This window comes from Rhinolophus sinicus, chromosome 9 (genome assembly GCF_057876585.1).
Source record: "Rhinolophus sinicus isolate RSI-liver-muscle chromosome 9, RSI-T2T, whole genome shotgun sequence".
Classification (NCBI taxonomy): Eukaryota; Metazoa; Chordata; class Mammalia; order Chiroptera; family Rhinolophidae; genus Rhinolophus; species Rhinolophus sinicus.
In genome coordinates, this window is record NC_142509.1 from 26,117,347 (window position 1) to 26,188,912 (window position 71,566).

Below are 71,566 nucleotides of genomic sequence, written 5' to 3' on the forward strand. Positions count from 1 at the left end.
GGACGTAACATGGGGAGAAGAAAATAAAAGCTGCTTCTTTCCCAGAACAGGACTTATAGGAGAAGGGGAGAGGGGTTCTGAAGAGTGGACCAGGCACGTGTGTACTTCGTTTCCCTCTACCGCTTTGCTCCAGGTACATTGAGAATGGGGGTGGGGTGGGCGTTCTCTAGATCACAGCCCCATCTCACTGGCTTTCTAGGGCACCCTCAGGTGGCGTGGATGTGTGGTGCAAGCCAGCAGGGCAGCCGTGACAGAGGAACAGGTGACCTTCAGACCAGCTGGGATGCATCATCCCCGTTATAGCTGGAAAGAGGGCAGGGTGGGGGTGTGGGGCGGGGAGGTGGGTTACATTCTGGGGGAGCAGAGGGAAAGCAGGTCAGCCAAGCCCAGCGTGAGATCCTTTTTCCACGGTTTTCCACTCACTCACGTGGGACCAGGCAGAATGGAGACATCTTTCCACACAGAAGAGCAGAGGGCCCTCGGGAGCTCCAGACTCCTCCGCATCCCCCTGAGACCACCGGACCAAAGCCCCCCCACATGCTCAAAACCACCCCAGGAGAAAAGCAGGGGAGGGCAGCATCTCGGAGAGGATGTAGGTTTATCCAGGGGAGACTCAACTCAGGAACCCATCAAACTCACATTTGGACGAAAATGGTAAAACTGGTTAGATGAGCTTGCTAGGACTGCTGCAACAACGTACCACAGACAGGGCGGCTTAAACAACAGAAATGTGTTGTCTCAGTTCTGGAGGCTGCAAGTCCAAGATCAAGGTGTGAGTGAGGTCCGTGACTTCTGACCTTCGGATCTGCTTCAAGCCTGTCTCCTTGGCTGGTAGGTGGCCACCTTCTCTGTTCATGTCATCTTTCCTCTGTACCTGTCTGTATGAAAACTTCCCGTTTATAAGGACACCAGTCATATTAGATTAGGACCTAGATGAATTAGGATTAGATTAAAGACTTGATTTTAACTTGATTACCTCTGCAAAGCAAGTCATATTCTGGAGTACTTGGGGTTGGGACATCAAAGTATGAATTGTAGGGCGACACAATTCAACCCATAACACGGATAAAGCTCAGGTTTTTTTGTTTTTTTGTTTTGCTTTGCTTTCTGCCAGTGCAGTGGGGTGGGGGGTGGGCGATGGAAGGGTTTGAGAGGGAGGTTATAAGGAAGACCAGATCAGCTACAGACAAAGAAATTCCATTTTCTTCACACACCCAAATTGTAGCGAGCATTCAATGTACCACCCCAATACATAATTTAGGCAGATTTGTGCAGCCTCCTGAATCAATGGCCTGCATTAGGCACGGCCCCCAGAGATAATAAAGCAAATGCAGTCTTGTCGCTCCAGTAAAAGAAAAAAAATGGAATAAAACATTACAACAGTGAGAGCTAGCAACTTTTAAAGCACATGATATTTTCCAGGTACTGTACGTGTATTATTTTATTGAATCTTCATGCAACCCTAGGAGGCATTTCTGTTACACTTCCAATCTGACGGATGGGGAAACCGAGGCTCAGAGAGGAAAAGTGATGTCCCCAAATGGGCCTGATTCCAGAGCCTGTGTGTAGTCTCACCGCCCACCCCACCAGCTCCTTTCATGAGCTTTTCTCAAAAAATCCAAAGAATGCTTTCCTCTGCTCCAAGGGAAGAGGGGATTGGTGGTGCAGGGACCCAGACACCAGGCTTGTGGGCAAAATGCTCCGGTTAATCACATCTTCCAGCTTCCCAGAGCTTGAGTGTCAGGCCTCAGAGCTCAGCTCTACCTTAGCTTCTTCGGGGAGAACCCAAAAGGAGATTGCAACAACAATAAAAATATTTCTAAAAAGAAACACAACCTGAATGTCCATCAACAGGGGTTGGCTAAATAAACAGTGGTACGTCTACTAGGTCTCCTAGGCAACCACTGGAATAATCAATGCGTTCTAGAAGAGCACTTGCTGACTTGATTACACAGTGGATAAAAAGGTTATAGAATTATCTACAAATCTTTTTGCTGGATAGATATTGAAAGATATACAGACTAGACTGCAGATCACAAACAAAAATATTAATCCCCACATTGTCCCTGAGGTTTTAAGTGATTTTCCTTTTCTTTTTGCTTGTTCATATATTTTAATTTTTGTTCTGTTTTGTTTTGCCAAAGACTGTGCATTACTTACTATAAAGAAAAGGAGGAAATCATTACTCTCAACGGGGTGGTGTTTAAAGCATTTTGATTTTTCTAAGAAATAAGTTCCTAATTTCTTTTTTTTTTTTAATTAAATTTATTGGGGTGACAATTGTTAGTAAAATTACATAGATTTCAGGTGTACAATTCTGTATTACATCGTCTATAAATCCCATTGTGTGTTCATCACCCGGAGTCAGTTCTCCTTCCATCCTAATTTCTAAGAGCTGTCCCCTCTCAGGCCTTCACTGTATTTTTGCGCAGATCTGAGAGTCTGTGTTTCCTCGTCACAAGGGGAATTGGCAGCGTGAGCAGCTTGCTTGTTATTTTTTAGAGCGTCTCCTGTCCACCCCAGGAGGCTCCTTTTCTTCCTGACATAGACCCCTGATTGTGTTTGAATGTTCACTCCTCTCCTATGTGTCTTCTGGGTAGATCCTGATTGGTCAAAGCCATCTCCTTTCCCTGTCACTGATTGGTGTAGCAGTAGCCATGTGACTCAGTTCCAGCCAAAGAAATCTGAAGGGAGCTCTGCTGGGGGCCCTGGGAGAGATTCCCTTGCAACATATTGAAACATTCTCTCCTCTTTTGCTCGATGCTACATAAGATGGAAACTATCTTCTGTCCAGGAGAGATGCCATCCTGAGGACAAAGCCCAGCCGCTGAAGATGACAGAACACAGAAAAGGAAATACTCTGCGTCCTTGATGTCATCATTCGGCTACTGAATTCCCAACCTGTAGGTGTCCATATTACGTGGAGTGCGCTTTCTTCATTGCTTCAGCTATTTTGAGTTGAGGTTTCTGTTACTTGCAGCCAAATGCATCCTAATTGATATTATCTTATTTCTTTCCACTTGTGCTTGGTTTATTTCAGACTGTGAGCCCAAAGAGAAAGGCCAACTAGAGTGGATAATGAGACTTTCATTCGTGTCATTTATATTCCCAGCGTTTGAAGATACACCAATTTTGTGAGAAAAAGACTAAGCTGTTAATGGGAACAGACAGAACAGGGAACAAAGGAACTGGGCATGGAGACTCTAGGTGCTTGTCCTCGCCCATCTCTGATGGTTTGTGGGACTAGTGTCCCATCAGGGACCCTCAACTCAACTGACCATAAGGACCTTGTCATCTGACACATTAAGATCGAACAAGCTGTTTCCACGGGTCTGCCTGCATCCTTGAAGATGCTACGGTCAGGGGACCAGGATAAGGTTTACAATCCAGGAACCAGAAAGGGGTGACATTTCACATTCCAACAGGATTAATGATTCCATCAATCCCTGGAATGAACCTGGACGGGGATCAGGGAACCCTCACTCCATTCCCAATTTCTTGTCCCTTTAACCTGCCTCAGTTCCTGCAATTCCACCTTTGGCATGCCATTCTTTTGAGTAAAGCAGTGCCATCTCCCTGCTGCTCTTTCAAAGGAGGGAAAGAGCTGTTGGATCAGGTCACTCTCTTACTTTGAGGAATCAGGGATGTGGGAGCAGTTGCTCACAGCGGCACCCTGGCTGCCAGAATCAGCCTCAATTCGGCAACTCCAGCCAATACGTGAGTCTTCTCTCTCTAACTCTTGAGAGATCCAAGGCTTTATAACAGGAAGTCTTTCTCTGTTCTGTACTAATTGCTCAGTACCTAATTTATTTAACTCAGGGAGCAGCATATCTAGTGAAAGAGTGTAAGCCACAAAGCGATACAGATATGGGTTCAAATCCCAGCTCTTCTATGCACTGATACATTGTAAGATTCATGAAAGTAAGGATGGTGACAGCTGCCGTATCCCCTAGCACAGTGACTGGTATGTAGTAGGTGCTCAGTAAAAATCCGTGGATGGAGGGATATCTGTGTGGTTCTGGGAAACTTAACGTAACCTCTTTGAGTTTCAGCTTCTTCATCTCTAAAGTTATGGTGGGTTTACCCTGCAGGCTTCTAATGGGGATGAAATGGGATGATGGGTGTGGAATTGCCTCTGGCTGCTCGTCTCCATGCCTGAAATCCCATCACTCGTCACTCCTACCCAGTAAAGCACAGGGGCCTGGGCATCATAGTAAACTGCCTGCCATCCACCAGGGGCTCACAGGCTATTACCAGCCACTAGCTAAGGATGAGCGCCTCCTTTCCCACCTTCCTGTATGTGTCCCCATTCAGCAGCACCACCATCGGGGAGCCATCAATGGATGCCAGGATCTCATTCATTCATCCAGATGTTTGCTGTATGGGCACCAAACAACTGTATGATGGACACCAGGGAAAGATAATCCTGGGTTCTGCCTCTGTGGGGACAGAGTCCCAGAGAGCCATTTCCAGGCTCTTAGCCTCAAGTGGAAAGGTGCTGGCTTGCGTAGTAGATGGCCATCCGTTGTGGCTGGTTAGCCATTAGCCACTGATATAACTGCCGTGGCTACGCTGGGAGGTTAGTTGGTTGGTTGGCAGAGAAGCAGACGCTGGTTGTGGGTTGGTTGGCAGAGAAGCGGACGGCGGATTACTCATCGTATGGCTCCTGCTTCCTGTGTCTCCAACGCAGCTGCCAGCGAGACTATATAGTGGTGTGACTCCCCTATCTATGGCTCTGTGGGTGTTCCTTTTTGGCCTCACCATGTCCTGCGTTCTTGTGCGGGGAGTGGGAGCTGAGACCCTGCATGACAGCCTCTCTCAGAGGTAGGCATCTGGGCTTCTGGGACACTTGGGTGTCAGGTGTCTGGCTGTGCTTTTGGCCATCGCGTCACCCAGTGCCCAACACAGACCTGGTGCCCAGGTGACTGCTCCTCCCTGATTTCGAAGTGGAAGGATAAATACAGGAAGTTTGTGGTCATGGTTGTACCAGCCAAATCCTTAACAGAGTCCTGGGCTGGACAAAAACTACAAAACAATAAAAGCAGGGGCAGGAGAGGGAGGGGGGCATCTGGTTCCTTTATTTTCAGGCTGCAATTAATCAGACAAAGGGGAAAGGAAAGCTGAGGGAGAAGCATTTAATGGATACTTCCATCTTGTGTGACTTTCTAACAGAACAGGGGAACTGTGGCCTCTCCACTTCCGACTAAGTGGCCTGGGGCCTCAGTTTTGATGTCTGTGACATGGGCGTACTCATACCATTCCCAAGTGTTATCAGTATGGGGGAAAAAATGTGAAAACACTTTACAAATGCTGTATTATAATAGTGCTTATCATGAAACTCGACGATGGTGATAAAAATAATGTCCACTTGTGGTTATTTCTTCATTCGTTCAACAAAAATACTATGAGCACTTTTCTGTGCCAAGCATTGCTCTGAGTGCTGGGGATACAGAGGTGAGCCAGACAGACACGGTCCCGGTTCTGATGGAGCTCACAGCCCAGTAGGGGGACAGACTTAAGGCAGCGAAACACATAAATAGTTATTCCAGATGGCAGGAAGTATTATGATGAAAATAAAACAGGGGATCTGATAGACAGTGAACGGGGGTGGGGGGCTGCTTGGAGTGGCAGGATGGGTCAGGAAGGACCTCTCTGAGGAAGGAGGTGACATTTGAGCTGAGACCTGGGAGAGAAGGAAGCACCAGTCATGCCAACAGTGGTCTGGGGCCAGAAGGAACAGCAGATGCAAAGGCCTGAGGTGGGAACAATTTGGATGTATTAGTGTCATTTGGGTCTGTTTGTTGTTTTTGAGAGTCGGAAAGGCTTGCCTGGTTGGAGAGCAGCATGAGGTGACAATGGAGGAAGTGCTGCTGATCTTCCAGGGCTTTGCCAGCCCTAGTGAGGGGTTTGGATGATTGTACTCTGTGATGGAAGTTCGCTCGGGCTGCTTTGTGGAGAGTGGGTTGTGGGGGGCATGCCTGGAAGTGGGGAGACCAGTGAGGAAGCTGATGATCCCAGTCCAGATGAGAGAGAGTGGGGTATGTGAGCCTGGCACCTGCTAAATGCTTACAAGTGGCATCTCATTTAATCCTCACAACAACCCTGTGAGCAGCAAATTCTTGTACCCATTTTACAGATGTTAAAACTGAGGCTTTGAAGAGGTTGAGTAGCTTACCCAAGATCATAACACTTAATCCTAGCCCTAACCCTAGCTGATATAAATGGTGGAGCTGGAATTCTAGCCCAGGCGGTCTGACTCCTGAGCCCATGTGATCCTGTGTCATAATCATCAAAGGCCCTTTGAGTCAGGGGACAGGGCTGGGGTGGCCCCTGGGAGGGCTCAGTCCTTCCTGAGACTCTGCCTCTTTGGATGGACCCTGCGGGGAACCCCTCCCTCTAAGATGCTCTTTTGAATCAAAGAGAAGTCCCCAGACAGACCTGGCCCTGTCCAGAGCACTAGTGGAAGTGGGAAGTCATTCCTGCAGACACCATGAATTAATCTGCTCTTAAAAATACTTTCATTGAGGCATAACTTGCTCTAGTAAGTGCATTCATCTTATACGTACAGACAACTGGGTTTCTACATATAAAGACAGCAGTGGAACCACCATCTAGATAATACAAAGGGCAACCATCACCTGTATCCAGGACAATTTCGAAGGGTAAAGTTTGTGACCCGGACGCAGCATGCCTCCCCTTCAGCCAGGATTCTGCTGGAAACTCCCCAGTGCCTCCCAGGTCCTGCCAAGTGCAGCTCTGCCCCAAAGCCTTTGTCAACACTCTAAGAAGTGAAGAGGGGCCTTAGTGAATGGCCAGGTCTCTAGAATGGAGGTGCTTTCAAAGTCACTCCCATGAGCATTTTCACATGTATCTTATCTCACAGCAGTCAGTCAGTGAGGTAGGAGGTCCCAATCTTATTTGCTAAGAAGCCTCGGTTTCACCATCTGTAACATGGGGAGATGGAAAGGGATGAAATCAATGGAGTCGAGTCTCTTCTAAACTCAAAAATCCTAAGATTCCCAGGGCTGCGAGGAAGTGACTAGCTCCTCTAGACACCACTTCCTCCCTCCAAAGGAAAAAGCATCCCCCCCCACCTCCTCAAATTCTGACCCTTGAAAGAGAGTATATGACATGCTTGCCCTCCTCTTCCAGGGAGGAGGCTCCTCAGAGGAGTTTATGTTTGCAAGTTACTTTAGAGTCAAACAGACTCTAATCTGTTTGACTCTAAAGTAACTTGCAAACATAAACTCCTCTGAGTTTGAATCCCAGCTCTGTCACTTACTAGCTGTGTGACACTAGGCAAGTCCCTTCACCTCTCTGAACCCCCATTTCCTCCTCTGTACATGGAGATAGTAATGGCCCCTACCACAAAGGTCGCTGTAAGGATTCAACGAGATCATGAAAGTAAAGTTCTTGGTGGCACCCAAACCTTGGACGTGCTCAATTCAGATGACCCACGACTAATGTTGTGTTGCTTTTGTTGAAGCTTTGAGCACAAGGTGAGTGATCTATAAACCTGTGTTTCCTCCTCCCTCAGCACCGCTCTCCTCACCCCCACCTGCCCATTGACCAGGTCTCTAGAGCAGTAGCTGGCTGACACACCTGGGGGTATCCCATCGCTCAGGGGGAGAGACTGCTGGAAGATCCCCCAGGACAGAACGCGGTGACCTCCAAGGTTACACCCCAAGTCCAAGCGCTGGGAGTCTTGTCTGCATAAATTCCCCACAGCCACCACCAGCAACTGCAGCATTAATATGCCTCCATTCCTTGTAGGTTAATATATGGATTATTTATAGGGCTTTATTGTGTGCCCAGAGGGCTCCCCTGAGCAATATAATTGTGCATTGGGAGGTAAATTTGAATAATATTTACAATTAATTTCCATCAATAAAGCAACGCACCAAGCCCTCTGTACAGCTGAAATGGTCCCTGGGTTGCTTTCCCACTAACCACTCCCCTGAGAAAGCATGGGGAGCTTTTAAATCTCTCTCCAATAGTCCACGTCTCTCAGGCTGTAACTTTGTTCCCCAGTCCAAGCACCATCGCACTCATTTGGAGGCAGCAGCAGCCCCCACCGCGAGCTGCCCCTCCTGCCCCTCTCCAACTTGTCATCCCCAGAATGGCCCAGGCATCGGGCATCATTTCAATACCAGGTCTGAGCACGACACTAACCTGCACAAAGCTTCCCCTTCAATCTCAGGGTCCCACGGTCTGGCCCTGCCTCCTCTCCATCCTACATGGTCCATGCTCCGTCTACCTGCTCTGTTGTAGCCCCCAGCCCCTTCCAGCCCCTCAAGTTCACTCTGCTCCTTCCCACATCAACACCGCTGCCCTGCCCATTCTGTTTCCTCCACCTGGAGCACCTTCTCCTGCACCTCCCACCGAATCAGTGCCTACCTGTCATTCCCTTCTCCAGGGTCTCTTCCCCGAGAAAGTGTCCTTGACCTCTGGACAAGGTCAGAGCCCCCTACAATGTGTGCATTGCCCTTACTGAGCTTCTTTCCCATTCAGAGGGTGGGGTTTTGTTCTGTTTTGTTTGTAAATCATTGGCCGTTTCTCCCACTAGCCAATAAATGAGCTGAGAAGGACAGAGATTGTACATGGCCCGACCATCCCTGTATGCCCAGTACCCACTACAGGGCTGGCCAAAGCATAGGTATTTCATAGATTTTTATGGAATGGTTCAACGGGTGGAGATAGAGAGAGGTGCTTATGCTAACGGATGGGTAGGTGGATGGATGGATGTGTGAATAGATGAGTGGGTGGATGCGTAGGTGAAAGGATGGGTGGATGAATGTGTAGGTGGGAGCATCTGTCCTTGGATAGCCTGACGTGGTGCCAAAGAGCACAGACTTGGCAGTAAGGCATCCTGGAGTTCAGTCTCCTATCTGCCATGGCTTGCTATGTTATCTTGGGTAAGTCACTACCTGTCACATATCCTTGGTTGCTAGGGAAACTCAGTGAGTGGAGGGAAGTTTTTTTCAAGATGCATGCTTCTTGAAGTCCAAGATTTAGGGAATGGTAAGTTGGGAATTTCAGGGTCTCTCCTACAGGCTCACCACATAGCTGTGTGACTTTGGACAGGTCACTTGGCCTCTCTGAGCCTCGACTGCTATTCTGTGAGGTGGACAGGGAAGGCAAGGGGGAGTTTGTGACAGGAATCTGCTGCACTGAGCCCCACTCTTGCTTCAGTCTCTTCCTTCCAGAGAAACTTCGTCCTCAAAGGGAGGAAGCAAGCAAGCCCTCTATTGAATTATTTCATGGCTTCTTGGTAGTTCTGAGTACCACACCCAGAAGCAATTATCCAAATCTGGGGTTTGGCAACCACAGGCCCAGGGTGCTCCAGCTTCAGCCAGAGCATAGCATGTTAGGGAGGAACGGGAGAGGGAGGCCGGTGGTAGGAGTTGGGGAATGAATCACTGATGACTTCCATCCAAGCCAAGCACCACTTCCTTTAGCAGATTTCTCAAAGGGCAGTTCCCAAAACCTCAGCTCCCTCATCTGTAAAATGGAAAAGGCCTGGGTGAGATGATTTAAAGGGCCCTCCTAGCTCTCACTATTGGATTCTCTTTTCTCCCGCCCATCCTGGCCCCTAAGCTCCCCCCCCACCTTGCCCTTTGTCCCCCCCCCTTCAATCCTCCTGTCTTTCTCTCCTTCCTCTCAAGAGCTGGGGAAGCTGGGAGCGCAGGCAGCAACCCTGGTTGAAAGGCCAGCTCCATCATTTACTAGCTGTGTGACCCTGAATAAGTGAGGTCCGCAATCCAACCCCCCCTTTCTGCATCCCCCACATCATCAGCTGGTCCTCTTCTCAGAACTATTCTGAGGGTTTGATGACATTTTGTGCCTACACATGGAAGAGGCTTAATAAATGCCAGATTCCTTTCCTTCATCGTCACTCTCCCTTTTTTCGTTCTTCCCTCACCCTTTCCTCTCGGGACCTCAAATACCACCTTCTCTTCTAGCGCCTCTGCCTGATTCCCAGCAACCCCTGGGCCCACCCACCCCACCCAGGAGGCGGCACTGCCGGCCCTATGCTGAGTCCCAGCCACCAAGGGAGGGCTCTCGGGCACCACGTGGGCTTGTCTGTAGAGTAACGCAGGTGAACACACCTTGGGAACCACAGGGACGTGGTGTGTGACCGGTGGAGACGCTCAAAAGAAGCGGTAGGGACGAGAGTGAAGGGGACGTTATGTTTGCATTTAAGCATTTGATGGGAAACGACAGTTAGAACAGGAAGACCGGTGCAGCAGCCAGAAAAAGGAGGTCTAACCCGAAGGAGGAAGACAGCTGGTTTGAATTTTGCTCCTGTTCATCAGCTTTTCCAACAACAAAATGATTTCCTGGCCCTCCCAGCCTGGCCGGTGTGCAGCCCAGGAGACGTGAGGCATGGGGCCCAGGAAGCAGCCCCGTCCTGGGGGGGGGGGGGGGGTCAGAGGCCCTAGTGGCCGACGACTGTCTCTGGGACCTAGAACACGTCCCATGCTGCCTTGTACTTTAGTTGCTTCACCTGTGAAGTTGGAGAAGGGGGTGCTGGGGAGTGGGGTCCTGGGTGATAGTTAACGCCCCCTTTTTGTTCTCAGACTGTCCTAGTACAGATTGCTTAAAGCAATCGGAAGCCCCAGCTTGGGATCAATTCAGAATTGGCTCATCATAAACACAACAACCCAACCACGAAAGAACAGTTTGTCTCTTAACGAGGTGTGATTCCAAACAGCCCATGGCCTCGGGAGCTTGCCCAGCGCCTATGGAGACATTACATCTGTTCACTGCATCTTGGAGAATTGGCTTCACAATGAACGGGGCTTGGAAGAGAACAGAATGCGGACCCTCAGAGGCCAAAGGGCCTCTGGCCCACAAGGGCTACTTCCTGCCAGGCCTCTCTCTCCACTGCCTTCTCTGAGATCTCAGGGGTGCAGGAGCTGGTGGGCGCGTGTGGACGGGTGTCAAGGGAGCTGGAGGCCAACTGCATTTTCTTTGCCATGTTGGGTCATTTTTGAAAACTATTTGCAAAGCTGGCTTCAAGGCCACTCGGATGTTTACATTAATCGGCTGAGGAATGTATTTTCATGGTCCAAAACCCAAGCCCTTCTCAGAACCTTAAGATTCCACAGCCTTATCTGAGCCAGACAGGCCTAGGTTCAAATCCAGGCTCTGGCAGAAACCAGCTGGGCGCCCTCTGGCAACTTACTTAACCTCTCTGAGCCTCTGTTACCTTATATGTGAAAGGGAAGTAATACATAATTGTACCTAACTCGGGGCAGTTGTGAGGAATAAATGAGATACATGTAAAGTTTTTATCATAGGAAGTGCTAAATAAATGTAGGCTATCATTATAGTCTAGAATATTTTCAATAGATACATTTTCCATAGGACCAGACAGAGCCTCTGGCTAGCTGTGTGCCCTCGGGCCAGTTACTTGCCTCCTCTGAGCCTCGTCTTTGTCATTTGTAAATGAGGAAATAACAGTCTGTAGCACAGGAAGTTGTCCTATGAGAGGAGAAAAAGCAACATGGCTGCATACACGACGAGCTCTGTGCCTCTGGCACCCCATGGCCTGCATCTCAGGAGCACAGTTCTAGGAGTCAGGCTCCAGACTCCGCTTTGAGTTCGGTGTCTGAGCCCTTGGACACGCTTATCAGCCCTCGAGGCGCTCCCAGGTTGCTTCCAGAAGCTGATTTTGGATTAGTCTCCAGCAAGTCTTTAGGAAGTTGAGGTGGAGGAGAAATGCTCCTTCCTCACCTCTTGTCCCAGAGTGTTTTACTCTGAGCAGCTTCAGCCAGAGCCAGGGAAGGGAAGGAGGGAGGAACCCCTGGGATGGGGTGGGGACTGCTGGTGAAGCTGGATCCTCAACCCAGCCACCCCGGGAACAAATACAAAGTGAGAACACGGCTTGGGGAAAAGGACAGGCACCACCTCCACGCTCAAAATAGCTACAGCCCAAAGCACCGTCACGCTCAGTTCTAGGGTGAACTGCTTCTTGCCACACCCTTTGAAGGACCTCAAGTCCTCACTGCACCCCACTTGTCTTGCCCTCACAAAGAGCCCACATGGCCCCTCAGGACCTGTTCCCCATCTTCTCAACTGATCTGAAAGCCAAATTCATGGTCCTGGGAGTTCATGGGCTCATACGTCATCTTCCCCTCCCAGGTAACCTGTGTGTTTACACACGCCCGAACCCAAAGGAAGGGCTTGAGGGGCGGGATTTCTGGCTGGCTATTGAACAGGTATGTGGGGCGAGGAAGAGGTATGTGGGGCTCACACTAGGAATGGACCCTGTCAAGTGTTGGTGTCATTCCCGGGGAGCACACAGCAGAGCATGTAATCTCGCTCTTAATGCTGGTCACAGCTCATGGCAGTGTTTTGAGAATTCTCCCTTTTTTCACTTTGTGTCGGTCAAAGCTGGTCTCCCCAAAAGCAAGGGATGCTGGCCCAAAGCTATGAACCGCACAGCACACCCTGTCCACCATGCCACTGGAAGAAAGGGGTCCTGAGCCCCGGATGCCCAGCTCCAAACATTGTTCAGCCCCGTACAAAACATGGTGGGTATTGGTGGGTACTGAAGAGGTCCCTGCCATGGTCTTGAGAAGGCAGAGCTTTGGACTCCAAGGTTGGGAGTGTCCACTGGGGTCTCCCAGGTGAGGATCAGAGCATGCTGGTCTCCCTCCCGTTCACCGAGGACCTCTCGTTGAGCGACGACATCTTGGTAAAGCTCCTGTGGCTGGGGTAGGGGGAGTGGCCCGTGTCCTCACTCAGAGCATTGACCAGGCGGGAGAAGAAGGCCACCTTGAACTTCTTGAAGTCCTGACCCATGAAGACGTACAGAATGGGGTTCATGCAGCTGTTGGCCGTGGCGATGGCCGTGGCCAGGGGCAAACCCAAGCTGAAGACGGACCCAGGCATGGCGGTGTGGTGGAGTTCCAGGAGATAGAGCGTGTGGTAGGGGCACCAGCAGCAAAAGAAGGTGACGATGATGGTCATGATGATCTTGAAGGGCTTCTTGGTCTTGGCCAGGCGGTTGCGTCGCAGCTTGCAGACGATGGTGAAATAGCAGGCCGTGATGATGAGGACGGGGATCAGGAAGCCGCAGAGGAAACGGGTGACGGTCACCACCATGTGGCGGCCAAATGCCACTGAGTCCAGTCGGGAGGAAGAGGACGACGGGGAAGAGCTGGCCGCTGACAGGCTGAAGTTGTTGAAGCAGGTTATCTTCCCGTGCAGACGGGCTGTGTCCCGGAACACGAGGGATGGGGAACTCAGGAAGAAAGCCAGGAGCCAGATAACCACGCAGGCCACGTAGGCCAGACGCACGTTGCGGTGGTTCTGGGACCAGACCGGGAGCAGCACGGAGATGCAGCGGTCGAAGCTGATGACGGTCAACAGGAAGACGCTGGTGTACAAGTTGTGCATGAGCAGGAAGCTGCTGAGCTTGCACATGGCTGTCCCAAAAACCCAGTGGTAGTCCATGGCGGTGTAGGCGATGTGGATCGGGAGGAAGACGTTGAACAGGAAGTCTGCCACGGCCAGGTTGAGGAACCAGACGGTGTTCACCGTCTTCTTCATCTTGAAGGTGGCCATGAAGATCACTAAGCCGTTGCCCAGGATCCCGAGGAAGCAGACGATGCTGTAGACGGCCACCAGGAAGATCCTGACCGCTCTGCTTTCAGGGGGGGCCAGCTCCTCCAAAACCATGATGGTGCTGACCTCGTCGGAGTAGTCATCGTAGGAGGTGTTGTAATCCTTGTAGTCCTCGTCCCCCATTCTCTGCAACGAGGAGACAGGGGTCATGAGAGGAACCTTGAACGCAAGTGTTAACTAGCAAGACCAACACTAGCAAGACCGACATGGTTCTCCCCGGTGCTGAGCAAGGCCAGTTTGGTGGTTTAACTACTTCTTGTTTTGCTGGTTTTATTTATTTAATGAACACCTCTCTGGCACCTCCTACGTAGCAGGTGCTATTCTAAAGGTTTGATATATATAAACTCTCTTTGTCCTCCCAACAACTTTGAGGTAGGGAGGTTATGAACCCATTTTTCAGATGAGGAAACTGAGGCACACAGAGCTTAAGTTACTTGCCCAAGGTCATACAGCTGGGAATCAAGCCCCAGGTTCAGAGTCTCTCCTTTGGACAACCGTGTTCTGCTGCTACTCTGCGACCCTCCCGTTCCCCTTACAGTCTGGTGGGGGAGACAAACATTCATTAAAAAGTTCCTGAATCATGGAAAAATCTCAACGATGCTAAGTGCAATGAAGAAGAGGAGCAGAGCACCATGAGCTTGGTTCCAGCCATGTTTCCCAATCGCAGGGGACAGTTATGTTAGCATTCTCTGGTGCTCTCACCTTGTCAGTGGTCCCCTGCTGGTGCTTTTTGGAAATAGTTCAGACCACAAGAGTCCCTCCCCGTTCACTGTTATGGTGTCCGAAGCTCTCCAGCGTGGGTCCTCGGCCAATCAGTCCCTGTGCACAGCTGGAAACACCTGCAGGGAAAAACAAGGAGGCAGCAGTTGGATCCCGGTCTAAGGGCCAGAGCACTGGGTGCACCAGGAGCCACAGAGAGGATCTATTGTCATTACTTCCAATTTACAGACGAAGCAGCAGAGGGCTGGACAGGTTCAGTGACATACCCAAGGTCACTCAGCTCGGAAGTGGTGGAGCCCCTTACACCCAGATCAACTGCTGGACCCTTTCTCCCAAACCCCATTTCCCCACCATAGCACATCCATAAATGACAGCCTGAGTCAGGGGTGGGTACAGGGGAGAGTATGGATGGATCGAAGCAAACAGTGCTAGGGCAGGACCCAGAAAACACCATTCCAGGCCATGTTGGGCACCCAGAAGACAGAAGAGGAGCTACCCAGAGCACCCACTATGTGCCAAGAACTGTAACACCTTTTTCATCTCATTTCGTCTACCCAGGGGCTTTTCCAGGCCATGTTATTAGTCCTTTTTTGAAGGTGTGGAAACTGAGAGAGAAGCATCATTCTCACTGGGCAGTCATTCTCTGGGCCCTGCAGGTACTGTGAATTAGACACAGACCCTGCTATCACAGCAGTCTGGTGAGGAGACAGACACAAATACATTCACTGAGTACCTCCTGAGAACATAATGGGTCCTTCCTAATTGGGAAAAACAGTTGGGTATTTTCCCAATTGATGGGAGAACAAACTGAGACGCTGGGGAGTTTGCAAGCTTGGGAGGTCTTGGAGGCAGTGGTCGTATGCATGGTTCATGCCCAACCTTGGCCACTTACCAGCCCTGCGGCTTTGAACACGTGACTTCTCCCCCTCTGAACCTCAGTTTTCTCGTCAGTAAAATGGGCACAGTCACTTCACAGAGTGGAGGTAAGAACCACAGGCATCAGGAACATGGAGCATTTGGCTTAGGGCTGGCACACAGTAAACCTTCAGTAAACGTTAGTGATTACATTACAGCCCAGAGGTAACAGCTGCCGCGCAGCCGAGCTGGAATTTGAACCCAGGGCTCTGACACCCCAAAGTCCATGCATATGCCACCACCCAAGCTCTCCCCATCTTGACAAATGGGCTCCAAACCAGACGTCTTAGCCTGGCGAGACTGCCAAGCAATGCTTCTTGATCAGTACCTCTACCCTTCCTCCGTCTAAATTCATTGCTGGTCCTTAATGGGTTTGCGTTTAATATTTTATTGCATAAAAGTCATCTTTTGCTTTTATTAAGTAAGAGCCACTTGGGAAATTCCTGTGAGAACTCTGGGCTCCAGGGACTCAGAATTTGAGCTCGGGTGTCGTTCCACTCTGCTGGGAGGATATTCCAGAGGTGACAAATGAGGGGTCCCCAGAGCTTCATGGGACACTGGAATTTGGAGAGAAGACAGGAACACTGCAGCTGGCCCCTCTTAATTGGGGAAATGTGACTGGTGTTCATGATAATGATGAATGCCAGGGACTCTGCTGAGCCTGTAATACAGGTGGCCCCACTTTAGCCCATGAGTGGCACCCACAAGGCTGAAGACCGTTGCCCCAGGCATCCAGGCAGGAGGTGGCAGAGCTGGGATTTGAACCAGGTCTGCAGAACCTGGGCTCTTACCATCACCATGGTGCCCTGAAATCATGATCTGATGACAGTCACTGAGTATATCCTTGAGTAAGGGACGACCGTGTCCTCATTCCCTGTGCCGGACTATGCAGGCCCCAGGGACAAGGAAATGGCTTTCCTGCAGCCATCACATCCAAGTTCCAGGCAGGAAGAAGGGAAAAGACGAAGGAAGGGGACTCCACGAAGCTCAATTAGTAGCAAGGCACATGGCAGAGGAAGTGTTGCGGTGGGAGCCAGGCCAGGAAGTCCGAGGCTTCCCGGAGCAGGCGGATTCCCACTAGAGGCCCATGATGCTAAAGTTTTAACCTACTAGCTGAGTTTTCCAGGACAACTGTGAGTTAAGAAGATGGAAGGAGGGCATTCCAGGCCCTCTCCCTACGCCCCTCTACAACTCCCCCTTGATGGCAGTATGGGGTGTCTGAACCCCAGGAGGAGGGTGGAAAGGAGTGGGGACTCAGGCCCAGCACTTTGCACCGCAGCGACTGCAGAAATGTGCCAAGGACACAGACAACGTCATGTCTGGCTCTCCTGCTGTGCAGGAAGCAGCTTGAGGTCAGAGGCCACATCTTTTCATCTTTGAATGGGGGCCAGACTGGGCCCTCACAGGGTGGCGCTGACATCCTCTGGGCATTTCTACCCGTTCACCCCTCACCCCTCATCCTGAGAACTGAATGAGTCAGTATCCCCAGTTAGTATGTGTCTTCCCCCCACCAAGCCCCTCAGCTCTCCCTGGAGGGGGCCTCAGTCACAGGTTTGCATTCAGCCTCCACTCCGTCCCCACACACATTCCTCTTGTCCTGAGCCTGTTTCTGCCCCCAGAGCAGGAAGTACTGGACTGGTTGGTTAAGGACACAGATTCTGTGACCCAGCCAGGCTGCCCGCATCCAAATCCTCCTCCTGCATGAACTTCCTGTGACCTTGAACAAGTGAGTTACCTTCTCTGCACCTCTGTAGGGGAAGAAACAACACTGTTTCCCCTGAGAAACTGGGTTGCTTCCTCATTCTCAATAACCCAAACTCTACAAGTGATCACATTTTCCTTTTTCGATGTGGCCACAAGGAAGCTCAGAGTCACATTTGCAGGTGAAAGACAGCAACCCCATGAGCCCTGCTGGTCTGCAGGTTTCTGCATTGGTTTTGGTTAGCCTTTATGTCTACGTCTAATTATACTTTGTATTGGTTTTAGTTCCTCGTGATAACAACTGACGGTGCACGCCAAGCCTAAACACGACACCTAACGCTTTAATTGCGTTAGTTCACACATCCCCACTAACGCCCAGGAGTGGTACTTCTGTTAGTCCCAATGTAAAGGTGGAAAAGTGAGGCTAATGTCACACAGGCAGCTAGTGGCCAATGCACACCCAGGTTGCTCTGACTCCAAGCCTTGCTCTTCCCCACCTTGCTTTCCATGTCTATTCATACCCTGCCTGACCCCCCAGGGTCCCCAGCTCCACCCTCCAGGAACACTTGCTCATTGATTTCCTTTGCCTAGTCCCCTCAAGGAATCTCTTTCCCCCAGTTTTCAGGACAATCTGGCTGAGGTCTGAGGCACACATGGGAGTCACTGCCAAAGATGACATTGTCCATCACAGCCCAGGCAGGCATGCGAGCCTGTGGCCAGCCTGTCCCCCTGCCTGCCCTCAGTTCCTCAGGGAGCCCAGGGGGCAGATGAGCTGTCCTGGATCGGCTCCCAGATTCTTCCTGTGACCCTGAACTCACACCCCATTTAGAACCAGCGCCTAGGGCTGGTCTGCTCTGAAGCTCCTTGGACAGACTCCTGAGGCCAGTCCTGGCTGTCCTTTCCTTGGGGCAGTTCCCATAGGTCTCCAGGAGAAAATGTCAGGGAGGAGGTGGTAGAGAACGCAGGAGACCTGCTGTGACATCTGGGCAAGTAGCTTCTACTCTCTGAACCTCAGTTGTGTAATCTGCAAAATGGGTATAATAGTACATGCCCTGCCTACTTTTCAGGGCAGCTGGAAGGATGAGCTAAGGCAATAAATGAGCTTTTGGAGTTGGGCCTGGGAGGTAGATGGTTTCTAGATCCTCTCTGCCCAGTTCAATAACAAGAAATTGCAAAAATAGTATTGAGAAATCCTATGTACCTATCACCCAATTGTCTCCCATAACAGTGTCTTCATAACTCTGGCACATTACCTGGAATATTGTTTGACAAATGAATGAATGAATGAATGAATGAATGAATGAATGAATGAATGAATGAACGAACAAATGTTTGAAAGAACAAATGGATGGATGAATTCATGCTTTTTCTAGTTCACCGGGTTGATCTGGAAATTAGAAATAATAACAATGACAGTGATGAGCTCATGGAAAAAACAAAGCCCATTAAAACAAAGGGATTTTAAGGGCCCAGAATATGGCCTCACACCCACCAGGGTTGGACTCTTGGCTCCACAACCTACAAGCTGTGTAACCTTGGCATCTTTGTGTCCCCCCCCAAAATTCATGTGTTGAAGCCTAACCTCCAATGTGATGGTTTTAGGAGGTGGGGACTTTGAGAGGTGATTTAGGTTGTACGGGTGGAACCTTCATGAATGGGATTAGTGCCGCATAAAAGGGACCCCAGAAAGCTCTTGCCTCTTCCACCACGTGAGGACACAGTCTAGGAACCAGGAAGCAGGTTCTCACCAGACACCAAATCTGCCAGCGCCTTGATCTTGGACGCCTCAGCCTCCAGAACTGTGAGAAGTAAATGTTTGCTGTGAAGCCACCACGTCTATGGTATTCTATTACAGCAGCCAGAACAGACTAAGGCCTCTGGCTTAGCCATCTCGAAACTCAGTTTCAATGCAAGGGGCTAATGAATGGGGCTAATCCGAGGACAAAGCTCCCGGGTCTCTTGTGACACTTGAATAAAGGGTGTTGGTTAAATGCTTGGGCGCTGACCGACCGGCACATGGAAAGCTCACCGTTGATAATGAAGCACTTCCTGTGTGCTGGACAACAGGCCACGTAGTTCACACACAGGTCTCACCCAGTCCTCAGGACAGCCCTCTGGGGTTAAGAAATGATTATACCCATTTTCAGATGGGAACACCAAGGCACAGGAAGGTAAAGTAAGCTCTGTGAAGCGTTTTGCAACACTGTGGAGCTTACAGCCACTATTGTTTTTGTTTCTGTCATCGTCGTTGGTGGTGGTGGCTCCGTCTATAATGAGTATCCACCAGTGTTTTCTATTAGCACCCGGTTCTGACCCCTCTTGCTTCCTTCATCTCCACGCTGTCCAGTTCCCCAGGGCTCTCCCTGTGATGCTGACTATGTCCTACCCGCCCCCTGGGCCACCTCCCCCATCCCCCCACAGAAGGCCTGCCAGATAACAGACACTCGCTCTTCACCAGCCCCCAGCTTAGATCTGGCACACAGCCAGTGCTTAATAAGTACGCGTATTACTATTACTGGCACCGTAATTTATTGGGCACTTACTATGTGGCAGGTGCTGAGTTCATTAGAAATGTGGTCACAGACTGTCCCCAAATAGCCCTGCGAGAGGGGGTGGTATCCTTCTCTCCAAGGCTTTGGAAACCCAGAGCTGTAGCAGTCAGCTCGGGCGGCTCGAACGCAGCGCCACAGACTGGGCGACTTAAACAGCAGACCTTTTTTCTCACAGTTCTGGAGACTGGAAGTCTGAGATCAAGGAGTTGGAGGGAGGCCTTTTCTCCTAAGGCCTCCCTCCTTGGCTGGTAGATGGCCACCTTCTCCCTATGTCCTCACCTGGTTGTCCCTCCGTGTGTGTCTGTGTCCTAATCTCTTCTTATAAGGACACCAGTCAGATTGGATTCGGACCCACCCTAGTGACGTCATTTTACCCTAATCACCTCTTTATAGGCCGTATCTCCAAATATAGTCACATTCTGAAATACTGGAGGTTAGGATGTCAACAAATGAATTTGCAGGCGGGGGTGGGGGAGGTCAAGGTGGGGGAGGGAGGCACACACAATTCAACCCATAACAGCTATGTCATTGTTGTTATAAGTTAACATTCCTATCTGGAGAACATTCCTATCTGGAGCGTCTCCACGTCACTGACTGTGCGTGGGGGTTTCAACCCCCAGCTCTCTGCCCCAAGGCCCCACCATGCTGGGGACCAGGCCCTGTCCTTCCAGTGGGCTACACACACACACACACACACACACACACACACACACACACACAGAGCTGTGCCTTCAGCATAAGTTTACAAGCTCTAAGCCTGACAAGGAATTGCTATCTAGGATATACAAGTAACTCTTTCCTGCAAATCCAAAAAGAGAGCAACCCCAACAGAAAAATGAGCAGATGCTATGAACAGGTAATTTGCAAGAGGGAAACCCCCAAATCCAAGCATATGACAAGTTGATCCTCAAAGACATGCAAATGAGAACCACAACCTGGGCTGGCCCAGTGGCTCAGGCATTTGGAGCTCCATGCTCCTAACGCCAAAGGCTGCCGGTTCAATTTCCACGTGGGCCAGTGGGCTCTCAACCACAAGGTTACCGGTTCGACTCCTGCAAGGAATGCTGGGCTGTGTCCCCAGCAACTAACAATGGCAACTGGACCTGGATCTGAGCTACGCCCTCCATAACTAAGATTGAAAGGACAACAAGTTGACTTGGAAAAAGTCCTGGAAGTACACACTGTTCCCCAATAAAGTCCTGTTCCCTCTTCCCCTTCCCCAGTAAAATCTTAAAAAAAAAAAAAAGAACCACAACCAGATAATACTCCAGATAATAATTTGTGCCTATCAGACTGTGGCAAGGACTTGGAAGCTAGGAAGCTGGCATGGATTCCCCCCGGGTTGAGGAGGTGAGGCACAGGCTCGCATGCCAGTCTGCGGGGACCCGGGAACCCCTCTCAGTCCCCCAAGGGCCTATGGAGAAAAATGCCCATGAGCTGTGTCTGCACGGGCACACCTTAGCTCCGGTCCTGCAGAAGCAAGCCTCCTGCAAAAGTGATTTATGAAGGAAGTGTTCCAGGAAAAATCAGTAAGGGAGTGGAAAAGTAAGATTGGGAAGGGGAGGAGGCTAGGCAAGTGCACAGAGGGTGGCCTTGGCCCAGGCTGGTGACTCAGGAAACAATGGAGTTCACCATCCAGGAGGCTGAGTATTTATACACACACACACACACACACACACACACACACACACACACACACACACACACCCGGTCCTGGGGGTGTGCTTTCCTCCCCCAATGAGGCTGTCAGAAGAGCCCTCAGGGAGATTGTGTGCTCAAAATGGTCAAGAATCTAGGGGACGCAGCAGCTCGTCTGCCTGCCTATGGTTGTAAGAGAGGGGATGGCAGTTGGTAGAAGCCACAGATTATGCAGGGCAGGGCTCACAGAACAAGCAAACACAAAACACCTTGATACCTCCTACCCTAACCCCACTTGAGGACATTGCAAACATGCATGCAAAGGCAGCAACAAGCATAAAACAGTAACGCACTGTTTGTAAGAACACAGCCAAATCACAAGATAGATACACACTGAATAAATTAGGGTGGTTCTCCGGGAACGGAAATGGGAGGGGGAAGGAGTAGCAAACCGGTCTTAAAGGAAATGAATGCAGTGAAGAGAGAAACTAGGACAAGTGCGAGGGCTTCCAGAGGCCAGTGATGATGATGAAGATGGATGGAGGGGTGTCATTCTGTTAGCCCTCCCTCCTCTCCCCAGGTCCAGAAAAATCCAAAGCAAACAAACAGACACCCTCAACCCCTGCCTGGGGTTTATGCTTGGGCAGTGCCTGGATCACTGACTCCCTGAGGAAGACACACTGCACAGGCCAAGGGCCAAACAAGCAGCTTTGGCCTTGCGCTGCACGTTTTCAGAGGGCCACTAGCCTCCTCTGTCAGGTAGGGAATGAACTTGGAGGAAGCAATGGAAGTCACAGCATCAGCCCAGTTGGAGGGTGGCTATGCAGCAGTCAAGGCCCTGGTACCTCTTTGGCAAGCCCAGCCCCCGCCAGGGACCAGACGGTCACCAGGCAGATGATACTGCTGCAGATGGCCCTGCCCTGCCCACACCACCGCCGCACACCCTTGCTGGGACAGGGGCTGGGAGTCAAAGTCACGTCTGGTTCCTCCTGCCACAGAGGGCAAAAAGCTCAGGCAGACGTTCTTTGCTTAAGTTTTGTTAAACAATCATGTATCTAGATAGCCCTGGCTGCATTCCAGGTACCGTTCTAAGCACCACTACAGATGAGGACACGGACGCCCAGAGAGGGTCAGTAAGGTGCCCAAGGTCACACAGGTAGATCAGGTGAGCAAGGTAGGTCTAATGAGTCAATGTGGACAGAGGAGGTAGCTCAGAGCCTGCTGAACTGCCAAACCTACTCTTTTTCCTTGTCCGCTGCCTCACCTTCTCAGAACACTCCAGAATGCTCTGGTTTTTGCCTCAGGGGAACCTCCCAGAAGCCCCCATGAGATCAACGGGGCAGGGTTCTGGGTTTGCATTTTACAGACAGGACCAGACAAGGCTTCAAGTTCACTGGGCTTTTCCCCAAAGCCTCTCTGCCTCTAGTGAGCAGCCCAAGTGGGAATGCGCCATGATCCCAGGTGCCGCGGGAAACGCCTTTTGTAGGCAGGGCTCATTCATTCATCCATCCATCCTGGGCCCTGCAGAGGAGGCTGGGGTGCCTTGAACGCGTCTTTTCTCCCCGTAACCCTGCAAGGTCGCTGTCATCAGTCCTGATTTACTAAGGGCACATCTGAGGCCTGGGTGCAGGTGGAGGACAGTCATTTGCCTGGGTAGTGGCAGCGCAGGGATTTGAACCTGGGTCCTTATGAATCCAGGGCCCCACCTTCTCTAGCTGCCACCTGCCAGCGCCTGTCCCCACCGGCTCAGTGGACAGCAGAACTGAGAGGTATCTGGGCAGCAGAGGTGTGCCTTCTGCTTCCTCTCCATGTCACTGCCCAGGCCAATTGGCCAAATGGGTGCCCTGAATCTGCAAAGGACTCCATCCTGCTCGGTCCATGTCTGTCTGTCTGTCCATGTCTGTCTGTCCTTGTCTCTCCCTCTGTCTCTTATTTCATGCTCTCTGCCTCTCTCTCTCTCTCTCTCTCTCTGTATGTCTCTGCGTGCCTGATTCTCTGCCTCTCTCTTCTCCATGGAGTCTCCCTGTCTCCTCTCTGTCACCCTGTCTCCTCTCTGTCCCTCCACCCTCCCCTCTGAGAGGCTCAGCACCTCCTTACCCGCCCATATCACTCACCTGTGTGGCTAGCCCGCCCAAACTGCCAGCAGCCATGGACTGGCTCTCCTAACCCCGTGCTCTCCAGTCGCAGATTGCAGCTAAGCTTCTCCAGGCCGCAGGCCCAGTGCAGGGGCCTTATCAGACCCATGGGCGTGGGAGCCCGACAGGGGAACTGGAAGATCTTCCCTAGTGTTTGGTCTGGCTGCTATCCCCATCTCCCACCTCCCCCACCGCCCACTCTGACAGCCCAGCTGGGCGCTCCCCGCCCACCACCGGCAATGACCCTCCTCCAAATCTCTTGGCCTCCTAAAGCCTTTAAGGGGCTGGAGGGCCCCTCAGAGGGCACCCTATTTTATAGCTCTGGGGAAAGTGAGGTCCAGAGAGAGCACGTGAACCCGCTAAGCCACAGCGACGAGGGCCCTGGGCTGTCATGTGTGTGGCGTATCCTCAGAGCCTACAATTCTACCTGGCACCTTGCACACCTTATGCCTCACCACTGTGTATCTTTACTGCATACGTTTGCAAATGAAGGCTCACTCAGAGAGGTCAAGTGACTAATGCTGGCTCACACAGCCTTTAAGCATCGGCTTAGGATTTGAACCAAGGACTCTAACCCCAAAACCTTTGCTATTTCTGCTCACCCAAGAGCACAGCCTCAGTCAGCACTGAAACGTAATGGAGCCTTCCAGACACCCCTCTTCCCCTCAAATATCCCTCCCCAGAAGCCTCCTCGCCACCCCCAGGCCCAGGGGCTGCCTATAGGTGCTGATGTCTTTGGCTGCTGCCATCCACCAGTTCTTCACCCTTCAGAACAGAGAGAAGGGGCCTCCCAGCCCCCACATATGGCTCTCGGAGACACTTCAGGGGTTACAGTCCCTGGATTCTCAGCTCTAAGAGACTCAGAAACCTCGAAACCACAGCACCAGCAGATGTTCCAGTGGCAGGCCTGGCTGCCAGCCCAGGACAGAATTAGCGTTGTGTCGGGAGAGAATTTCCTCCCTGGTCCCACGCCCACACTCAGGAGTTCACACCGAGGCACTGCAGTGGAACTCAGAGGCATTGGCTGCCTAACACGCTGTCCCATTTTCTGTGGGTTGGGCTGGGGCCATGTGTGAGCTTAGGGCTCTGCTGGGGTGGGCCAAGCCAGGAGCTTATACCTCTAGATCTGGACAGCCCCCCTGCTCAGAGGCAGAAAGCCCCAGAAACCTCCAGCAGCTGATGTGAACACAGAAGCAGGAGACCTCGGATATCTACTCCACTGCCTGACTTCCCCCTATTAGATGGCCACGCCTTCCTCCCCAGTGTGCTCTGTCCCCAAGTCCACTCCCTGTGACTCTGTTCTTCAGGCTGACCTGTAGAAATGACATCAATAGGCTCCTTGCCGTCTGCTCTCTAGTTGGGTTTGATCAATGAAGGGCCCAGTCGTGGGGGTTACAGGGCAGCAGAAGAGCAAGCTCAGGTGTTTATTCTCCCAGCACCCTCTCTGGAGGGTCTCCCCAAGGTGGCCACAGCAATCTGCACGGCCATGACCGCTCCCTTCTCCAGCCCTCAGCCTAGGGCAGGAAGTTCTCTTTGCATCCTAGGCCTTGCATTGCTGCACCTCTGATACCGTCCACCTTTGTCTACTAAGCTCTCATCGATCACCCCCACTTGAGCAGGTAATTCATTTCCTGCTGAGACTCTGACAGAGAACCCAGACTCTCCTGTCTCCCCCTCCTTCACCTCTATGTCTATCCAATCTTGTCATGCTGTCTCCTAAATAGCTCACACAACTGTCCATCATTTCTGCTCTCCTGGATGACTGTGATAGGTCCCTAAACAGTCTGTCGCCTTAACTACGTATGATTTCATTTTCCACCAAGTAGCTGGACAGATCATTCTAAAATTCAAACCACATCGCATTGTTTCCTGCTTAAAAGTTCTCAGCTGCTTCTCTTGTCCTTAGAATAACACCAACTCCTTACCCAAGTCCCGAAGGCCCAAGAGATCTGGTCTCTGCCTACCCTAGGACGGAGGCAAGGCTTGTCACAAACTCCAGCCCTGACCCAGGGCCCAGGTTGCTTGCAAGTGCCCCCTTGCAAAGCCAACCCCCTATTTGATTACAGATCCAGCAGCCATTCCCAGCCACAAAAGGCCCCCAGCAAGAGTGTTTGGATGGACAGCTCTCCTTCCAGGCCAGAAAGCCCCTCAGGCTCCCCACAATGGGTCCAATGCACAAACACTACGTGTTCTCCAAGCCACTCAGCTTGCATCCAAAGCCATCACGCAGACAGCCCGTGCCTCTCCCCATAAACACTGCCCCCGCCCCTGGAGGTAGCCTGTAAACAAATTTTCTCCCCCACTTATATGTCCCACTGGGCTGAAAGGCCCAGCACCCCATTTGCTTAATCCCCTGAAGTAAGTCTTGAATCCACTCACGCAAATAATCCCGAGCTGTGTACACAGCGTGTCTGGCAGGCAGCAGGCACTGTTCATGCAAGCTCTCAGGATGTGGTCTGAGATGGCTGCCACTGGTGGTAACCATCTCCCTAAGCCAGGACCAGCCCGTGGCGTGCGCTGGGTGTCCTGCGTTCAGTACGGGCTTGGAGCCTGAACATAGGGCCTCCTGGGTGCTTCCTGAGAAGTCGCTGTCCCAGCCCCTGCCCCCTAAATCCAGGCCAGCACAGCCCACCTTCAGCCCTGAGGGCCAGGCTACACCTGATACTTCCCCAAAGCATGGGTTCCCTTTCTGGTCCCTTGAGACACCTGGGAGGTGGCAGCCAAAGCAACTGTCCCCATCAGTAGGGCGCTCACCTTCTGTGGGAGAGAAGAGCAAGGAAGCTGAGTACCAGGCTCGTCTGCGTCTGGAACCCTTGTTTTCGATCCCTAGGGTTTGCTCCCTCCCTCCTTCCCTTCCTCTCTGTCGCTGTCAGATTAATGAGAAACTCACCAGGGCCCTGAAACTCACACCAGAGCCCCAGGCCAGTATATTGAGACCCAGCTGGCCATGCTGGTAAGGAACTTTGAATTCTAGAATGTCAGGGTTAATTTTAATAATAACCACCAAAAGAGCAATATTTTATTGAGCACCTACTATGTGTGCCAGGATTCTGAGAAGCACTTTGTGGACATCACTCACACAAACCCCATGGGATGGTGGCCATTATTATGCTCATTTTAGAGGTGAAGAAGCTGAGGCCAAGTGAGGTTAAACATCTTAACTTATGCGTACCTGGCCATTGAGAGGCAGAGGTGGAATTTGAATCCAGATTAAGAATCTACTGCTCTTTCTTTTATATCTTGCAGGCTTTACTTGGCAAATGTTCTTAGATAAATCCCTGACCCTTTGGGGTCCTCAGTTTCCCCATCTGTAAAACAAGGAGGTAGTTGGAGTTGATGGTTTCACCCCCTTCCAGCTTTAAAAAATACCATAATTAAATGGCTCAAGTGTCTGTCTATTCCTAGGCTTGTGTCAGTAAAAAAACAACATGATTCAGTGCCATACTGTGTGACTTTGGGAAAGTTGCTTTACCTCTCTGAACTCTAGTTGAATGACCTACGAAATGGCAATAATAAAACCTTCCTTTCAGGAAATCTAAAGGTCTTGATGATGTAATCTCATAGGACCCCTTACAGACCTAAGATCTCTGGGCCAGAAGTTCAAGGTTAATTTACAAGCCTTCTTACCACAATCCCATGAGCAAGTCTGGGGTTGTTGCTGTGACAAGATTGTCTCAGGCCTGTCTCCAACTCCAAGGTACCCAGTGGCTAAAGGAGCCCACACTTGGGAGTTCAAGTTCAAAACCCCTTCCTAGTTCAATGACTATGGACAAATTCTCTCTCTTCTCCAAGCCACAGTGTGCTCATCTGTAAAATGGGACTGATATTATTACCCTCCTCCTAGAATTAGTGTGAGCGTGTCGTGAAACAATGATGTGGACACAGTGCCCAGTACACAGTAGGTGCCCCACAAATGTTTGTATAGAAAAATCAGATGATGACGTATTTGAAAGAGCCAGCAGCATTTCTGTCCCATGCTGGGAAGAAAGCCAGGTTAAATCCAGTTTGCAGATTCCAAACCAAAGCAAAGGGTTGTGTTTCCAGAAACCAACGGAGCTCAAAGATGAGCCTGGGGGGGTGTCTGGAAGCAGAGGAGGGATGGGAACCAGTCTGCAGCTAGCAGTTCTTCTCAGCCTCCTCCTCCCAGACCAGACGCTGCCTTGGCTGGATGAGGAAGCCGTGGCTACTGGTCCTCCACCCTCAGCTCGGCCCCATCTCCCTTTCCGGCATCCCCACATCCTCTGGGAGAGACTCTGCAAGCCATTTTTCAGCTTGATTAAAGCCTCTCAGTTGAAATCAAGCTATTGTGCCACCTCTGTGTCCCACCTCTGTCAGGACATAAAAGCTTAACAAGGAGATGGTCCCTTCAGGGACATAGAGATGGCCCAACATACTGTGAAGATGAAGGAAAGTGACTGATGGGATGCACTTAACAAAACAGCCAGCAGTTTATAGGGTCTCAGACGATGCCACTTTCCCATTTCACAGTCGTGTGACTTTGCACAGGTTACCTCACCTCTCTCTCCTCTTCTGTGTAGCATCTCTCTCGGGGAGTTGTGAGTGCAAAATCTTCACTTCTTTAAAATGACTTGTTCTCGTTCCTCTCGCCTTGATTCCCACCGGCCTTGTCTAGTCTGATAAGGACTCGCTTCTTCTTTCCTTATCCCCCCATCTTTGTACATATTACACGACACTCCCTTAGTCACGAAGCCCTTAGGACATCAGATTCTGCTCAGCATCCAACAGTCTTAGGAACAGGTCTGTTGACCACAGAAACAGATCCGATCAAACTAAAGATAACGTCTGGACCTCAGCTGTGTTTCAACGCCAGACCCAGGAAGGTGGAAAGTGACGCCAGACTGCTATCAGGGCCTGATGGAATGAGCAACTGTCTCCAGCTCTGCCCCGACCAATCAGTGGGGCCCACGACCCCAACACCCTTAGCTTCCATGACGAATGATTTGTCCCCTCTATAACCTATCCCCTAGAGGCCGTCTGGGAGTCAGGTCTTTGAGCGCTAGCTCACCTGTGTCTCCAGGCTTGGTGCCATTTCCTTGAATAGCAAACCTTTACTTTCTTTCTGCAAACCCCTGTTCATGTCTTGTTGGCCATGATACGTACAGGCAAGCAAATCCCCTTTAGTTCGGGAACGTGAGGATTCAGTGAAACAAGGCTGGTGAAGTGCTTGGCTTAGTGCCAGGCACAGTTGTGATTATTTATTAATATTATAAGAAAGGAGAAACTGGGAAATGTGCTTCCGCTGCTCCTTCAGTGGGGTCCACGATACTAGGGTCCAAGGAGGGCTTGGCAGGGCACCAGCCTTCTCCAGAACTGCTCGAAACAGGGTCTGATGTCAGGAAACGCTGGATAAATTGAGACACCAGGTGTCTGCAGTATCAGGTCCCCTTCCCAGCCTTCCTGTCCTATTCCATCTGCTCGTCCCCTGGGCAGCACTGAGGCCCTGAGCACATCTGACCAAAGGTAGCCCCACCCAGGCCACTTGCTGGCTGCCCAACAGCCCAGTTCACTCCAGGCCATCTTGTTCTGGAGACTTCCTGCCTCTGGCCTGGAACATTCTCCTCCATGGCCCCTGTCAGGGGAGGAAGTATGTTCAGCTTGAGCCCAGGTTTCCAGCAGTGCAGTTTGGCACCTTTGCCTGGGAGAGGTCAGAAAACAGAGGCCCTATTGGAGGGCAAAGGAGGGTGGTGGGGAGGATGGGGCCCCTCTCAGACTGGCTGACTCAAACCCTCCAGGAAGCCGAGAAACTTCCAACAAGATGGCCTTGGCATTCAGCTAACAGAAAGCTCAGAAGGCCAAGGATTCTTCCCTCTAATTCTCTGATCCTCCTACCTTTCTTCTCCTTCCAAGAAATATTTATTAAACACCTATTATGAACCAGGCCCAGATCTGGTTCCTGGGGATACAGCAGGGAACAAAAGGACACATCACTTCCCTGAAGGGGCTAGCATTCCTGAGGGGGAGGAACGGACCAACAAACAGATGAAAAAAGAAATACATAATAAAGAAGTCAAACACCTCTGGAGCCAAAGTTTGAATCCCTGCCTGGGTTTGAATCCCTGTGCTGCCACTCTCCAGCTGTGTGACATTAGACAAGTCACCACACCTCTCTGTGCCTCAGTTTTCTCATCTAAAAAGATGTGATAGTAGCCCTTCCCTCACAGGGTTGTTGCGAGGATTAAATGAGCTTACATTGGTAATGTTCCTAAGCATACCTGGTTCGTTAGAAGCACTATGTAAATGCTAAAAAATAAAATGAATATAATGGCAGGTGATGGTATATGCTTCAAATAAAATATAAAGAGGAATGAGGTATAGAGATTGGGGGTGCTGTTTTAGGTAGAGTGCTCAGAGAAGGTAACCTTTGAGTAAATACCAGAATAAAGGGAGAGGGAGGCATGCCTATCCAATGGAAGAGAACTCCAGGCAGTGGGGACTGCACGTGCAAAGGCCCTGAGGCAGGAACAGGTTTAGCAGGTTCAGGAAACAGTGTGGATTCCTGCATTCAAACATCACTTGAAAAAGCAGCTAGTAGGTACCTTCTAAGGGCCACACTCCTTGCTAGATGCTGTGGGAGTAAGATGGCCAAGTCTCTGTCCCCAAATAGGGGAGGCAGATTCAGGAACAAATCATGACATAGTCAGTGCTCTGAGTGCTCACCTGAAAGCCAGATTTCCAGCAAACTGGCTCTACTGGACCAGTCTGCATAACAGACTGTTTGGGGTTCTCCCCACTCCTACCCCTCCCTATTATCCCCTTGACCCTGGAGCAATGAGTCGGCTGGAACAAGTTCACCATAGAATCTGCCCAGGGTCTTTCCTGTTGTGGAAATAAGAGCATGCTGGTGACAGAAAGATGAACCAAATCATTCTCGTTTTCAGTTTTCATGGGAGAGCGTGAGTTTCTTTGCGAGAGTGAATAATGTCTCCACATTAGTCATTCATGTCTCCTGCTGAATTTGTGGCCCTGGCCCTGTACAGAGCAGAGATGATGGCTGGGGAAATCAGGGAAGCTTCTTGGAGGAGGTGATATTTGAGCTGAGTTTGGGTGGGTGCAAAAGCCTTTGCTAAATGGAGCTGAGCACCCAGCTCAGGAGCCAGTCTGCCTGGGTTTAATCTCAGCTAGATGTAGGATCTGGGGAGAACCATTTAGTGGCCGTATGCCTCAGTTTTCCCATCTGTAAAGTGGGGGAAATAGTAGTACCTCTTACATAGAACTGTTCTGGGATTAAATAACTTGATATACATAAAACGCTTAGACTAGATCCTGGCTCTTATTATCTCACTGTTAGTGCAAAAAAGGCTAAAAGCGTGTATGTGGGATATGCATGCGTGTGCGTGCATGTGTCTGATACTGACGCTCCAGAGCTCAGGGAGGGGAGGTTAAGGGGAAAAGGCAGAACAGGACAGGAGACCGCGTGGAGATAAGCTGCAAAGAGAGGAAGGGAGGGTCCCTGGGTGTGAACACTTGTCTCCAGTCCCCTGGGCCAGGTGGATGAGGTCAGCAATCTGGGGTCACTGACCCAGGTCAGGACTGCAGGACTCACAGGAAGCTCCTGGCTGGGGTCGGGGAGGGGCCACTGAGGGGTAGACCTCAGAGCCAAGTCCTTCCAAATCAACCCACTCCCTGTATTCCAGGAGCCGGTGGGTCAAGGCCTCTGAGCCTTTGCTTCCGCAGATCCCTCTGTTGGGTGTCCCTGTCTTGTCCCCCCTGCTCCCCCCAGCCTCACCATGCACTCAGCACTAATCCAGGTAGAGCAGGCGCAGGCGGCAAAGTGAAAATGAGAACAAAGAGAATGCTCCTGCTGACACGCGTCTGGCTGGGCTCTTGGGCTTCCTTACCTCCCCACATCCTGACGAGTTCCCCAAGCTCCCCCCTGCTCCCGGGTCTCCCCAGGAGGACACGATTACCATCCCTACTTAATAAGTGTTGAAAGGGAGGCACTGAAGGAAATCTAACCAAGATCACCAGGCAGCATCAGGGGAAGCAGGACTTGACCTGCGGGAATCCAGAGCGGACCTCAGCTGCAATCCACACAGCTGCTTAAAACCCTCCTCTTTGCTGCCAGACAGGAGGCGGATTGGGGGCAGGGTGAAGAAGGTGAAGGAATTGAGAAGCACAAACTGCCAGTTATAAAAACAGAGGCTGTAAAGTAAAACATAGGGAAGATAGTCAATAATACTGTAATAAGTCTGTATGGTGTCAACGGGGGACTGGACTTAACTTATCTGTAAGTTATATAAACGTCTAACCACTATGCCGTGCATCTGAAATTAATATAATATTGAATGTCAACTGTAATTGAAAAAAACTAAAATAAGAAATTAATGAATTAATTAAAACGTTCCTTCGTCCTATCACAGCATTTGCAAGCATCCCAGTGGGGTGATGGCCCCTTTCACTACAAGGGTGTGAAAAGCATTCAACCAACGCCCCTTCCCCTCTCTCTGACTTCCGTTATGTCTCCCCAGCAAGTCTTCTCTGTGGTGACTCAGAAGCCCTCAGCTGTCACAGGGTCCCGGGGTACAGCCCTGGGGTGAAAGGAACAGAAACCAAGAAGTTGGGGGTGATGACATTGACCCCCACTTACTAGGAGCCAACAGTGTACCCAGTCCCTCTACTCAGAAAAAACCTTTGAGGTGGGTGTTTTCATTCCCATTTTGTAGCTGTAGAAACTGAGGTACAAACAAGCAAAGCCACTAACCCAAGATCCCACAGCTAGGAAGGGGCGGAGGTGGCATTTGAACTTGGGCTGTTCTGACACCATGGCCCACGTCTTCAACCACTGTGATTGCCCTTGACATTCTGTGACTTACCCAGGAGGGATCTCGGTAGATACACAGCCCTATGCTCTGGCACCCACTGACCCCACCAGTGCACAGGGCTGGCACAGTTGCAGTGTCCCACACATCCACAATCCCACCTCAGAGAGCCCTCAGTGACCCGACTCACCCACCTCTGAACAGCAGTTGCCACAGGCAGTGCTCCAGGGGAGGTAGGGGGCTGCAGAGGCCTGCCTAGCCGGGTGGCTCCCTGAGAGATCCTGGAGCCTGGAGCTGCCCTAGCCTCTCCCTGCAACCCTCTGCCCCCAGGCAGCAGCCCCAGCCACAGGCGCCCTAGGGCATTCAGGCAGATCTGGCCCCTTGGAATTCTCTGGCTCCAGCCCAGGCAGCTGACGAAAGGGCTGGTGCTGCTGCCAGCAACCAGGTTGGCGGGAATGTGAGATCCCACCCTGTTCCCAGGCGCTGGGGGAAGAGGGACAGGCTGCCCTCCCCTTCAACCCTGTCACTGTGCTGTCACCTTTCCCAAGGCAAAGCTCAAGCCTTGTCCCAGGAACGGTCTTGCTGGGAAAATTGCCCCTTATGCTCAACGGAAAAAACAGCTGGTTGATGCTCAGAGGAAATTCCAGAATCCTAAAAGCTGTTGCTGGAAAGGCATTAGAGTGGCAGGGTCAAGGGTCTGCCACTCTCACGTCGCAGAAAAAGGAGAGTGTGGCTCAGCGCAGCTGGGAGCTGAAGCCCCCCGCAGCTGCAGCAAAGCCAGGAGCCAACGCCAGCCTGGCCCCACGCTTGCCACGTAATCTTGGGTCACGGAATAGTCTCCCCATCTGTAAAGTGGATTGATAGAAAGATTCCATGAGATCATATCTGCAGGGTGTACAGGATAACGAGTCATCCCAGTTTGGGGGTGTCCTGAGATGCTGACCTTTCCATACTCAACCCAGTATTCTAGGCAAATCAGGATGGGTTGGTCACCCTACCTATACAAAGAGCCTGGCTCCAGCAAAAGTGCCCCTTGACTGTTATGTTTAAAGAGGGCTACTTCTGGAGTCAGGTAACATTGAGTTTGAATCCTAGCTCCGCCATCATAAACTTTGTTTGTTTGTTGTTCGTTTCACTTAATTAATTCAACAAATCTCTGTGGTACTCCAGGCACTGTGCTAGGCTTGGGAATGCCAGAGAGAAAAGAGAGCAAAAACCTATGCTTGGCAGGGCTTACATCACGGTGGGAAGAGACAGGCCTAAAACGTCATCACTCCGGCACCGTGAAGAGCTGCCCTTTGGCAAGTGACGTTGCCTCTCTGAGTCCTAGTTTCGCCTTGAAATGGGGGGAACCTCCACCTGGGACCTCCCCTCAGGCATCCCCTGAGCCCTCCAGTCACTGCTCAGAAATAAAATAATCAGAAATAACCTCTTTCTCTGGGTTCCGCCATTTTCCAGAGCAGGATTCCCCTCTTTCCCCTCCCCCACTCTCACCAGCAGAACTTCTAGAAAAATTCATGAAGTCATTTAGAAAGCTCTTCCTTTTTTTTTTTTTTTTTTTTTTTTTTTTCTAAACTGAACTGAGCAACCTGCTGTGTGTTCACCTCAAGCCTGGTTCAGCTGCCTGGAGGCACACAGGATAAGCGGCCACCTCCTTCCCTTGGCAGCTGCCGGCCACTTCCTCAATTTAATCTTGGCCAGCATTTCCTCTGTTTCATTCTTAACCTCTTGCCTGCTGGCCTCTACCAGGTGGGATTGCTCTCCCTGGGCAGGGGGAAGGGTTACAGGATGTTTTTGCTTGCAGATTTGTCTATATAGTAACTTGGTCCAGAAGGGAGAAGGTGGAAAAAAATCTCAAAAGAGGCTCACGTATCCACGAGAACATAAATTAAGAGGGAGAATGAAAGGAGGAAGGGAAACGTGGGTGGGAACAGAAAAAGGAGCCAAGGCTGAGGGAAAAAATACAGATGATAAGTAATGTCCTAAATACTTAGCCTGGGTGGGCCACAGACTGGACTCCCAGACTCCTGGTCTGAAAAGGCGAAGCCGTTTAGCTAAAAACAAACCCGGTTGGGAATAAGGAGCCTTCCTGGGGCCAGAAACACAAAGACATTCTCCTGAGGTCCATATAAAGGGGACACAGTGTGATGAGGTGATCAGTATGGACATGGCCTTGAGGTTCCAGATGTTTCAAGAGACTGACTGTGTCTATGAGTTTCTGTTTCTCATTTGTTTGTCTTGTTCTTTTGTTGTTTTTAGACACAGATAATAGTTTAGTGGTTGCCAGAGGGTAAGGGGGGTGGGGGGTGGGAGATGAGGGTAAGGGGAATCGAATATATGGTGATGGAAGGAGAACTGACTCTGGGTAGTGAACACACAATGGGATTTATAGATGATGTAATACAGAATTGTACACCTGAAATCTATGTAATTTTACTAACAATTGTCACCCCAATAAATTTAATAAAATAAAATTAAAAAAAAAAAAGAGACTGACTGACTGAATACGGCCCACCTCCCCATAAGCTGGTGGCACTTCCCCAAACGGCAGCTCGTAAGAGCCACATTTCCTAGATGTACCAGGGAAGGAGAGACTACGTGTTTCAGTCTAGACATCCAGGTTTATGCATTGCTGGTTTAATGTGAAGATATGTCTGGAACATTTGGCAGAGGGCCTGACCTGGGCGGCCTTCGAAGCGCTCTCCTGACTTTGTTTCCCTGAACTGACGTCTTCACGCTATTCCCTTTGGGATGGAAAAACAGAGCCACAGGGCGATCAGTAACCACGTGCTAACCAGAATATGTGATGGGAGCTTGTCAGCGTCTTTCATTAATTTTAACAGGAAACAGTAAGTGGGGTTTTTGTTTTTGTTTTTTGTTTTGGTTTTGGCTTCTTTTTTTTTTTTTTTTAACATATAGTCTGTTTGGTGGTTTGGAAGGCAATGTTTGAGGAGGTCCTAGCAGAGAAAAGACTGGCTGAAAGCCCTGTTAGGTTTCAGTCATTATCTTCTCCAGAGGTTCTCTCTGTCCATTGGATATTAGCCTCCAGGAGAACTCCAAGAACACGTTATTTTCCTACAAACACTTTACCAAGCGGGTTTCTGGTGTTGCCCCAACCTCAGAGGTCAGAGCCCAAGCCCGCAAGAGGCCATGTCCTGGAGGTGGTATGCCAGCCGTGAGCAGCCCCAAGGAGCCACCAACTCAAAAGCTGTTCCCTGCTTATATTCTGTTTTAAAATACAGCAGTGATCGCATTCACAGCGCGTGAAGAAATTTCTCCCCTCCGCCAATTTGTCTTAGCCTTCCCGGCCCTTCAGGAAAGGATTCAAAGTAATTTTCCACCCATTGCTCATGAGGAGCAAATCCTGGCTGGTAAGAGTGTGTCCACCCCACTGCCCAGCATGAGTCCTCGTTTCCCTCTTTATAACGCTCACCTCTTCCCAACTCTCCTTGCCTCCCCAACAGTGAGCCCCAAGTGGCTGACAAAGGAGCCTTTGTCTCCCTCCTCCCTGCTTTTCTGCTGGTGCAAGTTTCCCAGGGCTCCCGCAGTGTGTAGCCTCCAGCAAAGACGCTGGAAAGCACTGAGATGCTGAGCTATGGGGACCATCACTGCCAGCTCTCAGGGTCCTTCCTGTCCCCCATTTGCCCCAGCCACCCACGAGCCCTAATCGCCATCCCCACCTTACAACTGTGGAATCACCTCCAATCACAGCCAGCTCCCAGAGGGAAGAAGCCACCAAGAAGCTGGCGGGTACCTGGGGCCTCAAAGGTCCTCTTACTGGGGACAAGTGAGTGCTTGGTTTTGCCCAAAGATGTTCCACGCAAGCTCAGAAGATGGCATCTGGCTCAGAGCACTGGCCACAGATGAAAGGAGGGCAGAGAGAAGAGGGAAAAGCAGAGGGGTCACAGGGGCAGGCGGTGCATGGAGAAGACGGGGCCAGGCAGCCAGCCTTGAACCGGCTCCTCACAGTGGCTTTATTCTGCACCCCAGCGCTGGGGGACAACCCAGAACCCCATGAACTTTGGAGCCCCCCCAAGGAACTCAAGTATCTGGAGATGCCCCCAGCATTTCCATATGACTCCCCAGGGGAGAAACAAGCTGGCCACCACCACTCCTGGGGGTGCCAGATGACACTCAGAGAGTCCTTTCAGAAAGTTCCAGAAAATTATTACTGCCCTGGGGCCAGGGTCACCTTGGACATCACTCCTGCATCCTCACAACCACCTGAGAAGGAATTGACACAGTCCCAGTTTTCAAGAACGTACCTCCCAACAAGGTGAAGCAACTTGCTCAAAGCCCCACAGTGAGAAGGTTGAAAGTGGCAGAACTTCTCACTCAATCCACCCCATCACTAAGGACAGGGACAGCTAGTGACAAAATAGTAAATGTCGCGCAAACTTACTGAGCGCTGCGTCCGAGCTAAATGCATTCCCTATGTGGACTTCCAATTCCAAATTACCCAACTCCAGATTTTTTTCCTTGAAACAACTGGCTGTGGTGAATACCAAAAATATAAAATAAAATGTGCCTTTTCTTAGATTCATCTCCCCTTATCCCCACCCCCAAAACCCAGTGTTGTTCTCACCCCCATTTTACAGATGAGAAAACCAAGGCCACCAAGCTAGGAAGTCAAGGAATTTGAGGCCAAGCAGTCGGATTCTAAAAGTTCTGAGTGCCCCACCATTCTATCTCCCCAAACATACCTTGATGAGATGTGCTTCTCCCCACACCAACCCAGCTGGCACTGCCCCTTTCTCTTCCAGTGCCCCCTCCAGTCTCTGCACAAGAAAGGAAGGGGTGCCCACGAGTGAGAAGAGAATGTTACCAGGTCAGCGATGGTGACAGGGACCCCAGGCTCCTTATCCAGGACATTGGACACAGCCAGGGTTACCACTCTGTCCCCAGGCTGTGTGAGAAAGCAGCAGGCAGGTGGGTGGGAAATGTAGACATGGGTTATGCCAAGATTGCAACACTTGCCTCCACAGTCTGACCTGTTTCTCTGAGCTCTGCTGATGTAAAACTTTGTCACTTAAAAGAAAAAAAAAGTCAACCCAATTCCACCACTCCATCTACAAGAAAAGGAAGGGACAGAGAGGCCCCAGTAGCGGTGGGAGGAAGTCAGCACTACAAACTTCTCCTATGGAATTGACGCAATAACTTCCTGTCTTCAGGTCCTGTAGAAGGGGAGGCTGCTGCTTGCTTACATCCAGGAAGACCCCTGGCCGGAAGGTTTCTTGCGTCCACAGTGCCTGAGTGTCCACCATTGTAGATACTCTCTGCTGGCTTAAGGTGCCGTGCTCACAAACCCCCACTCCTACAAGCTATCATCAGTTGCAAGCACCTCAGTGTGAAAGAGTTGATTGCTTTGGTTTTCAGCTGGACATCTGGATGAGAACAGGCTTCTGAGGGAATGGGGCGTGAAACTGATTAAGTTTTGATCGAGTTATCAAAGATACATGAGATAACCCTAATTGGAGTAGCAAGATTCTGTGGCCTAGGTAAAGTGGAAAGGTTTGCATATCACAGAGAAAGAGGGTAGGTAAGTTCTGGAGAAGGGGACCAGGAGAATAGCAATAGTCTTTGTGCTGTACAGGCAAGTGTAAGGTGAGGTGTCAGGAGTCTGTTTCCCTTTGTTATGAGCTGTTGTGGCCTTAGGCAGCCAACCAACCTCTCTGAGCCTTGGTCTCTGAGCCCCATTCTGGACAGGAAAATACGGTGTTGAGCAGAAGGGGGCGTTTAAAGAATTCAATCTCAAACATTCAGGAGTTCCAGTCAAGACGGCACAGTAGGTAAATGCTGTGCTTGCCTCCTCCCATGAGCACATTAAAATTACAACTAAATTATAGAATAATCTACCTGAAGACCTATCTGAAGACTAGCTGAACATAAGACCTATAACCAAGGATATGAAAAAAGGAGTCACATTGAAACTGGTTGGAGGGGCGGAGATGAAAAACAGTCTGTGCCCACACCCACGTGAGTGTTGGGTGTTGGGAGAGAAATCTCAGCTGCAGACATCTCCCCTGAAGAGTGAGGGGTCCTAGTTCCACACCAGGTTCCCCGCCCTGGAGCACCAAAGCAGGAAGAAGAGGCCCCACAACATCTGGCTGTGAAAATCAGATGTGATTCCATCCATCTGAATGAGATGGAAGGCTGCAGAAAACCCAGGCATTCCTCTTAAAGGGCCCAAGCACAAACTCTCTCACTCCCAGGCACTCACCTTGGGCTCTGGCAGAGGGACAGTGATTTGGGAGGTGATGGAGACATATAGGGAGAGACTGGGTTGAGAGGCTTCAGGGCAAGGGCTGGAGGGACAGTGTTCATTGTCCCAGTGTTGAGCCTTTCTCCCATGTGGCTGGGGGGAGGGCACCATCTTTCTTGTGTGGAGCTCTCCCCATACACAGCCAAATCTGAACCTGTCTTAGATGGCCAATAGACATATGAAAAGATACTCAACATCACTAATCATCAGAGAAATGCAAATTAAAACCACAATGAGACACCACCTCATACCTGTCAGAATGGCCATTAATAAATCAACAAACAACAAGTGTTTGCCAAGGACGTGGAGAAAAGAGGGAACCCTTGAGCACTGTTGGTGGGCTTGCAAATTGGTGCAGCCACTATGGAAAACAGTTTGGAGGTTCCTCAAAAAATTAAAAATAAAACTACCTTATGACCCAGTAATTGTATTTCTGGGTATTTACCTGAAGAAATCCAAAACAATAATTAAAAAAGACATATACACCCCTATGTTCACTGCAGTGCTGTTTACAATAGTCAAGATGTGGAAGCAACCCAAGTGTCCATCAATAGACCATTAGATAAAGAAGCAGTGGTACATTTATGCAATGGAATATTATTCAGCCATAAAAAATGAAATCTTACCATTTGCAACAACATGGATGGACCTAGAGGGTGTTATGCTAAGGCAAATAAGTCAGACAAAGAAAGACAAATGCTACATGATCTCATTGATATGTAGAATCTAAAGAACAAAATAAATGAACAAACAAATTAGAAACAGATTCATAGATACGGAGAACAAACTGATGGTTGCCAGATGGAAGAGGGATTGGGGGAGCTGGCTGAGAAAGGTCAAGGGATTAAGAAGTACAAACTGGTAGTTACAAAATAGTCACGGGGATGTAAAGTACAGCATAGGGAATATAGTCGATAATATTATAATAACTATGTATAGTGCCAGGCGGGTACTAGACAAATGGGAGGGACCACTTCATAAATTATTTATATAGATAGATAGATAGATAGATAGATAGATAGATAGATAGATAGATAGATATAACCATTAGGCTGTACTCCTGAAACTAATATAAAATTATATTGAATGTCGACTGTAATTAAAATTAAAAGAAAAAAAAAAAGAATTCAATCCCACTTCAGAAAGTATGTACCCAGGACCTTGCACACACTCTGTCTTGTTTTAAGTGCCCACAAGCCTACGGCCAGCTCCCTTTACAGGTGCTTACTAACTGAAGCTCTTTAAAGGATTATTTCATTTAGTCCTCATTGCACAACGCAGGGCAGATCCTGTCATCACTCTCGTTTACGGATGGGAAGACTGAGGCTGAGAGAGAGTAGCCGACCCGAGATCACCCAGCTGCTATTCAAAGGACACAAGATTAGAACCCAGGTCCGTCTGACTCCAAACTCAGTTATTAGACTGCAGGCCCCACCAAAGAGCGAAAAGCTAACGCCACTCGGGGAGGGGCGCGGTGAATTTTAATGCAGAAAGGAAGACTGGAAGACAAAAAAAAAAAAGCAAATGAGCACACATCCTCTCTCTGGTCCTCAATTTCCTTGGCTGTAAAATAGGACCGTTTGCCCCGCTTCCCGCGTTTCTGATGAGTCTGCTATGATCCTTCAGAGAAAAGTGATTGGCTCCAGAAGCCTATCTTGCTGGTGGCAAGCAGGATTGGGCAGAAGCCCGGCCAGGACACCTGTCCCTTCAGGCTGTGGAAACAACACAAAAGGCTCTTGGAAGGAGGAATTTGGGGCTCTGCTGACTTCCCAGCCCCTTGGAAAATGTGAGACACCAGGGATGGGAGAGGGCTGAGAACATGGAACGAGCAGAAAGCCTGGATCCGGGCCCAACCCAGTGGAATAGGGAGGAGGTCCAGGGCCCCCACCTAACGAATGCCCTCCCCCAGCCCACCAGGAATCAGCGGTGGGGAGGTGAGGGGCGTCGCCCGGCTGGGCTCAGGGAGCCTCCCCTGCCATTCCCCAGAGCCCTGTTTCTGATTTCCTTCATGTCTGGGGCTTTTCACAGGAATGGAGAGAAAAACAGAAAAAGAAAGGCCCATTTAGGCTAGACAGGCCCTGATTTCCCCCAGGAGAAGCGAGGCTGGCGAGTCAAGGTCTCCACCCAGTTGCTACCATGTTTTCAGGCCAAGACAGGAAACAGAAGTGAAAGCTTGGGCGAAGCTCTGACTCTGGCACCATCCACCACTGGCATTTCTTAGACTCTCATGGCTCAGGGTTTCTGGTCCTCACCATTCCCCAGCCACCAGAGCCCGCCCTCTCACGTTTTGGTTTTCAGCCCCAATTCTGTGCCACGCATGACGTCATGGAAGCCACACGATGCCACGCCTATGAGGAAAGCTCTTTTCTGATCACAATTTACAGTGGGGGAAACTGAGGCTCAGAGAGGTTAAGTGACCTTTCTGAGGCCTCACAGCCAGCAAGCCGCAGACATGGGTTTCAAAACAGGTCCGTGAGATGACAGAGTTTCTGTTTCTACCCACCAGGTGGCCGTTCCATTCTCTCTCAAGGGACACACGTTTTCTTTGTGACCCAAATCCCTGACAGTGGAAGAAGCCCCTGTGAATTTAGTCTGTCGTAGAAAAAGACTGCAAATTGCCTGCATTTCCTGAAGACCCGCTCTTGACGTCAGTCACCCCACCTCCCCCACCGCTGGGAGGCCAGTGGACCCTTTAATGCCCAGCCTGGCTCAGCGGATGGTGGTGAAGTCTCTCTTACCCCTGAAGGAAACACTTCCGTTTTCTCCCAACCTCTGTGCCTACCTCCGTCAGCAAGTCTTGGGCATGGTAGGAGAGGGGACCCATCCTTCAGTCAAAAAAGCCTGCAGTGCAAAGAAACATTCTCTTCTCTGAGTTGGTTTATGGACCAGACAACCCAGGAAAGAAAGCCACAAACCAACATGCCAAGTTGGAATTTCAAAGTCAATTAGCTTGAGATTATCTGAAGCCTTCCATTGTCCAAACGTTCAAGTTTAAGCACCAAGTTTGGAAAGGATGTGGCCTGGGGACAACAGAATATTGTTTCGGTGAAATGGGATATATTGGACCACCCAGAAAATTGGATGAGACATTCAAGGCCCTGCACAGTGGTCAGACTCCCTCTGGTTTTTCCCTGCGTCCGCCCACCACACCAGGCATCCTTTACTTGTTAAACCTTTACATCTCTGCTCATGCTGCTCTTCCTGCCTGAAATATCTTTTATTTCTGGCCAACTTCCCCTTCAAGCACTCAAGGCCAACTCATCCTTGGAACCATCTCAAATACCTGCTTCCTTCTCAAGGTTATTTCCGGACTTCCGTGATCAAAGCTACCCACTCTTTGCTCCTGTAGTAGCTTGCACACTGAATGCCCCAGTCAGGCACTAACTCAAGTGTATTTAATAATGAACTGGAAGTCAAAATGGCCCAGTGTTCACCGACTGAACTGAATGGAGGATGGATGGAATTGTCATGGGTGAATTGAGCCAGGAGCCACTAACCCCTGTGTACCCTGCCATCAAAGCCAACCTCCTGGCTAGACAAACCCCACTCTGTTTACACACCTGTCTTTGAGCTCAACTAGGAGCAGCTTAAGGACAGTTCTTGTCTTTCCCTGTATTCCATGCTCCATGGCAACTCAGTAAGTGCTCAGAGCATGCTGGGGAGTGCATGGAGGACCTATCCCGGCTCTCTCCCTACCTTCCCATGCCCCTTAGCCAAGTCCCTCTCGCTTTCTGAGTTTCAGTTTTCCAATCTGAAAAGGGAAAGTGTGGACTTTCCCATCTGAAAAGCTCAGTGCTATGGTCCAAATGCACGTGCCCTGCCCAAATTCATAGTTGAAACCCTAACTGCAGGGTGGTGGTGTTAGGAGGTGGGGCCTTTGGGAGGCTATCAGGCGATGAAGGTGGAGCCCTCAGGAATGCGATTGGTATTCTTATACCAAAGACCCCAGAGAGCTCCCTGGCCCCGCCCACCAGGGGAGAATACATGAAGAAGTCTGCACCCCAGAAGAGGGACCTCACCGGACTGTGCTGGCACCTTGACCTCGGACTTCCAGCCTCCAGAACTGTGAGCAATGAATTTCTGCTGTTTATAAGCCACCCTGTCTCTGGTATTTTGTTTTAGTAGCTCATATGGACTAAGACCCTCAGGAATGATTATCTCAGATGATCATTGTCATCCATCGGATTTTAATGTCAAGCCTGTCTTGACCTTCTAGGCTGTCTTTAAAGATGGATTCTAACATCACCCCCTCCCGTAAATGCATGTCACTCTCCCCATCAAGAGGTGGCCTCTATTTCTCCTCCTCCTTAATCTGGGCTGGCCTGATGACTTGCTGTGACCAACATAATGTGGCACAGGTGACACCATGCCAGCCCCAGTTTTATGTCTCATGGGGCCTGGCGGCTTCTATGTTCACTTTCCCAGAGCCCTGAGAGACAGCACGACTCCCTGCAGGAGGTGAGGCCATCCTGAATGCCCCAGCCCTGGACCAGCCGAGCTCCCAGCTGCCTGCAGCCCCTGACTGACTCCGCTGCCAGCCCCCACACCCTGCATACTAATGGAGCAAAGATGGGCCTTCCCTGCAGAACTCTGCCTAATTACAGAATCGCGAACAAAGAAGTCATTTCAAGCCATTACCTTTTGGGGTGATTTGAAACACAGAGAAATTACTGAAACATTTGGGTTCAGCTAAAGGGTTGATTGGGTTGATTGGTGATGTCTGCCATGGTTCATGAGTAAGGAATATAAAATCCTATCCCTGGACTAGATAAGGTCAAGGTCAGTGTCAACTCAATTCGATGGCAACTCAAGATCTTTCTTAGGCCTACTGGAAACGAAGATTCCACATTGAAAGGGAACTAATCCATCATCAGAGAGAAACCTGAACCCCGTTAGGAACCCCGAGTAAACTCTGGCAGGACTCAATGAACCAATAAGGCAGTCCCTCTGAGGTGTTTAAACAGGGTGGAAAAATCAGTAGCAAGGCCAGAAGCAGAAAGGGAAACTCAAAAAGAGACAGCATTGGAGGAAACTGAGCCACACTGAACAGCAGAGCTGCAGGGTCTTATACTTGTGTGGACTGAAATAACCCTTCCAGGAACCACCTCAGAATCTGAGAACCTCCTAATTGAACACAAGCCTGGCTGGGCAGCTGGTACCTGCCTTTCCCCCAGTGAGAACATACATCCTCCACAATGACCCCCCCTTCCTCTGAAGGGATAGAAAGTTGCTCTACTCCTTGTAGCCCAGGAGCCAGGCTAGAACTTCTCCCCAGGCTGGACCAGAAACAGCGGTTCTTATACTAGAAATCACCAGTGCTGACACAGAGAAGCCCAACATGGAAACTAAACCTCCCTGGGATTACTGGTTCATGCTGAGCCCTTTATCAGGTTCCAAGCGCCATGCTAAGCATTTGACTTGAACGCCCTTATTTCCTCCTAAACACCACCCCATGGGATGCATATTGCCATCCCATTTCACAGATGAGGAAACTCTCTTGCTTGGAACCATGGGGTTTGTAAATAGTGGAGCAGGGATTTGAATCCAGCCTCGATGCTGCCAAAGCCTCGGACCTTGGTCAGACTTGACAATCACCCCATATGCCCTGGTACAGCCTCATTGGTTGTTTACACCCACATCTGTTCTGATTGGTCAGTGCCCTGCTAAGCTAACTGCAAATACAAGGACAGCCATCAAACTCTCAATGTCCAAATTCAGAAAACAAATAGACACAGATCAATGTCTAAGATATGCCTCACTGTGGTAGGCAGAATAATGTCCTCCCTCCAAGATATCTATGTCCTACCCTCCCCCCCCCACCCCCCCAGAACCTGAGAATATGTTCCCTGACATGGCAAAAGGGATTTGGCAGAAATTATTAAGGATCTTGAGATGGGAGATTAGCCTGGATTATCCAAGGGCTCAATGTCATTATCCACGTCCTTATAAACAAAGGAGGGAGGGAGGAGAATCAGAGAGATTTGGTGAGAGAAACCTCAACACACTGCGGCTGGCTTTGAAGATGGAGAAAGAGAGACCATGAATCTACCAATGTGGGCAGCCTCTAGAAGCTAAAAAAAGGCGAGGGAATGGATTCTCCCCTCCAGAAATAATACAGTCCTATCAACACCTTGATTTTATGCCAGTGAAACTCATTTGGATTTCTGACCTCCAGAACTATGAGATAAATCTGTGCTATTTCAGGCCATGAAATGTGTGGTGATTTTTTTAGCAGCAAGAGGACACTCATATCCTGGCTCTCTAAGCCCTTATTTCATCTCACACCCAGACACTCATAGATTCTGATACTGTTCAAACAAATTCAGATAACAAGAGATGGGTGTATTCTGAATGTCTTCTGTCCTTAGTCACCACCCCAGACCATTTGCTGAGCACTTCAGACACTCTCTCAAAAACTATAAGAGAAAACTAAGATTCAAAGAGGCTATGTAACTTACCCAAGTTCACCCAGGTGGTTGGTGCCAAAGCCAAGACTAGAACCTATGTCTGCCGGGCTGAACCACACCATCTTCCACCAGCTCTTCTGTCTCTCTGACCCCTGATTCCCACAAGTAAAAACTGAGTATTCTAGCTGTTGGTTCTTGTACCAATCAATTGGTGCAAGAATCAACTTACCCACCTTCTTGCACAAGAGCTGCCCTCAGCATGAGAGCTCAGGGCTTGGATCAGAGGACCGAAGATATGTACCCCAAGAAAGCAGAACCGATTCTGACATTCTGCCTGGGTAGCAGCTGACCACCCTGCTGAGTCAGCTGCTGGTACTTCCAAGGTTGCCAAAGGATGTTTATGGTGGGTGGAGAAACAACTCACGCCCACCACTGGAGCCCAGGACTTCTCCACGGGGTGAGGCATGAAGCCAGGAGATGGGCTGATATGACCTTTTCTGGCCTAGGAACCTAAGGTCACAAGGCACCAGATGCCCGTATCAACTTAGATATGCAAAGGCAAATTTCAATGCTTACTTTCCTGGGAATAAAAATAGAAATGCCTTCGTTGAACTGACCATGAGCTCTGTTCAGTTCTTTGTGTATAATAACTCATTTAATCCCACAATGACCATATGAAGTAGGCACTGGTAGTGTCCCCACCTTACAGATAAAGACATTGAGGTGGCCAGAGGTCAAGGGGCAGAGCTGGAACCTGAACTCTAGAGCAGCACGGTGTAGAATTACTACCCCTCGGTTCCATCCAGCAGAACAAGACGTTCTACTCTTTCTCTACCAAGCTCATGGCCATCACTTCAACAACATATAGGTTCCATAAGAGCAGTAAATTAACTAACTTTCTTAATGTTGCCGGAAACCAGCATGTCCTGGAGACCAGAAGAAACACAAAGTGGCTGCCAACCCACAGGATCCCTTCCCAGCATCCCAGGTCTCCCCTTCAACCAGGGATCATAGAAAAAATCCTGCAAGTTCCAGGCAAGGTGGCAGAGTAGGTAAATGCTGTGCTTGTCACCTCCCATGACTACATTAAAATTAAACTAAATTATAGAACAATCAACAATTATAGAATCATCTGAAGACTCGCTGAACAGAACTCATAACAAAATATAAAGAAGAAGCCATGTGAAACAGGTGGTGGGGGGTGGGGAGATACGTGAAACGAGCTGGCCCCAAACCCACATGTGATGGTTGAGCATCGGGAGGGATAGCTGAGTGGTGGGGGTCACCCTGGTGATCAAGGATTCCCCAGACCAGGGTTCCAGTGCCAGAAAGAGGAGTCCCCACAGCATCGGGCTGTGAAAATCAGCTAGGGGGTCCACTCCTCCAGATGAGATGGAAGGCTGCCGGAAACCCAGACATCCTCTTAAAAGGCTCGAGCACAGACTCACTCACTCATAGACACTCACCCTGGGTTCCAGCGGAGGGACAGCAACTCGGAAGATGCCAGAGATATACAGGGACAGACTGACTGGTGTCGCTGCAGGAACAGCCACCATTGTCCCTGTGTTGTGCCTTCCTTCTGTGTAGCCTACAAGCAGGTGCCATCTTTCCTGTGTTGTGCTCTCCCCACACGGCTAAATCTGAAACTGACCTGAGGAACTCTGCTCACTCCACCTTGATGACTCCCTGGAACCCTGGCACATCCAATTCGTGCACGGCCTGAGGCACATTCCAGCCCAGCAATCAGTCCCGCCATGAGCACCACAGAGGCTTTTTCAGCGCAAGCAGCATGCCTCGGCTCGCACACCACTATATGGAAGTAACCTAAGTGCCCATCAATAGACAATTGGATAAAGAAGATGTGGTACATTTATGCAATGGAATATTACTCGGCCATAAAAGAAATAATGAAATCTTACCATTTGCAACAACATGGATGGACCTGGAGGGTATTGTGCTAAGTGAAATAAGTCAGACAGAGAAAGACAAATACCATATAATCTCATTTATATGTGGAATCTGAAACAAAATAAACAAAGCAACAAAACACAACCAGACTCATAGATGCAAAGAACAAATTGATGGTTAGTAGATGAACAGGTTTTGGGGGCTGGGTGTAAAAGGGAAAGGGATTGAGAAGTACAAATTTGTAGTTACTAATTAGTCATGGGAATATAAAGTACAGCACAGGGAATATAGTCATTAATATTGTAATAACGTTGTATAGTCAATAATACTGCAGTAACTAGACTAATCAGGGGGGATAACTGCATAAATTATATAAATGTCTAACCACTATGCTCTACACCTGAATCTAATATAAAATAATATTGAATGTCAACTGTAATGGAAAATAAAATAATTTTTTAAAATACATTTTTAAAAACTGTTTTTAAAAAAGAAGAGAAAAAGTTCTGAACTGGCAACCAGGAGCCCCAAGTCCTCGTCCCACCAAGTAACCTAGGGAATGTCACCTAACCAATCAGGGCCTCACTTTCCTTGTCCCTAAAACGGCGGAAAACCCCACAGCCCCTCTAAAGTTTTAGGAGGGCAGAAATCCTGTTTGTTCATCATTCTGCCTCGTAGTGTATCAGACACATAGTAGGTGCTAATAAATATTTGTTAAGTGAATGAATAAAAATATAAGTTACAAGTTTACTCCCCCTCTTTTGAAGGCCTTAAGAACAGGAACTGGGCTTGATTCATCTGAAGTTCTCACATTAATATAGCTTTCACTCCTCCATAGGTTTATTCACGTAGGACATTGCTCCCAAGTACTCACTATGTGCCCGGTCCAGTCAAGGCCTCAGCATCATTCAGGATCCACTGATGTCCCGCGTCTGTGTCCTCACACGCTACCCTCTTCCCTTTTTTTCTGGCCCGTAGCTGTAATGCTACCCACACTTGGCTCCCTCACGCCTGGACAACCACCCAGCTGTTTCATGATCAGCAAGCTTGGCCCATTCTAGGGACTTAGACAATGATTCCTGCATTTCCAATTCCCTTATGCCCAGACCTAGGGGAACAAAGCCCAAGGAAAACCCTACCTTAATCACAAACACATGCACGCACGCGTGCACACACACACACACACACACACACACACACACACACACACACAAGCACCAATGTACAATGGGGCCCTAGGAGTAGGATTTTCTGAGTTCAAATCCCAGTTCTTTTGCTTATGAGCTGTGTGACCTTGGGCAAGTTCCTTCACCTCTCTGAGCATCATCGTCTTCATCTATAAAATGGGGGTGATAATCCTGAAGCCTTTCCATATCAGGTTGTATGGGGATTCAATGAGATGATGGCTACGGAAACCTTTGGTTCAATAAATGTGCCGTGCTCAATAAAATCGTGATTCTTGTTTCCTTTTTCCAGAAGGGAAAGAGAACATCAGCTGCCTAAGTCCCAGGGAAATCTGTGTTTAGGGGCCTGGAATGTAGGAATTTACTCAGTATATTTGATGGGGATTATCTTGAGGAGCAGGAAGTCGTAGATCCAACATCACCATGTTAACTTTAAGATTGACCAATGAAAATTTAGACTTAGAACCAGAGAACAGAAGAGACCCAAGACGTCACCATGTCTGTGGCAGAAACAGCCAGCTGCCCAGCAAAAGTCCATCCTCCCTTTACAGTACACTGCTGTAGCTGGGAGGAAGCCACCCTGGCCAAGAACTCCATTTCCCAGCCTCCTTTACAACGAGAGTGATCACATGACTAGTTCTTACGTGTGGTGGGAGGCAGTTAAGAAGCAAACATGCCACCTCCATGCTTTCTTTCATCAGTGATGATGTCCAGGGAGATAATAGGGACATGAGATGGGTCAACGAATTGCCATGTGAAAGAGGACCACCCTCCATTCAGAAATAACTGCCTTATAATAAACGTCTGTTTTGTTTGAGCCATTATACATGTTTGGGTCTGTTACTGCAGCTGCTATCCTGACAAATACCACATTCAGTTGCCTTGTGTACAGATGAGACGATGATGGCCGAGAGTGAGAGTACTTTGCCTAAGGTCACAACAACAAATTCAGCAAAAGTCAAGAACTTTAGTTTCTTAACAATTTGGAGTAGATTTGCAGTTTTCAACCTGCCCAACAGAGCTATTAACGATTCTTAGAGGTCCTTCAGCAATAAGGGTAAAGTTAAGTGAGCTGCGGTCTGGAGTTCTCCACTTCTGTTTCATCTAGAATAACACCACTTTTATCTTTTCAAATTGCACTTCTGCATATATTTTCATTGAAGGAAAGGGTTCTGTGGCTTGAAATACTTTCCAAGTCTACACACTGGGTGATTGCTAACATGATCTGACTTTCTGTGGTATAACACAACAAAGTTTCACTTCTTCTCCACTGTGTCTCCTGGCCTCAACTGCTGACACAGACATGTGGATTCACAGAAGTACATAGATATTTGCTTAGAAAGGAAAAAAAGAAACCTCAGTGTGCAGAAAAAAACAAAACAAAACAAAAACCCTGAAACCTGGGCAAAGGCAAAAAGAAAAGACATTCAAGTACTCTAGCTCAGTGGTTCTTAAGGTTTGGGGTGCATCAGGTACATCCAGGGAGCTGGTTCAAAATGCAGACTCCCACTGCTCACCCTCAGAAATTCTGACTAAAAACTGCAGCTTTAAAAAATACTCATGATTATTGATCATGTTGCCAATAATACCAGGATTGCACTTTGAGAAGCCTTGAGTCTACTTCATAGCCTCAAAACAGGCAGTGATAACCGCACCACTGCCACGTAGCTCAAAGAGAGTGAAATCAGCTTTTCATTTTCTTGTACACAGGGAAGAACCTGAGCATTAATAATACACTGGCGGGCTGGCTCGGTGGCTCAGGTGGTTGGAGCGCCAGGCTCCTAATGCTGAGGTCGCCGGTTGGATTCCCACATGGGCCAGTGAGCTGCGCCCTCTACTGTGAACAACAGCTCTCCCTGGAGCAGGGCTGCCGTGAGCAGCCGGAGGTTGGCGTACCCTGCTGTAGGCTGCCTTGGGCTGCCGTGAGCTGCCATGGGCTACCGTGTGCCGCCGTGAGCGGCTGGTGGCCAGCGTGAGCTGCCGTGAGCCACTGTGAGTGGCAGACCAATGACTGGTGACCTACTGCCTCAGCCAGGGAGAGCGTAAGACTCATCACACCAGCATGGGCCAGGGAGCTGTGTCCTACACAACTAGACTGAGAAACAACGGCTTGAACCAGAGTGGGGGGGTTTGGGGGAGGCGGAAGAAGGGGGAAAAGAATAATATACTGGCAAAGAAATAAATAATAATTTCTATTTGGCTCAGATGGGTGTCACAGGTATAGACAGCATAGTGGTATAGAAATGAAATAGAATAATAACTAATGTTTATAGAGCCCTTACGACACAACAAGCCCTCTGTTAAGCCCTCATATGTGATCTCATTTAATCTTTATAATAATCCTAGGAAGCAGTTACTACGCATATTCCCATTTTATAGATGAGGAAACTGAGGCATAGAGATAAGGATAAGTGGTTCCATGTCACTAAGCTGGCAGGTGGCGGACCATGTTCAAACCCACGTAACAGAAACCAACCCCACAGCCACAATGCTGTATTGCCTCTCATAGAGGTCTAGCGTCAGAACCCACCTCCAGGCCTCACTTTCCTAATCTCTCAAATGGGCATATAAATAGCACCTTTATCATATAGCCATGGTGAGAATTCAAAATCATCCCAATGAAATTGTTTGCAAACTGAGAGGAGCTAAGTAAACATCTAAGAGATGAGAACTTAGTCCAACTCCCCCATCCAATTTTACAGTTGGTGAAAATGACGCCTGGCTACGTTATTTATTCAATGAGCATTTACTGAGCACCTACTACATGTGAGGTTTTGTCCAGGGGACTGAGGATACAGAGAGGATAACATCCCATTCTGGCCTAAAGATGCATCCAGGCCAGCAGGAAAGACAGACAAGATGACGGGGCAATTACAACATAGTGTTATACACATTGTGACGGGAAGTACAGGCACTGAGAAAGCCTAGGGGACAGGCCTTGTCCCAACAGGGTGAGGTGGCGTGGGAGGGATGACTTCTCAGGAGGATCTAGCTAAAGAGGGAAGTACTTGTCCAAGGTCAAGTTTATCTATTCCCTGAAGCTTGGGGGAGTCCAGAGAAGGTCCCTGTGCACCAAGAGATAAATAATTCTTCCCATCGGCTTCTCAGTGCCTGACACCCCACCGCGTAAGTGTCACGGATTTATGTTAAACTATCTGTCACAAGAAAACGCCAGGCCACCTTCTCCTCCTGCCACCAGAGGCCTGGATTAGCCAATCGTGTTCATCTCAGCAACTGAGACATTTAAAGGAATCTTTCCCTTGAGCAAGTTGGAGGAAGCAGGAGAGACAGCAACCACCACAGGGAAGTTGGTCTTGAAAAGGAAATAGGGGATTCCAAGAGAGAAACTGGGGCCTGGGCCCCTTCATGGAAAGAGAAGATAGACGCAGGGCCTGGCCACTCTCTCACTGACCTCTCTGAACCATACAGGTCTGAGTGATCAGACTTACGTAGAGCATCCACGAGGGATTGATTCCAGGAGCCCCCTGGAACGGAATTCACATATACTCACGTCTCGTATAAAATGGCATAATTTACATATAATCTCTACACATCCTCCTTTAAATCATCTCCAGATTACTTACAATACCTAACACAACGTAAACGCTGTGGAAATAGTTGTTACTCTGTGTTGTAGGGAATACTGACAAGAATGAAATGTCTACATGTTCAATACAGATGCAACCATTGCAGGCCTAAGTGCATAGTCCACGTCAGCAACAACAAATGTTTCTGACCTACGGTAGGTTGACTCCACAGATGCAGAACCCATGATACAGAGGGCTGACTGCACTTGACTATTATGATGTGTTGTTTGTTAGTAATTTTGCCAAAAGCAGGTCTTTATGGCTTACCCAGTTAAAATGTGCTAGTCCAAAAGCAGAGGGGGGAGTGGACTATTTTCAACAGAGAACAGAGGGTTCATATCCTTTGTATGCAAAGAACTCTTAAATATCAATAAGAAAAAGACAAACGGGCCCGCAGGAAAAGATGGGAATGGACTTGAATCGAATAATCATCGAAGAAAAGCGAGTAAGATGATAAAGGCTAATCAGCATTAATAAAGAAATGTCAAGTGAGGCAGCCAAATGTTATTCTCACCTTTCCCAACAGAGAAAGTTTAAGAGATGGGCAGCAACCAGTGTGGGTGACACTGGAAGAATATCGCCCCCCCCCCCAATACAGCACCGGGGGAATGCAAGCTGGCACAACCTTTGGGGGCAACGTGGCCAAAAGCTTCAACAGCCTTAAAACCTGGCAAACCTTTGACCCAGGCATTTCCCCTCTGGAAAGGTGTCTGTGGAACAAGCACATAGAGATGACGTATTCGAGTGGTCGTGGCAGCACTGTTTATAACCACAATGAGGAACGGTTACATAAATCCCAAGACATGCTCTCTACGTAGTCATTAAGATGTATAGTGGAGGAACAGAGATGACAGGGAAGGAAGTTCACAACCCGTGTGAGGTACAAGAGTGACCAGACGAGATGTTGGAAGACTTGAGCCTGTGTATGCTCGGGGACGTACTTATGTGTGTCTGGTACATTGCAGGCAGCCAACAACATCTCGGGTAAATTAGTGAGGGGTAGAGGGAGGGATGGAGAGGGGCACTTCTCTGGGTTCAGGCCCCCGCTTTTGTCTCTGTCCTGACAGGTGGTACAGCCCAGTGGTGAAGAAGGTGGGCTATACACTCATTTCATTCTAATCTTGACCCCCCTCCCCCCACCGGCTTAGCATCCCTGCAGCCCTGAGCCCATGCCCTCCTCTCTCTGAGTCTGCTTCCTCACCTGCATGAGGAGGACCATGAAAGTACCTCCCTCCTGGGGCTGCCGCAAGCATTCACAGACTTAGCGAAAGAAAATGCTGAGCACGCTGCTTTTAAAATTCTGGTGATCTTGCTATGTTTGACAATTGGCGCGCATTACTTCGGAAATCTGAAAATCATAACAGAACTATTTCCATTTTGACAAGAATTAAATTCTAAGCAGGACCAAAGAACTTCTCCCTCGACCAGGACTCCCCTTTTCTGGCCCCTCCGGGTGGCGTCACACCGAGCATGGTACCTGGAGGCTGGTCTTCCTGAGGTTCCCCAAGACTTCAGGCCACACGAGGCTGTGCAGGAAACCTGTGTTCCCCGACTTCTTTCTCCCAGTCACACCGTGATTTGGCTGTGGCTGTTTGCCCAGAAAACAGCTCATGTATTCATTCAAGATCCCCTCAAACCCGGCAGAGCACAGCCCGCCCCCCACCACAGAACACCTTCATGCACTGAGAGGCTCCTGGGGAGACCTCCATCTGTCCTGAGCTCCTCGTTGTTTGGGGCTGCTGTCCTGAATGGGACAGACTCTGCCAGAGAAACAGCTGGAGGGAGGAGAGAGAGAGAGGGAGGGGCAGGAAACTGGGCTGAACAAGGGCAGAGGCGGCCAGCTGCGTGGAGTGGGGGCTGCCAAGGGTGGCTGTGCTTGCCAGCCGGGGACTGGGCTGGTGGGTTGTGGCTGGTGGCAAGGCTTGCTGGGGACGACCCGCCCCCCTGGCGGCCAAGCCCAGCTGGGAGCTGTGCCCACTGTCTGAGCACAAACCAGGAACATATGCAGCTGGGGGAAGTGTCGTGTTGCCTGAAAGGGCTCAGCAGCTCCACAGGACAGACTACCAGGTATTGTACCACTCTGGGCCCCTTCCTTACCCCAGGTCTTCGTGCCTGCTGTTCCTTCAACCTGGACGCCTTTCCTGCCCCTCTTCGTGGCCTGATGACCTTCTGCTCCCTCTTTTTTTTTTGTAAATTAAAACAGCAAGGAGGTTGTTTTAAAGCACCAAATGAACAAAGATTACCATGTTTTATAAGGTCTGATTTTACTAAATGTTACAGGGAAGCAACAATCTCATACAATCTTATCCATAATTGGAATGTACATCGATATTCCATTTCTGGAGAGCTCTGTGACAAAATACAGCAAAACCTTTCACTATGTTCAGAACCCGTGTTGTTTACATAGAAATTCTGTTTTCATCCCAAACCCTGCTCCCCCTGAGATAAATATCGTGCATACTTTGGTATGAACACACATATATATATTTTACATAGAAATCTAAAATGATTCAGTCACACTCTATGTCCATATTGTAACTGGCTTTTTCATTCAATGATAAGATGTATATATCTTACCCTGTTTCAACAGCTGCCAATTGGTTCATTGACTCTCTGCACCATAGCTTATTTGATCAATAGTTTCTTGATGTTTGATTAGGTTATTTTCAACTTTTTAGCTATAATAAACACACCTGTCCTGTTATTTTCTTATATGAATTCTTATGAACATACTTATTATTCGAAAGGTCTTATGCTCCCTCTTCAGGTCTCAGCTTGGGAACCATCTTCCCAGGAAGCCTTCCCTGCACCTTGGGGGGCTGCTCTGGGCTCCCCTTGGCCCCTTGGGCTCCCCCACAATCAGGGCACTGATGTGGTATTGTCCCTACCTGTTAAGGTGTCTCTCTCCCTTACACTGGGAACGCCTTGGGGAAGGGACTCTGTTTTGTCTGGCTTATCTCATCATGACATCATCATTACCATCAGCGGCCGAATAACCAAAATGGCTGACAGCCAAGAAGTGGGCTAGGCACTTGCTCTTTATCCTCACAGCAACCCCAGGAAGTAGGTACTACTTCTGCCACCATTTTACCGATGAGGAAATTGGGACACAGAAAGGTTAAGTCACTGCCCAAGGCCAACAGCTGGTGGGTGGGAGAGCTGGGATGGCAACCTGGCTGCCTGGCTCCAGCCGGCCTTTGCCTCCACACTAAAGAACTGACAGAGGCGCCCACCGTGTGTGCATGGCCCTCGACCAGGGGCTTTCCATGGAGAGAGTCATGTGAATCTCCAGCAACACTCGGGAGCGGTCACGGGCCCGTTTACAGACGAGGGCCCTGGGGTCACAGAGGGGAAGTGGTTTAGCCAAGGGTGTCCAGATCGTGCCCACAGATCTGATTGAACCCAGGTCTGTCTGACTGCAAAGTTAAGGCAGCAGAAAATAACGGTGTGGAAAGGAAAGAGGCAGGAAAAGAGGATGGGGCAGGGAGGGAAAGAGGAAGGAGGGGGGAGGAAGGGAGGGAAGGAGACTCACCTGTATTTCTTTTGGCCTCAAGGTCTTGGGCAGGTGGGAGGACACACGTCCTTCACCATCTGAGCAGCCTTAGCACCTCACCTTTCTCTCCCCACCATCCTTAACTATGAATTCAGTGAGATTGACACTTAAAAACTATCTAGTCTAACGCTTTCATTCCCAGGGTAATCACTGGAAGCACAGAGAGGTTAAGTCACTTGCCCAAGGTCACACCACTCCCCAGAGTCAGAAGTCAGACCCAGCCCGACTCCAAACCCTCCTCTCCCGCACGCCAGGCTTGCCCAGGGAACCAAGAGCTTCTCATATGCACCTTACCATACTGATGGGAACATTGGACCCAGAGAAGGCAAGGGGCTTGCCCAAGGCCACCCACAGTTAGCAGTACAGCAGCCCCAAAGTCTCCTGGTCCAAAAGACAGGACATTTCCACAATGCGATGGGAATCCTGTACATCATCATCTAAAGGTTCGTGATTAATAGAAACCAGTGGTGTCAAAGCGTGGATTGGGGACCACCAGCAGCAGCCTTGCCTGGGAGCTTGTCAGAAATGCAAACGTGCAGACCTCACTGCAGACTGCAGAATGGGGCCCTCTGGGGGCGGGGCCCAGCCAGCTGCAGGTTGACAAGCTGCTGGGGGATTCTGGAGCTCGCTCACTGGTTTGCAAATCACTGATACAGACATTTCCATGAGGAATACATTCTGGATCCCACAACAAGTTACCTTGTCAGTCCACAGAATAGTGGTTAAGAAGGGAGGCTTTGGGATCAGACAACTCTGATCTGATGGAATCCCTGTCTCCACCACTGTGAGCTCTGTGACTGTGGTAAGTCGTCGCTGAGCCTCAGTGTCCTAATCTGCTGTGGATGGAGGAGACGTGTGGGGGGAGGAGGGGAAGTGAAGGAGGAAGAGGAGGTCGGGAGGTGATGAGGGCGGGGAGTGACAAGAAGTGCAGGAGGGAGAGACTAAGATGCAAGAAGAAGCAGCCTTCCAACAAGGTCAAACACACTAGAGGATCCTGGAAGGGGAACCAGGTGCACCCACCGTCTGGATGGATTCCTGGAAATTGCCTCTTCCTCTTCCAATGGGCCACTTGCAGACCTTGTGGAGACCTCCCAGCTCCGGAGCCAACCGGAGGCTACAATGAGGTTCAGGTTTTATCAGCAGCGTGACAGGTCTGGCAGGGCGGGGATGCTGGGCTCCTCGCCAACTGAGCCTCTGGATGCGGGTGGTGGGGGGTGGAAACACACAGCCCCACCCATCCTCCCCCGGTAAGGAACAGGTGGAGTCAGCCTGCCACAGAAACAATCAGAAGCCACAGGTGTTTGGCCACCATTCTGACCACAGCTGAGAAGTTTGGCTTTTTCCTCCTTGGAATGAAAAGGGTTTGGGGGCAGTGAAGAGGTTTGGTTTTTGTTTTTAGTAGGATTCTGAAATCTGCGGCCTGACATGGGGCTACTGAGCCCTGAGAGATGCTGTGGTCTTTAGGTCCTGAAAAGAAGTCTCTGTTTATTCCCTTGGAACCTCTGTGTTCCAAGATGGCAGATTAAGCTTCATTTTTTTTATTAATTTGTTTTTAATCAGGGAATATTGGAGAACAGTGTGTTTCTCCAGAGCCCATCAGCTCCAAGTTGTTGTCCTTCAATCTAGTTGTGGAGGGCACAGCTCACTGGCCCATGTGGGAATCGAACCGCAACCCTGTTGTTCTAACCAACTGAGCCATCCCGCTGCCCCCAAGATTAAGCTTCATCTTGCTGCTCAACTCCAGTTGGGTGCTTCTGGAATTCTGGAGCTCTGTGTTCAGGGATTCAGAGGCCCATCCAGATCTGGCTGGAAAGAGCACGATGATTGATTAGCAATGCCTGTCCTGGGCCTGGAGGAGGGGCTTTACCTCATTCTACTCTGTCCTCCGACAAAAGTTCATCCCATTGGCTTAAGAGGCTGGGGGGCTGGTTCCAGCTCTGTCCCATCCTGTCTCAGGTATTGGCTGACCCTAGTAGAGATGATCCTAATTCTCACACCCCTTGGTTTGTTTCTGATTAATTTTTAGTGTTCATGGATTCCTATCACCCTAGTTAAAGCTAAATGGTTTCCTCTTTCTCCCTGACCATCAGTTGCTAAGCTAGGTTGACCAGAGAAGCTCTCAAACCACAGGAAGCCTTCAAAGATGCTTCTTGTGATATGAGGATTCTCTATAAGTCCAAAACTGTGCCTATTTTGGACTTTCCTTAAGGCATGGACTGGCCTCACTGGAATGAGAGCTCCGTTTCAGCCAATGACTGGCTGTGTGGCCTTGGGCAAGTCATTTGGTTTGGTCAATGTTCACGTGATTAAGTTATGGGTATGATTAAATTGTGCATCTTGAGATGAGATTATCCTGAATTATCCAGGTGAGCCTAAAGTAGTCCAAGGGTCCTCCACTTGCTAGCTGTGGGACCCTGTGCCATCTCCTAACCTGTCTGAGTCTCAGCTTTCTCCTCTGCACACAAGAGCAATAAAATACCGACCTCAGACAATTGTTGAGAAAATGAAATGAGTTGATACACAGAACATGCCTAGAACATGACACATAGCACTCAATACAGGTTGGATTTCCCCCCGTCTTCTATTAGGCATTAAAAGGCCTACATTCCTGGGCATCCAGATTGCTCAGTTCGTTAGAGTGCGAGCTCTGAATGATAGGGTTGTCGGTTCAATTCCCACATGGGCCAGTGAGAGTGGCCCATATTCACTCCACAACTAGAGTGAAGACAACAGCTGCCGCTGAGTTTCCGGAGAGGCAGCCGGATGGCTCAGTTGGTTAGAGCCCGAGTTCTCAGTGGCAAACATGGGCTGCACCCCCTGCCACTAAAGATTGAAAACGGCAACTGGACTTGGAGCTGAGCTGCACCCTCCACAATTAGATTGAAGGACAACAACTTGGAGCTGAGAGAAACTTGGGCCCTGGAGAAACAACTTGGGCCCTGGAGAAACACAATGTTCCCCAATATTCCCCAATTTTAAAAAAAAAAGCCTCCATTCCCAAATGCACGCCTTCTAATCTGGGACACCTCGAGAGCTGCCTCCCTGATGCTCCATTTTGTTCAATGTCTCTCGACTCCTCAACAACACTCCATGGCTCCCTAGTACAATGTCTTCACTCAAACTTTCCCATAATTCAGGTCCTGCCAACCTTATCTCCTAGGAAAGAGAAAACTAAAGGGATGGCAAAGCTGAAAAGAGAGCTTGGGGAGCCACACCTGCAGATGTCAACTGAAATGTCACTTTCTCCAGACCCCACGACAGGTCAGGGACCCTGATATTTATTGTCATAGCACCGTGTCTTCTACTCAGCACTAACCTCAGTCGTGATGCAATGATCATTTGTGTTGTGAGTATTCCATCCATGTCCCCCTCCACAGGTAAACTCCATGGGGGCAGGAACTGGGGCTAGACACAGAGCAGCTGCTCTAGAAATATTTGTTGAATGAATAGATGGATAACCAAAGTCAGCCACTTCCTCAGGCCAACTGGGCCGAGGACCCAAAGACAGCCAAGTTCTGGTTCTAAACCACGGAGAGGACCGCAGAGCCACCAAGATAGGAGAGCCCAGCACGGGGTCAAGTGTCACCAGACGTTTGTAACACCCTCAGCGAAAAGCTTTCTTGGAAACATGATTGGTGTCTGTGCGACACGTGTTCAAGTAACAGCAAGAGTTAATTCTCCCGTTGTGTAGACCAGACTCAGAGAGGGAGGGGGAAGCGGGGTTCCTCCTGTGCTTTGGGATTGTCTGAAGTGGAAAGAAGGAGCACAGACGTGAGAAGCTGAGTTTTGGGAACTGAGAAGGAGGAAGAGGTGGGAGGTTGCAGCAGCCTGGTCCGTTCTGTCCACGCGGCAAGCACGAGATCCCGGGGCTTTCGTGCAGGCTGGGAAGGGCTAATAGCACTGCGTGGGGCCTGGGTGGGACCAGGGGTGGGAAAGGCTCAACCCTGAGGCCAGGGGAGGGGGCCTTCCCGGTAGGGCGGTAAGGCCCACTGCTCCCATTGCTCCCCCCGTGAACCCTGGACAGGGTTCTCCTCCTACTGGAAGAGACAGTTTGCCACTGGGTGTGGGGGACCACCCTGGGTGCCTGGGAGGGGTGGGTGTGCCCTGCAGGATTGATCCAGCCCATTTCTCCAGGATGGGAATGGGAGGAGCTCAGCTTGGAGCCCAAGCCAGCCATTCCCCAGCTTTCAGGTGACGCCTGACTGCATATAGCTTGGGTCTAGGAAAGCTTCCATTTTCTGGGGGTGGAATGGAGGCCCGGGGAAAGTTAGCAGCTGCTCAAAGCCACATACAAGTCCTGAGCAGCAACTCCCAATTCCCAGAGAACTTCACCTCTGCTACACACACACTCACACACACACATACACACACACACACACACACACACAGGTTTTTTGTGCCCTTGCCCCTGCGCACTCCTACCCCTCCTCTACTCTGACCCCATCGTGCAATTTCAAATCTCAGCACCTTTGCCCAAACAGCCTCTTCTGCCCGAAGTGCCCTGTCTCACCACCCTGTGCTCTGCTGCCTGGCAACCTGCTCATCTTTCAAAGCCAAGCCCAGATGCCCTCTCCTTCATTCAGCCTTCCAGAGTTGCCTCTTCTCTTCCTACCTACCTGGAAAGTTGATCACCCCTTCTGCTGGGCAGGTCTGTACTTGTATACCTCCACCCTTTCTCAAATCACACTGCTATTTGGTTCTGCCATGTACACATCTGTCTCCACCCCTGGACTGCTCTTGCCCCTGGCTCCTGACACCAGACCTGACCCATACTGGAAATGTTTGATGAATTGAGCTCACCCCCCATGCCCGTACCTCCCTCCCCAGGGCCAGCTGTTACTGGAGCTGCTAGAAATGAATCTGAAGCACCAAAGCCCCTGCATATGAGGGAAGTTCAGCCTAGTGGTCAAGAACACAGCCTTTTGAGGTCAGCAAGATCTGGGTTTGAATCCCAGCCCGGCGACTTTCTTGCTGTGTGACCTTGAGAAAGGCACTTGCCCTCTCTGAGCTTCCCTTGCCCTTTCTGTAAAAATGGAGATGGTACTCTCAACCTCACAGTGCTAGTTGGGAGGATTCTCTGAGATGATGTATGTAGTGTGTATGGCACGGGGCTCAGAGCAAGCACTTAATACATGGCATTGCCAAAACTCTGTGGGTTATTTCTGGAAGCCCATCTCCCCCCATCCTCCCTCTGGCTCTGGCCTTTCATCATCCACCAGAGTCCCTGTTCTCACTGTGTCATTAACACGGAGGACGTAAAGCCACACTCCAGAGCCAGGTGCCCAGATTTGCTTCCTGGTTCTGTCACTCCCTAGCTGTGTGACCTTGAGAAAGTGACTTCACCTCTCTGAGCCTCAGGTTCCTCCTCTCTAACATGGGACTAGTAATGGCACCTGCCTGGCAGAGTATTGAGAAACTTAAAGGAGTTAGAGCTTGCGAAGTTCCTAGAGCAGCCCTGGCTGACAAGGTACTAGTACTACCTAGTAGCCAAACTCTAATTCACTATCTGGGCCGCTCCCTCCTCCACCGTTTCCCCTCCCACTGCCCGCCTCCTCCTCCTGCCCCACAGAAATCTACAACCACTAACAGGGCTTCTTTTCCCTCCATTGTTGGAAAAGCCCACGACCTCCGAGATCGCTGGACTCAGATTCTTCAGGTCCTGAGACCTGCCTTTGTCCTCCAGCATCTCTAGCTTTCTCTTTAGAGGACCCCTTTCTTTCTTCTAGGAGAATCTGTATAGACTCCCCAAATATAAGGCACAGGAAAAACGGACCTTTTGGCTAGAGGGGACGGAACCAGGAGCCACACCCCTTAGCCCCTCCCACCCCAGGTTCCCCAGGTGCCCTGCTGGGCTCCTTGTGAGCACAGCGGGGAGCTTTCAATTATTCCATTAACCCTCCCTACCCCCAAAAAACATTTTTGGTAGCATTTCATTTCATTTTTCCTGTTTGTTTGTTTTCAAATTGGGGACTATTGGGGAACAGTGTGTTTTTCCAGGACCCATCAGTTCCAAGTTAAGTGTTGTTTTCAATCTAGTTGTGGAGGGCACAGCTCACTGGCCCATGTGGGAATCAAACCCAGGACCTTGGTGTTATGAGGACTGCACTCTAACCACTGAACAAACCGGCTGCCCCTATTTTTCATTTTGATACCATTTTAAACTTAACAAAAAAGTAGCAAGAACTCCTTTATAGCTTCACCCTAAGTCACCAATTCTGTATATTGTGCTCCAGTTGCTTTATCTTTCTCTCCCCCCCACTCCGTCCCTCCCTCTGTATCTCTCTGCACATCTCTTTCTGAAACACTCCCATTTTGCTTATGGGAAAACTGAGGTCTGAGGCGTTGCCCCTGGCCCCTTAGCCCAGCAGCCCCACAGGAGAAGCCCCAAACTTGAAGTCCACCAGCTTGTTAAGGGCCCACAGAGAGATCTGAATTCTGAACTCACAAGCAAATGGACCCCAGAACACCCCAAAGGCAACTGAAAACTCAAAATTAATAAATGTCTGATTAAATGTCTACAACATGTTAGTGAGCCAACTGTTATTTCACAGCACTCGTCTGTAGAAAGAGAAAAGCACAAATCACAAGAACACAATGAATAATTTATTCTTCGTAAAACCCTATGTACATGAATTATTTTAAAACCTTTTCAGATATTTTTATAAGACTTGAATATGTGTAATGGGAGCCGTAGCGACGTTTTGAGGTTTGCTGTGATGTGGGGTGGGGTCCCCAAAATGTCAGCGATCCTGGAGCCTTCAAAGGGCTTAAAACAAGCTCTCCTGGCCCCCAGCCCCTTAAGCCTCTCTCCAAGCAGGCATAAGGTGGAGATTTTTCCGTGGGTTTTTACAAGAAGGCTGTATGTACCTTTTTATGTGGGTCATTAAAAAAATAAAAATTTTTTCAAAACACAGAGAAATTCGTCATAGCAACGGGCTGCCTCTCCTATTTTTGAAAAGTGAGCTTCTCCCTCCTCTTCTTAGTACAGAAAGTTTATTTTCCTCCCAGGGCCTCTGACTCAGAGACAAGCCCAGAACTCAGTCTGCTGCCTCTGAGGAGAGAGGGGAGGGTGAAGGCCCTGGGACCAGCAGGGGTGGGAGGGTGGGGGTGCCCCAGACCTCACATCCCTCTCAACGGCCATGTCCTCCAGACACCAAGGTGCCCCTGGGCTTCTGGTCACCCCCCAGGCCTCCCACTCTGCGTTCACCCACATACTGCACCTCTTCAGAATAGCCCCCACCTTGCAGGGCCCAGCTGGAGGACTCCTAGCAGTTCTGCACTTATTAAAATATTTCCTGACCAGTTGGTAAAGCCCAGCTCCTCAGGAGCCTCTCCTAGAACCATTCCGGAGCTAGAAGGGTCACAACCATCAAGCAGGGGCCTAGGATCCTCACTCAGGGCTGCCTGTTAACTGGTCAGGGCCTGTGTCCTATCAGATGATAAAGAGAATATTACCACAGCCTGAGGGCTTCTAGGGAGCAACTGAGGGAGGTGCAGAGCACAGTGTGGGTTCCTATCCTGCCACTTGACTTACCAGCTGTGTGACCTAAGGCAAGTGGCTTCACCTCTCTGTGCCTCAGCTCCCTCGTAGCAGGATTAATAGTAACAGTAAGGTACAGGGAGGTGACTTGTGTTAACTCGTATAAGCTACCTAGCATAGCACCTGGCACATAGCAGACTCTCAATAAATTATTATTATTATTATCCTCAGTTCCTATCTCCATGACCCAGGAGAAAGCCACAATCACAAGATCATAAGCATTTGAGGAGCCAGCTCATGTCTAGATCAACAAACACCCTCTTTCATTTTCTGGGGCTTGTCTCTTCTCAGACAGTCCCCCTCAAGGCGCCAAGACATTGAGGGTCCATAACACAAGATTTCTCTTTGCGCTGCTTGATTGCCTGTTCTGAGCGGCTGGCTGCCTCCTGTACCCTCCACATTCCTTTTGTGCGATGTTGGGGAGAGAGAAAGGAGACGGGGGCCCAAGGGCTCATCTAGAATTCAGCAAAGGAAACCTGTGAATTATTCACCCCAGAAAGATGTCTTTCTGTTTCTGCTTGGATTCACTCCTTTGGGAGGCAGCCGGGAGAAACCGCCCATGCTCACTGGTTCAGTGGGGTTTGGGTGGTGTGGGAGGGAAACCGGCACCGAAAGCAACGTGTGGACCTCCCAGAGCTTCAACATCACGGTGGTCGTGCTCCTTGGCTCCTTCCCGTGTCCACAGATGTCCACCTTGGTTTTCACTGTTCGAGATGGATTGGTTCCCAAAACCCTAATTGGGCACTAGCATCATCTAAAAGACCAGGCTGGACTCAGCCACCACAGGATGTCGCCAAGCCTCGTGACAACAGGAACCCTGAGGCCAGCACCAGCTGCCTGTGCCCTGTTCTGCTCATTCACCCTTGATTCTTCCCAGTATAGCGATGGTGAGAGGCAGGGGACACGTGAGAGGCAGGGGACACATGCCATGCTGAGATTCAGCAGATGTCCCCAGGATAGCCCCGGGCAGGTGAGGCATTCCTCCCAGAATTGCAGGCTCCATGAGGGCTGGGAACACGACTTTCTGACTTTCTGCGGAGGCCAATGTTCAAATGTCAAAGTCTACAAATCTTGTAGTAGAAGGAAGGAAATCCTTGATTAGGAGTCAAGCTTCAAGGTGTTATGTAATTATAATGACACAAATATGACAACACCTTTTTCTTTCTTTTTTTTCTTTTTCCAGTTATGGGAATATAACAATGATTCTGAATCTGGAATCCTTGCCGCCCACTGGAAATCCATTGATGGTCTCCAAGGAGGCCATAGACACATAAAATGTTATGTAGGGTGTGTCTGTGTGGCACAAGGTTTTCTGAAAAGGTAAGTCCAACCTTTTAAAAAAAGGTTCTAGAAACTTAAATGGTTATAAACATGAGATCACAAACCTGATCCATATATATGTCTCCAGCGCTATGGCTCGTGCATAATAGGTGCTCAAGAAATGTTTGCTGGATGAATCCATCACTGAATGACTATTTAAAACCACTGACTTCTTGACAATCAGATTGCCTAGATGGTCAAATCCCACTAATTTGGAATTGGGGGATAATCTGAATGGTTTCTTTTTTGTCACCAGGAAGGAAGAGGTACTTTCATGGGGCAAATAAAAATGAGTGGCAACTGATGATGAAGGAAGCCCACCACCGGCCAGCAAAATGTTTTCAGAGTTACCATGTCTTGTCCTGTGTGTTGAAGCAGCCTCGCCAAGGAACTTTACAAAAGAGATGGTTTCTCTTCCCAGAGAGTTATTGTCTATACACAAAAGTAATAAAATTGCATCTCTTAAGATATTTTCTGGGATCTCATTAGCCATTCCTTTTACCTGGACTTACCTCTCATCTCTGCTGGACCTCAAAATTCTTGCCCCAGACAAGGTTCTAGCACAGCGGAGCCCAGACTAGCTAGACACCCATCTTACGATTCAGTGAAATGCAGTAAACATTCAGTGAGGAAGTTTTCTTTCATAAATACCAGTAGCAGAAGATGCTGTAAATATGCACTCAAATCCATTGTAGGGGTGGGCAGTGGGCAGAGGAGGGTATATGGGTACTACCTTTTCTGAAAGCAATTTCTCAAGGGTCGTACAAGCATTCATACCCTCAGGCAGAGTAATTGCACTTCTAGAATTCTGTCCTAAGGAGACCATCAGAATTGTGCACAAGCTGATTCACAGAGATATATAGCTTAACATGATTAATAATACCAAGTAAACTGGGAACCAGTGTTACAACAGTAGGTGTTAAATTATGCCATATCCATATGAAACATCAAATCATACAAAACTGTGTCTTGAAAAATACTCTTGAAACGTCATAAAAATTTAAAAACTTCTGTGCTTCAAAGGATATCATCAAGGAAGTGAAAAAGAAAACCCACAGTATAGGGGAAAATATTTGCAAACCATCTCTCTGATAAGGGACTTGTCTCTAGAATATGAAACAACTTTTATAACCAAATATCAAAAGACAACTCGATAGCCCAATTTAAAAATGGGCAAATGATCTAAATAGGCATTTCTCCAAACAAAATATACAAACAGCCAATAAGCACGTGAGAAGATGCTCAAGGATGTTAGTCATTAGGGAAACGCAAATTAAAACCACAGTGAAATACCAATTCACACCCACCAGGGCGACTATAAGTGTTGGAGAGAATGTGGAAAAATCGGAGCTCTCGTACACTGTTGATGGGACTGTAAAATGATGCAACCACTTTGGAAAAATAGTCTGGCAGTTCCTCAAAAGGAGAAACAGAGTTACTATATGACCCAGTAATTCCACTCCTAGGCATACTATATACCCAAGAGAAATGAAAACATATGACCACACAAAAACTCACATACAACTTATGATAGCAGCTTTACTCATAATAGTCAAAAAATAGAGTAAAGAAAATATGGAAGTAAATGACACTTGGTGAGTATTTTATTTAAAAATATCTTGGGGAGCATTTGAGATCCTGCTCCCCAGCCTATGTTGTCAGTTTGGCCCAAATAAACTAAAAAATTCTCTTAAAACTTGAGGGGTGGCCGGTTGCTCAGTGGTTAGAGCACAGTGCTCATAACACCAAGGTCGCTGGTTTGATTCCCACCTGGGCCAGTGAGCTGCGCCCTCCACAACTAGAGTGAAAAACAAACAAACAAACAAACAAAAAAACACCTTGAAATAGATACTTCTCATACTTACTCACAAAATGACAGAGAAGAATGAAGGCACAACTGAAGGTCTAAGCCACCTGCACATTTTTCTTTGGAGCCTCCTGCTTTCGTTACAAATTCAGGCACATTTTGCCTTCCGCTTCAAAATATGGCCACATTAATTTTAATAAAAATAATTTATTTTCTCCAAGTCCACTGTCGATGTAAGAAACATCCAAACCTGTAGAGAAGTTTGATGAGTTTATTCAAGCCAAACGGACGACAATTGCTCAGAAGCAAAACTCAATGATTAACACACAATGGGATTTATAGATGATGTAATACAGAATTGTACACCTGAAATCTATGTAATTTTACTAACAATTGTCACCCCAATAAATTTAATAAAAAATAAAAAATAAAAAATAAAAAGATTGACTTTGTCAAAGAATCTGCAGCCCAAAGATGTGACTACAGGCCATAACCCACTTTTAGTTAGGGATTTTTATGTTCAGACCATCCTACGTGGTTACTTTCTGTCTCTAAGTTTGCAGGGACTGCCACGCTGGCCTCCCTTGAGCTTGTTAGATTTAGTATGTGGCCCCTTTTTCATCCACACTATGAATAAAATTGATGCTCTAGGAAACAAATATTTAGAAACTTGGGGAAATGGTCATTATATAATGGTAAGTGGGGGAAAGCAAGTATAAAGCTCTGTGTACAGGACGTGAGAGTAGTAGGGGGTGAGGGAAGGGGAAATACGTACATATGGAGGAAAATAAGACTGAAGGGACCATGCCAAGATATTAGCATGACTATATCTGGGTTGTGGAATTGCAGTCTTTTTAACTTCTTGATACTTTTTTCCCTTTCCATATTCTTAACGAAGCTTGCATTATATTAAAGAATAAACGTGTTTTTTTTTTAGTCTAACAGATGAGACTCGGGAGGGAAGACATGAGGCAATGTTTTTCTGGAGACGGCTTGGCACGGACCCTTGCTCTGGCGAGCACTCGCTCACACCCCTGGGACCACAGCTGGGCCCTAAGTGGAGTGACACATAGAGGCTCCCAGCATCCCCTGCTTTCTGCAGGTGCTGGAGGAGAATGTGGATTTATTCCCAGAGGAGAGACGCAGCCAAAGGCTCTGCAAAGTTCCAGAAAGAAAGACAAGTAGATGATCGTTATATGACAACAGCTGGAAGAGACAAATAAGGACTGGACACGTCGTAGGGGACAGAGCTCTGGACCAGCTCGGCATCACGAGACAGGCGTTCAAGCCTCTGCTTTGCTTCTTACCGGCTGGACGACTCTAGTCAAGTCACCTCCTTACTCAGGCCTCAGGTTCCCCTGTGGGTCCTTCTAGTTCTGATGGTTTTATGATTCTGCGGTCTCGCATTGGCTGTCTTTGTTTCCACCATCATGTAACAAACGTTTGAAGCCCTTCATACCGATTGCCCAGCATAGCCCCTACCCCCAGAATTTCAAGGGCCACTGTGCCACAAAGGCAATCTCTCAATTGACACATGATACTTTTCAACCCACCTAATCAGAGAAGACTTTCTGAAGAAGGCAGCATGAGCAAACAGCATCCCCCACCCTCTGCACCTAAACTTGGTCAAGTGTGAGGACATTTGTTGAGCACCAACCAGCTGCCAGCCACTGGCACTGAGGGAGTGAGTAAGACAGACCCTGTTCTACTCTCTCAGAGCTTATAGGATCAACAGTAACTACCAATTACAGACCACCTGTCCTGTTCCAAAGGGGGAGTCACATACAATCCTTTTATAAAGCTTCACATCAGTCCTATGAGACCGATACTATTATTCACATTTTATAGCTGAGAAAATGTAAGCTTAGAGGAGTGAAACCCAGGTCACAGAGCAAACAAGTGGTGAAACCGGGGTTCCAGTCATTTACACCTCAGAGGGACCTGTGATTTGTCAGTAGTTGTTAACTTTACAGTTTAGACAGAAAAAAAAAGACCTTCAGACTTGGCTGTAAGAAATAACTGGAAGAAAACAAGAAAAGTTTCAGTAAACTTGAGGCCAAACCATCCAACTTGCTACTGACTTTGTAAGGAGCAAACTATGAGCTCATAGAAATGAATTTATATGCTAAACAATACCTGATAATATAGACAAGACACTACATAAATATTGAATCGCACCATGAGAAAATGATTCTCTTTTCAATTCTTTTCCAACCCTTCTAATTGTACCTAGGAAAAAGTCTCAATTTGGTACTACAGATCTTGAACACCTTCTGCAACTCTTGTCAATCTCTCTTTATAACAAAGGAAGAACAGACATTGGGCTCAGAGATTGGACAGGCAACAGTATCTAACTAACATTTGATAACAGTGTTTTATCTTCATTGTTTATTGGTGGGGGATCATTTATGGTTACCTTCTATGGTTAACCGGTTTTCTACTTATTGTGGCCACATACATTTTTCTTTTGAACTACACTTACTGATATTTTTAATGAGTATATTTACTGACGTTTTTAATGAATAGATTTAAAGAAAAATATTAAATTTGTGACACCATAGAAGTGGTACACAAGCAGAGCAAAAATCAAAAAGGTGGCACTGGAATGACAGGGGTTTGAAAAACGCTGCCCCGTGAAATTAAAAATAACCCAGCCATGTAATTATATTGTCCTTAAAGTATATTGCAAGTTACCTAAATAGCACAAATTCACAGTAGCCCATCACTACTAAAGCACATTTTTGAGGGCTTACGTATGCAGTTACTTTAGCAACAGAAATATAACTGAATCATATTCAAACCACAAGACATACGTGCCTGAAAGTCTAATTATTGGAAAATCACAGACCTAAGAAACACAGCTATGCCTCACTGCACACCACAGGTTTGAATCCCTCATGGTAATTGGATAAAACACATCTACACAGAAGTTGGAAGGAAAGGAAGAAGGCTTCCTTCAGCTGTGTCACCCTCCACCACCTGTGTATACAGAACTGCATTCATTCATTCATTCATTCATTCATTCACTCACTCACTCACTCACTCACTCACTCATTTAGTCATTTATTGCAATTTTTACTGAGCCTGTCATGTGCCCTGGAAATACAATGAAGAACCCCAGCAAGCCTCCAGTCCAGAAAGGGGCACCAGACATCGCGCCCAACCTCACACACCTGAGTGTCTGCCAACCGGGCTCTGAAAAGAGCACCATTCTTTGAAAACATGTTACAAAGGAACCTGCCTACTCTGGGGGTAGTCAGAGAAGGCTTCCTGGAGGAAGTGACCAAGTTGAGATCTAAAGAAGGAATAGGAATTAACCAGAGGAGGTGGGAGAGGAGAGGAAGGTAAAAGGGCAGTTGCATCCACCTATGTGGATGAGCTCTCACATCCCATGCACCCCACGAAAATGAGCGTCTCACCCTGGTGCCATCACCCAAGTGTGACCCTTGTGTTCGAGGATATGTATTTCATATAACTTGGTCCCTAAATGCAAGCCAGCAAGGGTCCTTCTGCGGGAGGATGGCTGCTCAACCCCAACACTGAGGAAAAACAGAGACGGTAAGTAGGTCTCCATCAGCTGCCCTGTGGGATTGGAAAGAGTGATTCTGACCACTCAGAATTTTTTATCATACGCACTAACAGAGTGGTTCTCAGCCAGGGCTGCACCTGGGACCCTGGGGATCTTTCAAGTCTCCATACCCAGGCTATTCAGTTAGACTCTCTGGGGTTGGGGCCTGCTGACCAGTAAAATTTAAAGCTCCCCAGAGGAGTCAGTGTGTGAAAGAGGCTGAGAACTAGATAGGGAACCTAATCCCTATGGGGGATTCAAATCTACAAAAACTTATTAAGCACCTACTATGTGCCAGGCACTGGGCCAAGGGGAGCGTGAGAATCAGATCCCATCATTTAAGGCTCATTACAGGAGGCGGCACCCACTCTCAACAAATGTGTGCTGGAGCCAAGATCAAGCTGAAAAGTGCTCTGGTCACATGAATCGCCTGGTTAAAAGGCAGAGTCTGATTCAGCAGCTCAAGGGTTGGGGCCCAAGAGTCTGCATTTCTTACAAGCTCCCTGTGCTGCCCTGCCACTGGGCCAAGAACTGCACAGGGCCCCTGGGCTCTGAAGGAAACCTCTCAGCTCTCGGCTTCTTCTCCCACTGCCCCCTGCAACAGGCCTGAGCATCGCCTGGAGGTGGTAACAAAGTGTGGGGAAAAAACAGAAGCACCCTCACAGTGGCCCTCTGTCCCCAGGCCCCAAAGCCCCATGACAGCCCCCAGCCGCCACCCGCCACCCCACCCCCAGAGCGTGGGGCAGATCTCAAGAAGAAAGAGAAGACAGGGTGCTGGGTTGGTGGTTGCCATCATAAATTGGAAGCCATCTGCGTACGGCAGCCCCAAGGACAGCAAAAATTCGAGAGGCATCAGAAATCAAAATGGTCTCTGAGGCTCTCCTGCAGCAAGTCTTCCTGTCTAATTAATCACCCATCCTTGGCAAATTAATTGCGCCTGTGTTAAAATCTGTACTCCAAGGGCGAGGGATGGGGTGAAAGTTGGAAGCGAAAAGATCTTTGGAGTGAATTCTTGGGGAGGGGACCGTGGGGTCAGCCCTGACCCATTCAGCAGGGCCAGAAAGGAATGGATCGGGGGCATGAATGCTTGCAGAGGCCAGGCTGGTCACAGGAACGGGTGGACTGAGGACGGTAATAAGTAGAGGGCACCCCGGGGACTGGGGCCAAGTGGAGATTGTGTGCCCCGACCCAACAGGGTGGCAGCTACTCAGTTCCAGGCCCTCGTGTCAAGCAGAAGTGCAGATCCATTTCTGCATTTCTGGAAGATTTGCCAACTCTTCCTTTTTGTTTTTGAAAATATCTGAAACTATGGTTTTTTGGGGTTTTTTTAATACGAAATCTCCTGGCTTATAGAAGTTGGCTCAAGTTGTTTTCAAACACCATGACATCCGTCCATCAAAATCTATGTGAGGGCCACATAGGGAGTGCCAGTGCGTGACTTCTGCAGTAGGGACTGGACCGTAAGAATTACCTGGAAAATTAAATGGCCTGTGGGCATGGACTTCCTCAGGGAGCTCAAAGTGGAGAACAGGGGTAGAAACTTCCTGAACATAAGGGAAGTGCCCCTGGAGAACTCTGGAAATCCCCAGGGGAGAATTTGAGGGGGAAGTAAGGTCCTGCAAGTAGGGGCGGAGAGCCCTTGTAATTTGGGCATTATTGTCTCTGAAGCCCCATTTGCGTAATGTCGGAGACATTCAATCCAGTTATGTGTTAATTGTAACAATACTTACTGAGCACACACTATGTGCTGACATCATGCCAAGGATTTTATCTGTATTAATTTGTTTAAGGCTCACAACCACTCTGGTACTGTTATCTCCACTTTGCAGATGCGGAAACTGAGGCTAGTTAAGTGACTTACCCAAGGTCCCATGACTAATAAGTGGTAGAGCCGGGATTCAGACCTGGGCAGTCTGGCTCCAGAATTCATTCATTTAATTGCCTCAACCCTGCCTGTCTTAACTCCCACAGAGCCTTGCATAGAGCTCAGGAAATGCCTGCTACATAGAATTCAAACTCTTTGAATTCTATCTCCTAGAATTGGATGCTATCATTTCAACAAATCTCGTGTTCCTGTTTCAAGGACTGGCTCATGGTTTCTGCTGGGGCAGGGTCCTCACCCAGGGAATGTTCTCATCATTATCTTCAGCTGGTGCAAAATCACCCAGGCACCGTCTGCAGAGAGAAGAAGCCCCAGCCTTCCTCACTGACTAGGCAGCCTCTTACTTCTGTCTCGCTGCCTTCCCACCCTACTCCAGCTCCCAGGCCTCCCTCCTGGGATCTATTTCAGATGCATCCCCAGAAGCCTGTCTTAGCAGTGGAGCCTTCAGAAGTAGCTTCTCTCCCACTGGAGT

At 49.1% G+C, this 71,566-nt stretch overlaps 1 protein-coding gene and 1 long non-coding RNA gene across 10 annotated transcripts; one reads left to right on the top strand and one right to left on the bottom strand.

Annotated features, from left to right (window-relative positions):
- Positions 1–372: 372 nt before the first annotated feature.
- LOC148757323 (uncharacterized) lies at positions 373–5,280 on the top strand. The gene is made up of 2 exons (XR_016022391.1): positions 373–831; positions 2,773–5,280. It is a non-coding gene; the product is annotated as an uncharacterized LOC148757323 (long non-coding RNA).
- Positions 5,056–53,208, bottom strand: CMKLR1 (chemerin chemokine-like receptor 1). Of its 9 annotated transcripts, XM_019757483.3 has the most exons (4): positions 52,902–53,208; positions 52,626–52,772; positions 14,338–14,474; positions 5,056–13,761 (listed from the first exon to the last, which is right to left on the bottom strand). In XM_019757483.3, the coding sequence occupies exon 4, from the start codon at positions 13,756–13,758 to the stop codon at positions 12,643–12,645; it is 1,116 nt and encodes a 371-aa protein (XP_019613042.2). In that variant the 5' UTR covers positions 13,759–13,761; positions 14,338–14,474; positions 52,626–52,772; positions 52,902–53,208; the 3' UTR covers positions 5,056–12,642. The 9 variants fall into 9 exon arrangements, with proteins under 9 accessions (XP_019613042.2, XP_074177906.1, XP_019613044.2 ...); XM_074321805.2 differs by lacking the exon at positions 52,626–52,772; XM_019757485.3 differs by lacking the exon at positions 52,626–52,772 and having other exon boundaries at positions 53,098–53,199.
- Between the last annotated feature and the right edge of the window lie 18,358 nt (positions 53,209–71,566).

What these genes read in the sequence shown, in the direction of transcription:
- CMKLR1 (XM_074321805.2), bottom strand. Translation starts at nt 13,758, where the DNA reads ATGGGGGACGAGGACTACAAGGATTACAACACCTCCTACGATGACTAC.